Source organism: Salmo trutta, chromosome 34, assembly GCF_901001165.1.
Source record: "Salmo trutta chromosome 34, fSalTru1.1, whole genome shotgun sequence".
NCBI classification, from domain to species: Eukaryota; Metazoa; Chordata; class Actinopteri; order Salmoniformes; family Salmonidae; genus Salmo; species Salmo trutta.
Window position 1 is genome coordinate 29223665 of NC_042990.1, and position 60948 is coordinate 29284612.

General features: G+C 43.8%; 2 protein-coding genes across 3 annotated transcripts in view; both read left to right on the plus strand.

Annotated features, from left to right (window-relative positions):
* LOC115173240 (butyrophilin subfamily 3 member A2-like) overlaps positions 1-4106 on the plus strand; it is a 14562-nt gene extending 10456 nt beyond the window's left edge. Inside the window, exons 5-13 of the mRNA XM_029731155.1 lie at positions 1583-1624; positions 1769-1789; positions 1891-1923; positions 2139-2171; positions 2306-2326; positions 2510-2544; positions 2906-2923; positions 3301-3324; positions 3504-4106. Coding sequence (XP_029587015.1) covers positions 1583-1624; positions 1769-1789; positions 1891-1923; positions 2139-2171; positions 2306-2326; positions 2510-2544; positions 2906-2923; positions 3301-3324; positions 3504-3608 — 332 coding nt within the window. The 3' untranslated portion in view covers positions 3609-4106. The remainder of the gene's footprint in view (positions 1-1582; positions 1625-1768; positions 1790-1890; positions 1924-2138; positions 2172-2305; positions 2327-2509; positions 2545-2905; positions 2924-3300; positions 3325-3503) is intronic.
* Positions 4107-24551: 20445 nt separating this feature from the next.
* LOC115173973 (inactive phospholipase C-like protein 2) lies at positions 24552-59748 on the plus strand. Of its 2 annotated transcripts, XM_029732513.1 has the most exons (13): positions 24552-25413; positions 38683-38784; positions 39030-39179; positions 39494-39654; positions 39957-41019; positions 41059-41259; positions 44480-45694; positions 45952-46201; positions 46508-46794; positions 49405-49608; positions 51933-52008; positions 58721-58830; positions 58967-59748. In XM_029732513.1, the coding sequence occupies exons 1-13, from the start codon at positions 25216-25218 to the stop codon at positions 59147-59149; spliced, it is 4200 nt and encodes a 1399-aa protein (XP_029588373.1). In that variant the 5' UTR covers positions 24552-25215; the 3' UTR covers positions 59150-59748. The 2 variants fall into 2 exon arrangements, with proteins under 2 accessions (XP_029588373.1, XP_029588372.1); XM_029732512.1 differs by having other exon boundaries at positions 24553-25413; positions 39957-41259.
* The last annotated feature ends 1200 nt before the right edge of the window (positions 59749-60948 follow it).

The following is a 60948-nucleotide window of genomic DNA, read 5'->3' on the forward strand; positions in this document are numbered from 1 at the left end:
CTCTGTCTCTGTCTCTCTCCTTCTGTCTCTGTCTCTCTGTCTGTATCTCCCTTTCTCTCTGTCCTCTCTCTCTCGCTCTCCTTCTGTCTCTCTCTGTCTGTATCTCCCTTTCTCTCTGTCCTCTCTCTCTCGCTCTCCTCCTGTCTCTCTCTCTCTCTGTCTGTATCTCCCTTTCTCTCTGTCTCTGTCTCTGTCTCTCTGTCTGTATCTCCCTTTCTCTCTGTCTCTGTCTCTGTCTCTCTGTCTGTATCTCCCTTTCTCTCTGTCTCTGTCTCTGTCTCTCTGTCCTTCTCCCTCTTTCTTTCTTTCTTTCTTTCTCTCTCTCTCTCTCTCTCTCTCTCTTTCTCTCTCTCTCTCTCTCTCTCTCTCTCTCTCTCTGTCTCTGTCTCTGTCTGTATCTCCCTTTCTCTGTCCTCTCTCTCTCTCTCTCTCTCTCTCTCTCTCTCTCTTTCTCTCTCTCTCTCTCAACAGTAACAACAATAACCAAGGGTCAAAATAACCATACATTGAACAATAACAATAAGCATACAGTAGAGTACATGTGCAGGTTGATTGGTCTGTCAGACACTGTCCCTCAACTTATGGCAGGCAGCAATGTAGTGCGCTGCCAACCCACAGCTCTCTGCGTCCTCCCCCAACAGGACAGGTAGCCTATCCTCATCAGATTTGGGGAAATTAAACTCTCTAATTGTTTTATATTTTTGACATTTTGTCAGGAAATGCAGCTCTGTCTCAGGTTCTGCTGTTGTGCAGTGGTTGCACAGCCTTTCCTCTACAGGGAGCCAGGTTTTCCTGTGTCTACCCTTCTCAATGGCAAGGCTGTGCTCACTGAGCCTGTACTTTGTCAAGGTTTTTCTAAGGTTTTGATCAGTAACCATGGTCAAATATTTAGCCACGGTGTATTGTCGATTTAGGGCCAGATAGCACTGCATTTTGCTTTGTGCTTGTGTTTGTGTTTCCCAATAAGTAATGTAGTTTTGTTTTGACTGTGTTGTCATTTTTTTTATCTGATTGATTGGATGTTCTGGTGCTGAGGCTTCAGTGTGTTAGTAGAACAGGTTTGTGAACTCAGCCCCAGGACCAGCTGGATGAGGAGACTCTTTTCTTTGCTCAGCTTTTGGTATTGCAGGGCTTGGTAATGTCACTACATTTTAGATGTTTCCTAAATGTAATTGCTCTTTTTTGAGTTTTTATTATTGGAGGATATTGGCCTAACTCTGCCCTGCATGCATTGTTTGTAGTTTTCCTCTGGACATGTAGGATAATCTTACAGATCTGTCTCTCTCTGTCTCTCGCTCTCTCTGTCTCTCGCTCTCTCGTGTCTCTCCTCTCTCTGTGTCTTCACACTTTAGGCCGGGATTCAAGCCAATGTAAATAAACAACCTGTGTAACAGCCTGTGATTGACTTTTAAAGGGGATTTCTGTTTCAGTGTATAGCTGTGTGCAGATCATTCATCTATGCTGGTTTGAATCCTGGCCTTAGTCTTATTGTATATCAGCAGATAACGCCAGACGAGAGGGAAAAGTGTGTGTGTGCAAGAGCTCATAATTATATAATAATTATATTCATTTGTTTTCTTAGACTTTGCAGATCAACAGATACAAGAACTCACTGACGAGCTGAGTAAGTGGTATGGAAAATCACGTGTGTGTGTGTGTGTGTGTGTGTGTGTGTGTGTGTGTGTGTGTGTGTGTGTGTGTGTGTGTGTGTGTGTGTGATTATCTATGTGTTCTCACTTTAATACTTTGTTTTACTGTTCATCTACAGACAGTTCCAGAACAAAATCTGGTAAGTTGTGTGTGTGTGTGTGTGTGTGTGCTCGTGCGTGCATGTGTGTGAACTCATGATTTGAATAATTATATTAATTTGTGTTTTCTTATACTATGCAGATCAACGTATAAAAGAGCTCACTGACGAGCTGGGTAAGTGCTGTGGAAAAGAAGTCGTTTGTCTGTCTATATGCCTGTCTTTCTGTGTGTGAGGATTTATCCATGTGTTCTGACTTTAATACTTAGTTTTACTGTTCATCTACAGACACTTCCAAAAGAGGTGTGTGTGTGTGTGTGTGTGCATCGTTTGGGTTACAGAGCTCATGATTTGCACTCATGATTTGTTTGGGTTTTATTATTCTCTGTAGATACACGCGAACAAGAGCTCACTGAACAGCTAGGTAAGTGGTGTGTGTGTGTGTGTGTGTGTGTGTGTGTGTGTGTGTGTGTGTGTGTGTGTGTGTGTGTGGCGTATTCGTCTCTAGTGATTACCTCGGCCTTCTCACTTTAATTGTTCTGTGTTACTTACCTACAGCTAAACTCAAACAAGAGAGGGGTAAGTCGTGTGTATGTGTGCTATGCGTGAGTTATACTCTCCAGGTAGGGTGAAAATGTTAACTAGTTAAATAAGGGTTTGTCAATACCATACAGGAACAAAAGCTAATGATTTCAATTCTTACTTATATTAATTTATCATTTATTATTATTGTTTCTTTAAATTATGTTTTTCCATCTTCAGCTGCACTTGTCTCTTCAGTTGATAACGGATGCCATGTAAGTAGTGTGTGTGTGTGTGTGTGTGTGTGTGTGTGTGTGTGTGTGTGTGTGTGTGTGTGTGTGTGTAGACATCTACATTCAGATTGAAAAAATCTATATATATTATTACAGTATAAATTTACAAACATTTTTCAGTAGAATTCAGGATATAAACTTAAATTACAAATTTGTTATGAAAGTACATTGTACCTTATGACGGGTGAATTTTAGTAATCATTTAAGCATACTATAAGGGACTCAAGGCCGTGCTATATCTTGAATATCAGCCGTAACGGCAGTCTGACCGTAACTGCACTAACAAAATACTACAATCCATCCAACCTCATTTCTTAATTCCTTTATTCTCTTACTTTTCCAGAGATTTTCATTCTCAAGGGTAAGTTGTTGGCTTGGCTTTAAAACGCTGTCAAAGTCTGGCTTCATTGTGATTGAATTACATGGAGAGATTGATTTGTTCTTAGAACCCTGTTGATGTTGGACTCTTAACTGACTTCACTTTCGTCATTGTAGCCTAACATCTTTCATAGTTGTGTTCACTGTTCCATGGGAGAATATCACAGGTCACATCTACCAACAAGCAGGCAACTCTCAGATGCAATAACTATGGGAAAATGTAAAATATATGTTTTAATTGCACTTACTTGACTTAAAGTCAAGACATTTGTACTAATCATTTGACTGTAACAAACACCAGGTCAAATGAATGAATATCTAAACATGTATGACATGCATTGATTTTTCTTACTTCTACAGACGTTATCAATGTCACTGTCAAACGTAAGTATCATGTGTATGACTGGGCTTTTAAAAGCCTGTTTTGTGTGCGTGCGTTTTGTGTGCGTGCGCGGGTATACATGTGTGAGTGGAAATTAGTATTAGACAATCTGAAAAAGATTGTCAGTGTCTGTCATGGGGAAACTTTTTGATTTGTCAGCACCGGTATGTGTGACTTTCAGAAACCACTTAGAAGAAATACAATGGCACATTCAATGACTGAAAAGGCAGATGTCAAAGAGGATGAAGAGACGAACCCGTTACACCAAACCATCAGAACCACTTGACGAGGTCGCTAGTTGGGTTAAAGGAATAGTCCACTCAAACTATCTTTTGTAATTAAAACGTTTTTTAATCCACTGTTGCTGAATGTTTTGCATGTCAGCAATCACGTTTTTCAATACATAGGACTTTCAAGATGATGATGTCTTCATGATCATATGCTGCACTTTGCTTCTTGAAAGTGCTATATCCTGACTACTGACATGCAAACATTTTTGGGGCTGTATCAACATTGGACTAATGAAACCAAAACCTTTTTTTATTTTTATTGGAGCAATGGTACTATTTCACACTTTCTATTTCACGCTAATTTTATGTCACACTATGTAGACTCAAGGAAGCCTTTCTTTGGAGAAGGTTCTTCATTAGGTTCTTTGCTTTCTGAATGGTTGCAAAAGAATCGTCTTGCTAGAAGGTTGTGGGTGAATTCCGAATAGTTTTTATGTTGCATTATTTCACATCACTTAACCTGTGTTTTTGATTGTTTTATTCTACCTGTATTGCCTCTTTATGTTCATGGGTTCTTTTGGGGTGGTTGGTCTGGAACCTTAAGGGATGTCATCATGTACAGTGCATTCAGAAAGTATTCAGACCCCTCAACTTTTCCACATTTTGTTACGTTACAGCCTTATTCTAAAGTGGATTAAATACGTAAAACAAATCCTCATCAATCTACACACAATACCCCATAATGACAAAGTGAAAATAGGGTTTTAGAATTTTTTTGCAAATATAAAAAACCTAAAACAGAAATATCTTATTTACATAAGTATTCAGACCCTTTGCTATGAGACTCGAAATTGAGCTCAGGTGCATCCTGTTTCCATTGATCATCCTTGAGATGTTTCTACAACTTGATTGGATACCACCTGTGGCAAATTCAATTGATTGGACATGATTTGTAAAGGCACACACCTGTCTATATAAGGTCCCACAGTTGACAGTGCATGTCAGCAAAAACCAAGCCATGAGGTCGAAGGAATTGTCCATAGAGCTCCAAGACAGGATTGTGTCGAGGCACAGATCTGGGGAAGGGTACCAAAACATTTCTGCGGCATTGAAGGTCCCCAAGAACACAGTGGCTTCCTTCATTCTTAAATGGAAGAAGTTTAGAACCACCAAGACTCTTCCTAGAGTTGGCCGCCCGGCCAAACTGAGCAATCGGGGGAGAAGGACCTTGGTCAGGGAGCTGACCCGTGTGGCTCAGTTGGTAGAGCATGCTGTTTGCAACGCCAGGGTTGTAGGTTCGATTCCCACGGGGGACCAGTACGGAGAATTTTTTTAATGAAATGTATGCATTCACCACTGTAAGTCGCTCTGGATAAGAGCGTCTGCTAAAATGACAAAAAATGTAAAACTGTAAAAAAAACTGATGGTTACTTTGACAGAGCTCCAGAGTTCCTCTGTGGAGATGGGAGAACCTTCTAGAAGGACAACCATCTCTGCAGCACTCCACCAATCAGGCCTTTATGGTAGAATCGCCAGACGGAACCACTCCTCAGTAAAAGGCAAATGGCAGCCCTCTTAGTCTACCAAAAGGCACCTAAAGGACTCTCAGAGCATGACAAACAAGATTCTCTGGTCTGATGAAACCAAGATTGAATTCTTTAGCCTGAATGCCAAGCGTCACGTCTGGAGGAAACCTGGCACCATCCCTACAGTGAAGCATGGTGGTGGCAGCATCCTGCTGTGGGGATGTTTTCAGTAACAGGGACTGGGAGACTCGTCCAGATCAAGGGAAAGATGAACGGAGCAAAGTACAGAGAGATCCTTGATGAGGTCCTTGCTCAGGACCTCAGACTGGGGTGAAGGTTCACCTTCCAACAGGACAACGACCCTAAGCACACAACCAAGACAACGCAGGATTGGCTTCGGGACAAGTCTCTGAATGTCCTTGAGTGGCCCAGCCAGAGCCCGGACTGGAACCTGATCAGACATCTCTGGAGAGACCTGAAAATAGCTGTGCAGCAACGCTCCCCATCCAACCTGACAGAGCTTTAGAGGATCTGCAAAGAAGAATGGGAGAAACTCCCCAAATACAGGTGTGCTAAGCTTGTAGCATCATACCCAAGAATCAAATCAATCAAATCAAATGTATTTATAAAGCCCTACTTACATCAGCTGATATCTCAAAGTGCTGTACAGGAAACCAGCCTAAAACCCCAAACAGCAAGCAATGCAGATGTAGAAGCACGGTGGCTAGGAAAAACTCCCTAGAAAGGCCAGAACCTAGGAAGAAACCTAGAGAGGAACCAGGCTATGAGGGGTGGCCAGTCCTCTTCTGGCTGTGCCGGGAGGAGATTATAAACGTTCATAGATGACCAGCAGAGTCAGATAATAATAATCAGAGTGGTTGTAGAGGGTTCAACAGGTCAGCACCTCAGGAGTAAATGTCAGTTGGTTTTTCATAGCTGATCAAGAAGACTCGATACTGTACTCGCTGCCAAAGGTGCTTCAACAAAGTGCTGAGTAAAGGGTCTGAATACTTATGTAAATGTAATATTTCCGTTTACATAATACTTACGTAAATGTAATATTTTTATTTGTTATAAAATTGCACCGTATAGGACACAACCAGACCCCATTATATGAAGATTCTAATGCTGAATCACTTTTCTGTCATATAATGCTGAATTACTTTTTTTGTGATATAATGCTATTTCTAATGCTGAAGCACATGTATTGGTGGTATGTCTTTGATACATCCAGTGGGAAAAATGTCTGATTAGTCTGATTTAATCCAAGGTGCTTTATAGAGCAGCCACTAGACAGCCTTTATAAAGGCAATTTCCTTGGATTAAATCCCAACATAATTCTCTTATTATTATTGTTATTATTATTATTATTATTATTATTATTGTTGCAGTACTAGTACGCTTCTAGATAGCACCTTGTATTGGTTCTACCTGGAAATATAAATAATATTTCATGTGAGGGTTCTACAAAGCACCACAAAGGGTTCCCCTACAGGGACAAATCAAAGAACCCTATTGGTTCTCCAAAAATGGTTTCTAAGTAGAACCTTTATTAACCTTTGAATAACCTTTATTCATATTTGTTAAAGATCCAATGCAGCCGTTTTTATCTCTATCAAATAATTTCTGGGTAACAATCAAGTACCTTACTGTGATTATTTTCAATTAAAATTGCCCAAAAATTTTTATAAAAGCTTTTGCGCAAAAGAGACATTTCTCAAGCAAAAATGTAGCTAGGACTGTCGGGAAGTGGTCTGTGGGGAGGGGAAAACTAGCTGTTATTGGCAGAGAGGTTTGGAACTCTCTTTATTATTTGTCTATTAACTCATTTACTGTCTGGTGGTGATGATGATGATGATGATGATAATAATAATGTTTTATTGTCACATACACCGGATAGGTGCAGTGAAATGTGGTGTTTTACAGGGTCAGCCATAGTAGTGGAACAAATGAGGGTTAAGTGCCAGGCAGGCCAAAACTCTATCCCACCAAAAAAGGCTGAAATGCCAGACTGTCTTTTCAAACAGCTCTTACACTGAAAGGGCATAATCATCATTTTCACAATTTCACAGTATTATTCAAACCTCCATAGTGTGAAAATAAATATAAAACACAGGAAAACAACATATTTTTGACTGCACTGGGCCTTTAACATACTGCATAATCATTGCTTACATAGTTTAGACCATCCAGGTCGTAGGTCATTGCAGTTCATGATGGCCAGAGACATGAATATGAACATGCCAGTTACTAAAGTAGCTATGTTTAGAACACCGGAGGCTGCTGAGGAGAACAGTTCATGATAATGGCTGAAACGGAGTGAATGGAACGTCACCAATACCTATTGAAACCATGTGTTTGTATTTGATACATTTCCACCTATTACACTCCAGCCATTACCACAAGCCTGTCCTCCACAGTTAAGGTGCCACCAACCTCCTGTGGTTTACGAAGATCCTGTCATCATGCATGTACAATGTGTGCAAAACAAGACGGCACCAAAAAGGGTCTCTACTTAGAACCTTGATGCTACTTATGGTTCTAAATAAGGTTATCCAAGGCCGCAAAAGGGGTTCCCTTTATTTTATATTTTGTTCTAGAGTGTTCTAGAACTCTACTCACTACCCTGTGCTTTGTTCAATACAAATACTAAAGAGTGGGAATTTTCACTAACTAAACATCACTCATCAGACCAAGCACATGCAGAAAGACTAAGTAAAGAGTAGCACATACATCTTGGGCTGTATGTATAAAAGGTGCTAATTAATTTAAGTTTATGACTTTTTAATACTGTGTCTGTCCAGTCTCATTTTGTTTTGTATAGTCTGTTTTGGCAAGTGTTGTGCTGTGATATGTTAATTCTTGTCACTCTCACCTGCTCTCTGGACACTGAGCTCTCATACCTCAGAACCTCCTGCTGAGTCTGTGGAAGTGATGTGTCCACAATAAAAATGGACTATCATTTGAAAATCACTCTGTTCATGTCTTTACTATAGATATAGAAAATAGTAGTACAGTAGACTATAAGTAAGTAGGCTATGCAATGGTATAAAGTTGTTGCAATAATGTATTATCTACTAAGCCAACAATAAAGTAAAGGCTGTGTAGTTCACCTTAACTCATGGAGTCCCACCGCCACGCAGACGTGATTTAGGACTTCTAATCCCTTTTAAACATTCTGGGCACTACAGACTTCTGGGTTGTACCATTGGATTTGTATATTTCTCCTGCATCTGTCGGTACCAACCATTAGTCTGTGATTAACGGGAGCTAGAGCGATGTTTGTGAGACGAGGGCGGGGCCTGGGGCCGGGTCCTTTTTACAAAAACATCTGTAGAGTCAGAATGGTTTGAGCTACAAACGACTAAAAGCGATCTATGAAAAGCTAAGACTGTAACATGTTTTGCGCTATGACGCTCACAAGCTACACAAGAGTTGTTAGAAGGTGAGGGGTCTTCTGTATAGAAGATCATAGGAAACCCCAGGACATAGTGTCTATAATACTGTAAGGGATTCTTCTGTATAGAAGATCATAGTAAACCCCAGGATATAGTGTCTATAATACTGTAAGGGGTTCTTCTACATAGAAGATCATAGGAAATCCCAGGACATAGTGTCTATAATACTGTAAGGGATTCTTCTATATAGAAGATCATAGGAAATCCCAGGACATAGTGTCTATAATACTGTAAGGGGTTCTTCTGTATAGAAGATCATAGGAAACCCCAGGACATAGTGTCTATAATACTGTAAGGGGTTCTTCTGTATAGAAGATCATAGGAAATCCCAGGACATAGTGTCTATAATACAGTAAGGGGTTGTTCTATATAGAAGATCATAGGAAATCCCAGGACATAGTGTCTAAAATACTGTAAGGGGTTCTTTCCGTGTGTGTGTGTGTGTTTAGAAGTCTCTTGGTGATCAATTTCTGATTGATCAATTAATCAGTTATGAGTCATCAGAAGCTGTAAGGGGCAGGACAGCGATTGTCCCTCTTCAGCTCCATTATAAAAAAAAGTAACCTTTACTTAACCTGGCAAGTCTTATTTACAATGACGGCCTACACCGTCCAAACCCAGACAACGCTGGGCCAATTGTGTGCCGCCCTATGGGACTCCCAATCACAGCCAGTTGTGATACAGCCTGGAATCAAACCAGGGTGTATGTAGTGACACCTCAAGCACTGAGATGCAGTACCTTAGACCACAGCGCCACTCGGGTGACCAAATATAACAAATAACCACAATATGGCAGGAACAGCAATCAAGTCCATTCCTTTCATTGAATTTAATCCAAGTCAGGTGATGATCAATCGAGCTGCCACATATTGATATTGCTCTGAGATGAACAGGGAGTGAGAGTGGCATGCAGGACAGACGTGGCTCTAGTCTAGACAAGGCTAGCGTGCCCCCTTCTGGCTGTATTCCATACTGTTGAGTTTCAGCGCTCCCAATGGCCACTAGAGTTCCCTGTAGAATCATTGTTGAATGTGCTGTCTGCTCTGTGCGTGTGTGCGTGTGTGCCTACGTGTTTGTGTAAAAGAGAGGTAGAGAGAGAGGGGGGAGATGGAGAGAGAGAATGGCGTTCTCAGTCAGACACATTCTCATATGTATAGGAACATTTTTGATTTAGAACTGACATCACATAGCTTAACAGCAGCTAAGTAGAATTACCAGCCTTGTCCTGCGACCTACTCTACTGTGGCAGGTAGCCTAGCGGTTAGAGCTTTGGGCCAGTATACGAAAGGTTGCTAGTTCAAATCCCTGAGCCAATCTGTTGATGTTCCCTTGAGCAAGGCACTTAACCCTAATTGCTCCATGGTTGCTGTTGATAATGACTGACCCTGGCTGTGACCCCACTCTCTGGGGTGTCTCAGGGGGAGTTGGGATATGCAAAAATAACATTTCCAATTCACACATCTCTATAATACACACTTGTGCATGTGTGAAATAGGACAAATAGAAGCACCCACCAAGTTATTATTATCAGTGGTGGAAAAAGTACCAACTTGTCATATTTGAGTAAAAGTAAAGATACCTTAATAGAAAATGATTAAAGTGAAAGTCACCCAGTAAAATCCTACTTCAGTAAAAGTTCAAAAGTATTGGGTTTTAAATATACTTAAGTACCAAAAGTAAATGTAATTGCTAAAATAAACTTAAGTATTAAAAGTAAAAGTATGTATCATTTCCAATTCCTTATATTAAGCAAACCAGACGACACCGTTTTCTTGTTTTTTAAATGTATTGATAGCCAGAAGCACGCTCCAACACTCAGACATAATTTTACAAAAGAAGCATGTGTGTTTAGTGAGTCCGCCAGATCAGAGGCAGTAGGATTGACCAGGGATATTCTCTTGATAAGTGTGTGAATTAGACTATTTTTCTGTCTTGCTAAGCATTCAAAATGTAACGAGTACTTTAGGAATGAAGTGAAGTAAATGTTGTCAAAAATATAAATAGTAAAAAAAAAATTTACAAAAAACTACTTCAGTAGTACTTTCAAGTATTTTTACATAAGTACTTTACACCACTGATTATTATATCAACATCAATTCATAGAGAACCACTACATGTACACTGTGTCTGACCCCTGCCCTCAGTGTCTGACCCCTGCTCTCAGTGTCTGACCACTGCCCTCAGTGTCTGACCCTTGCCCTCAGTGTCTGACCCCTGCTCTCAGTGTCTGACCCCTGCTCTCAGTGTCTGACCACTGCCCTCAGTGTCTGACCACTGCCCTCAGTGTCTGACCCTTGCCCTCAGTGTCTGACCCCTGCTCTCAGTGTCTGACCCCTGTTCTCAGTGTTTGACCCCTGCCCTCAGTGTCTGACCCCTGCTCTCAGTGTCTGACCCCTGCCCTCAGTGTCTGACCCCTGCTCTCAGTGTCTGACCCCTGCCCTCAGTGTCTGTCCCCTGCTCTCAGAATAATAGGCACAAAGTATAAAGGATAGACCTACTCACCATCATTCAACTTCTCTGGAGAAATGAACACACACACACACACACACACACACACACACACACACACACACACACACACACACACACACACACACACACACACACACACACACACACACACACACACACACACCTGTTTTTTCCCTTGATGCCCCCATTACTAGCCAAATAATGATCATTCTGCACAAAACCCCTCATTTAGACAGGCCCACTAGGCTAAAGATGGACAGGCCCCTCTGGCATTTGCCCAAACTGCTTTATGGCCAGTCTTTCCATAGCTATTCAGTTATGCATGTGTACAAACGAGTCACTGCAAGGGGCAGGACAGGGATCGTCTCTCCAGTACTTATAGGTACTGGATCCCCTTACTGCAACTTGTCCTCACAGGAACAGACTAGTGTTCTTTTGTTATGAAGGAAGAACAAAATAACGCACAGAGATTCATTCATTCCATCTGGCTGGCATTTACCCTTGAAGAAGAAAGGCTCAATAATAATCCCCCTCTGAAGCCCAGCAAATGTAATTTATTGTTATATTCATCCCATGACATTCAATTCTTTTGAGAAGGGCATCCAATAATGTTTACCTACAACAAACAACAATGACATTTGGAGCAGGTCAGTGCAGATAAGAAAATGGCCACTTGCATATTCTGCATAACACAGGTTTTGTCTTACAGAATAGAATAGTGTTTATATTCTGTAGTCTAAATATTACGGAGGACCAAAACTGCCATAACTAGAAAGAAAGAAATGCACTCATAGATAAATACATGAATAAATAAATAAATGCACATATAAATATATAAATATATACATGCACACAAATAGATAAATAATTATTTAAATTCTTCATTTTCTTAATTTATATTTATTTATTTATGTATTTCTTCCTTCAATATGATAATGAGGGGGTGTCAAGCAAACGTATATGGGTGGTAAATAACAAACAATTGGTCAATGCCACGGAGCGTTGCTCGATTGTATTTACCTGGTACATGTGTTCAACATTTAAAGACCATGTAACACATTAGCACCCCACCAACAAATATTATGTAGCGCAAATAACTATGTATCAATATGATATTTCACCTTTTTTACATTGGAAATTGGAGACAAAATCGATGACATGCTGCTGTGCCGTACACACACCATGAAAACACACAAAAAGAACATCGTCCTTGCTTGACGTAGAAACAGGCAGTGGTGTAAAATACTTAAGAAAAAATACTTGTTTTTTGGGGGTATCTGTATTTAACTTTTTCTATTTTTGACTACTTTAACTTTTACTTCACTACATTCCTAAAGACAATATTTGTACTTTTTACTCCATCCACTTTCCTTGACACCCAAAAGTATTCATTACATTCTGAATGCTTAGCAGGACAGGAAAATGGTCCAATTCACTCATTTATCAAGAAAACATCCCTGGTCATCTGTACTGCTTCTGATCTGGTGGACTCACTAAACACACATGCTTCATTTGTAAAAGATGTCTGAATGTTGGAGCGTGCTTCTGGCTATCCGTAAATTAAAAAAAAAAAGAAAATGGTCCCGTCTGGTTTGCTTAATATAAGTATTTTCAAATTATTTATACTTTACTTTTGACACTTATGTATATTTTAGTAATTACATTTACTTTTGATACTTAAGTATATTTTAAACCAAATGCTTTTAGACTTTTACTCAAATAGAATTGTACTGAGTGACTTACTTTTATTTTAGTCATTTTCTATTAAGGTATCTTTACTTTTACTGAAGTATGACAATTGGGTACTTTTTCCACCACTGGAAACAGGTAAACAGTTTTGGAACACTGTAACGGCCGTCGTAGTGAATGGACCAAGGCGCAGCAGGTTGAGTGCTCATTTTTTACTTTTATTGATCACTTAAACAAAAACAAGAAAACGAACGACAGCTAGACAGTTTTGCAGGCTAACACACAGCAATGCAAAATCAACTTCCCACAAAAGACAGGTGGAAAAAGGGCTACCTAAGTATGGCTCCCAATCAGCGACAACGATGTACAGCTGTCCCTGATTGAGAGCCATACCAGGCCAAAACAAAGAAATACAATGTTCCCTATCTATGGATAGGGAACATAGAATGAACATAGAAATAGAAAATATAGAACATACATCAAAACCCCGAAACACACAAAACAAACACCCCCTGCCACGCCCTGACCAAACTACAATAACAAATAACCCCTTTTACTGGTCAGGACGTGACACACTGAGCCATTGACTACACCAAGTGGCTGCATTAGGAGTGGGTTGCTTTTGACAATAAGACACCGGACTACACCCATACAGTGTATTCTGAAAGTATTCAGACCCCTTCACCTTTTCCACATTTTGTTACATTACAGCCTTATTCTAAAATGTATTAAATTGTTTTTTTCCCCACATTAATCTACACACAATACCCCATAATGACAAAACAAGAACAGGTTTTTAGAAATGTTTTCAAATGTATAAAAATAAAAACTGAAATATCAAATTTACATAAGTATTCAGACCCTTTACTCAGTACTTTGTTGAAGCACCTTTGGCAGCGATGACAGCCTCGATTCTTGGCTTGGCACAACTGTATTTGGGGAGTTTCTCCCATTCTTTTCTGCAGATTCAGGCTGCATCACATCCGGCCGTGATTGGGAGTCCCATAGAGCGGCGCACAATTGGCCAAGTGTTGTCCGGGTTTGGATGGGGTATGCTGTCATTGTAAATACGAATTTGTTTTAACTGACTTAAATATTTATTTTTTAAAATCCTCTCAACCTCTGTCAGGTCGGATGGGGAGCATCGCTGCACGGCTATTTTCAGGTCTCTCCAGAGATGTTAGATCGGGTTCAAGTCCAGGCTCTGGCTGGGCCACTCAAGGACATTCAGAGACTTGTCCCGAAGCCACTCCTGCTTTGTCTTGGCTGTGTGCTTAGGGTCATTGTCCTGTTGGAAGGTGAACCTTCACCCCAGTCTGAGGTCCTGAGCGCTCTGGAGCAGGTTTTCATCAGGATCTCTCTGCACTTTGCTCCGTTAATCTTTCCCTCGATCTTGACTCTCCCAGTTCCTGCCGCTGAAAAACATTCCCACAGCATATTGCTGCCAACACCATGCTTCATTGTTGGGATGGTGTCAGGTTTCCTCCAGACGTGACACTTTGCATTCAGGCCAAAGACTCTTGTTTCTCATGTTCTGACTCCTTTAGGTGCCTTTTGGCAAACTCCAAGCGGGCTGTCATGTGGTTTTTACTGTGGAGTGGCTTCCGCCTGGCCACTCTACCATAAAGGCCTGATTAGCGCTGCATAGATGGTTGTCCTTCTGGAAGGTTCTCCCATCTCCAAAGAGGAACTCTGGAGCTCTGTCAGAGGGACAATTTGGTTCTTGGTCACCTCCCTGACCAAGGCCCTTCTTCCACGATTGCTCAGTTTGGAAACACCAAGACTCTTCCTAGAGCTAGAAACTTCTTCCATTTAAGAATGATGGAAACCACTGTGTTCTTGGGGACCTTAAATTCTGCAGAATTATTTAGGTACCCTTCCCAAGATCTGTGCCTCGACACAATCCTGTCTCGGAGCTCTATGGACAATTCCTTCAACCTCATGGCTTGGTTTTTGCTCTGACATACACTGTCAACTGTGGGACCTCATATAGATAGGTGTGTGCCTTTCCAAATCATGTCCAATCAATTGAATTTGCTCCAGGGGGACTCCAATCAAGTTGTAGAAACATCTCAAGGATGATCAATGGAAACAGGATGCACCTGAGCTCAATTTCGAGGCTCATAGCAAAGGGTCTGAATACTTATGTAAATAAGATATTTCTGTCTTTTATTTTTTATAAATTCACAAAAATGTCTAAAAACGTATTTTCACTTTGTCATTATGGGGTATTGTGTGCAGATTGATGAGGAAAACATATAATTTAATCCTGTTAGAATAAGGCTGTAATATAACTGTAAAGGGTGCCTAACTGGTGGCAGTGGAGTCAGACGCAGGAGAGCAGAACTAGGTAAATAGCCGGAGCAGTTTAATACAAAACCAACGGCATAAAGAAATAATCGACATGGGTACAAAACCCGACGTGCACCAGTACACTTGTGCACAAGCACTTACAAACAAACAATACCACACAAAGACATGGGGGGAACAGAGGGTTAAATACACAACACGTAATGATGGAATGAAAACCAGGTGTGTGGGAAAACAAGACAAAGCAAATGGAAAATGGATCGGCGATGGCTAGAAGGCCGGTGACATCGACCGCCGAACACCGCCCGAACAAGGAGAGGAACCAACTTCGGCAGAAGTCATGACAATAACAAAATGTGGAAAAAGGGAAGGGGTCTGAATACTTTCCGAATGTATTGTATGTACTGAACTAAAATATAAATGCAACATGCAACAATTTCAAAGATTTTACTGAGTTACAGTTCATATAAGGAAATCAGTCAATAAATTCAGTAGGCCTAATCTATGGATTTCACATGACTGGTAATCCAGATATGCATCTGTTGGTCACAGATACCTTACAAAGATAGTGGGGGTGGGTCAGAAAACCAGTCAGTATCTGATGTGACCACCATTTGCCTCATGCAGCGTGACACATCTGCTTCGCATGGAGTTGATCAGGCTGTTGATTGTGGCCTGTGGAATGTTGTCCCACTCCTCTTCAATGGCTGTGCAAAGTTTCTGGATATTGGCGGGAACTGGAACACGCTGTCGTACACGTCGATCCAGAGCATCCCAAACATGCTCAATGGGTGACATGTCTGGTGAGTATACAGGCCATGGAAGAACTGCTAAATGTTCAGCTTCCAGGAATTGAGTACACCTTGTGCTGAAACATGAGGTGATGGCGGCGGATGAATGGCACGACAATGGTCCTCAGGATCTCATCACGGTATCTCTGTGCATTCAAATCGCCATCGATAAAAGGCAAATGTTTTCAGTGTCCGTAGCTTATTCCTGCCCATACCATAACCCCACAGCCACCATAGGGCACTCTGTTCACAAGGTTGACATCAGCAAACCGCTCGCCAAATTCTCTAAAATGACGTTGGAGGTGGCTTTTGGTATAGAAATGAAGACTCAAATCTCTGGCAACAGCTCTGGTGGACATTCCTAGTCAGCATGCCAATTGCAACATCTGTGGCACTGTGTTGTGTGACAAAACTTCACATTTTAGAGTGGCCTTTTATTGTCCCCAGTACAATGTGCACCTGTGTAATGATCATGCCATTTAATCAACTTCTTGATATGCCACACCTGTCAGGTGGATGGATTATCTTGGCAAAGGAGAAATGCTCACTAACAGGGATGTGAACAAATTTGTCCACAACATTTGAGAGAAATACGCTTTTTGTGCGTATGGAACATTTATGGGATCTTTAATTTCAGCTCATGAAATATGGGACCAACACTTTAAATGTTCAGTGTAATTTTGAACCTACAACAAGACTGAGAGACAGGAGTAGGCAAGAAGGAGTCTACCGGGATTGGCGAGATGAATGTTCAGTTGGCCAGAAAAGCATGGTAAGCTAACGTTACTGAGTGAGTATCAAGTTAGCTACAACTGATAAAGTTGAGTTGGCTAGCTAGTTAGCGATGTTTTACAGCCACTCTGTTTTAAACTTAGCTGGCTAGATAATGAACTAAACTGCAATGATCATAAACCACTATTATCTAGCTATCTACGGTAGCTAAATATCCGTCAGATGTAAAACAAGCAGGATTGTGGCATGTGTCAGAAGCAATGCATGTTGGCAAACTCATGTTAGATAGATAACATTAGCTAGCTAGCTAATGTAGTTTACAGCTATAACTCGGAGGTGTAGCCTACTTTCTGAATTAAGCAATAGAGTGGATACTTAATTAGCTATCTAGCTACCTAGGCTAATTCTCGACATCATCCATCTTTGAAGCAGTTTGGCTGCAAAATTATATCTTAACAATTACAGGCATCTGTTCAAGAATGTTTTGGGAAAACATGTTGTTCAGTACAAACCGATCCGCAATGCAGCAAACGTTCAAGTGAACTGAACGCACCCCTGATGTGGTGTAAAGTTGGAACAAAATCCTGCAGTACACTTGGCACTCCAGGAACAGGGTTGCCTACCCCTGCTCTAGGGTGCTGTGGTGAAACGACTGCTGAGCTAGGTATTGGGCAACAGCTTTCTTCCAGGGCCCATATTCATAAAGCGTGTCAGAGTAGGGATAGTGATCTAGGATAACATCCCACTTGTCAACATAATTGTACTCAGTGTGAAGGAAAAAAATGATGAAGTCATGAAGGCAGTCAAATTCCACATGACCGTTTAGTCACGGTAATTAGGCTTCACCAAGCTCTGATGCTGCCGATGGTCATTAGTATTAGTACTCTATTGTCCCTCTAATCACTCTGACATCAATGCAAATGTTATCGAAAATCTAATCAAACACTTCATCAAAGCCCATGCACATTTCTATAGGCTATGCAATTGCATGAGAAAAAAGAGTGATGGCCTCTATTAAAAAGAGGAGGATCACATCAGCTATCTATAGGCTTGACCTATTATATTTATTTCTCAACTTTCCTAATATTAAGCATATTGCTTCTCTTTACAACATGAGTATAGCCTACTTGGCTGGCATGAAAATGAACCACTGGAAAAGCTCCTCCATTCGCTATTTAAGTGCATGGATGACATGTATTTCCCCCCTGACCCTGTTACGAGAAAGGTGCATGATAATGGTCCATTCTAAATCCAAATAGATTTTCATACATATATTATTTAGTACATGTAAAGACAAGATATTAGCCTATAACTTGTGAATTATATACTGCTCAAAAAAATAAAGGGAACACTTAAACAACACATCCTAGATCTGAATGAAATAAATAATCTTATTAAATACTTTTTTCTTTACATAGTTGAATGTGCTGACAACAAAATCACACAAAAATAATCAATGGAAATCCAATTTATCAACCCATGGAGGTCTGGATTTGGAGTCACACTCAAAATTAAAGTGGAAAACCACACTACAGGCTGATCCAACTTTGATGTAATGTCCTTAAAACAAGTCAAAATGAGGCTCAGTAGTGTGTGTGGCCTCCACGTGCCTCTATGACCTCCCTACAATGCCTGGGCATGCTCCTGATGAGGTGGCAGAGGGTCTCCTGAGGGATCTCCTCCCAGACCTTGACTAAAGCATCCGCCAACTCCTGGACAGTCTGTGGTGCAACGTGGCGTTGGTGGATGGAGCGAGACATGATGTCCCAGATGTGCTCAATTGGATTCAGGTCTGGGGAACGGGCGGGCCAGTCCATAGCATCAATGCCTTCCTCTTGCAGGAACTGCTGACACACTCCAGGCACATGAGGTCTAGCATTGTCTTGCATTAGGAAGAACCCAGGGCCAACCGCACCAGCATATGGTCTCACAAGGGGTCTGAGAAGCTCATCTCGGTACCTAATGGCAGTCAGGCTACCTCTGGCGAGCACATGGAGGGCTGTGCGGCCCCCCAAAGAAATGCCACCCCACACCATGACTGACCCACCGCCAAACCGGTCATGCTGGAGGATGTTGCAGGCAGCAGAACGTTCTCCATGGCGTCTCCAGACTCTGTCACGTCTGTCACGTGCTCAGTGTGAACCTGCTTTCATCTGTGAAGAGCACAGGGCGCCAGTGGCGAATTTGCCAATCTTGGTGTTCTCTGGGAAATGCCAAACGTCCTGCACGGTGTTGGGCTGTAAGCACAACCCCCACCTGTGGACGTCGGGCCCTCATACCACCCTCATGGAGTCTGTTTCTGACCGTTTGAGCAGACACATGCACATTTGTGGCCTGCTGGAGGTCATTTTGCAGGGCTCTGGCAGTGCTTCTCCTGCTCCTCCTTGCACAAAGGCGGAGGTAGCGGTCCTGCTGCTGGGTTGTTGCCCTCCTACGGCCTCCTCCACATCTCCTGATGTACTGGCCTGTCTCCTGGTAGCGCCTCCATGCTCTGGACACTACGCTGACAGACACAGCAAACCTTCTTGCCACAGCTCGCATTGATGTGCCATCCTGGATAAGCTGCACTACCTGAGCCACTTGTGTGGGTTGTAGACTCCGTCTCATGCTACCACTAGAGTGAAAGCACCGCCAGCATTCAAAAGTGACCAAAACATCAGCCAGGAAGCATAGGAACTGAGAAGTGGTCTGTGGTCCCCACCTGCAGAACCACTCCTTTATTGGGGGTGTCTTGCTAATTGCCTATAATTTCCACCTGTTGTCTATTCCATTTGCACAACAGCATGTGAAATTTATAGTCAATCAGTGTTGCTTCCTAAGTGGACAGTCTGATTTCACAGAAGTGTGATTGACTTGGAATTACATTGTGTTGTTTAAGTGTTCCCTTTATTTTTTTGAGTAGTGTATATTAACACTTGTGAATGATGCCCAGCATAAGGCAAGAAACAATGCTTACCTTTTTTTGCAACTTTTTCAAATCATAGTTGCACACCTCATGTAGCCTAGCCCATAGGCCTCTATGTTTTTATAAGGTTTGTATCGCAACTAAAGTGGCCAAATAACTTCTTAAAATTAAGCACATTAATCCGCATTACAACGGGTGTAGAGCCTAACTGGCATACCTACGCAGTGCGTGAGTTTGAAGTTTGGGGAAGATAATGTTCACCATAAAAATGCACCTTTATAATTAAAGCATTACATGCATAATCGAGTTTGTGGTCACTTTTGATAATGGTGTTTTCCGCTAATGGAACATTCGCGGTTATAGCCTACTGCCGTGTTCACATTGCTGCGCTTTTAAGTCTGAAGAAATTGCCTAATAGTTTATCAACATTTTAAACTAAACGTTCTGATCTGTTGCGTCAGCCTCATTGCGTAAAAGTTTTTTTTGATGCTAGAGGTTGTATTAATTTGGGATCGATCACATCCCACAACTGTCCCAGACTATATTTGGAATATTTATTTCTCACACAGAATATAATAGGTTGACTTTTGTACTATGGGGGATAGTAGATTGACATAGTGCTTTTGCTGTTCGTTAGGCCTACTCATCTTGTTGGCTGACGAAAAGTAAATGTGGACAGTTCTTCCAATATCTTCAATATGGTCCTCGGAATTGGATAAGTACACACATAGTTGCATCCCGGATGTGTCTGTTTTCACTTGTAGCCTGTGAGAAAGACCCGCTCATGTGACAGAGCCATTTGAGTGAGAGGTGCTTCGAGCAAGGCAGGGAGAAGGGAATTATTATTATTATATTCAGCACAAGGGCACAACAGCCATTGGCCGCAAAAGGCATGGATTTTTTTATGGGTCATTATGGCCACACAAAGGGGATGCCACCGCAAATTCGAGGCATTATCAAGTGCTAGTCAAATTGTGAATGAGAGACTGAAGTGTGTACAGTCTGCACAACAAACCAAGCAGAGCTCATGCCTTTCATTAGACTTTTTTCAAACCATCATTAGTCACGCCATGCAGCCTTAGAATGTATAAAAAAATCTAAACATATAGCCCAACATTTGTATCACAACTGAAGTTACATAAGTAACTCTAAATTAAGCATTTAGGAGTATGTTTCTTTGTTAACCGCTAAACACTGAATAGCCGCATGTGTGCATTCCCTCAAATCGTTTGGAGGAAATATCCTTTCTATTTTATTCAATTGTATTCTTCATGCTAAGAAATACTATAAAATGCCACAGACTTCTAAGCAAATCTTGTCTGCTAAATGAACTAGTGTAGCCCACAGCCATATGGCATAGCCAGATCAGGACCCAAGGACAACTCAGAGTATGCTATTCTGTTTTTCAGAAATAGACTACATTTTCTTCATATCATGTTTCTTTAGACCTGTCTAAAATAAATAATGGATTCATTGTAAAGGTGTTGGCTATATTACATGGATTTATTAGACTTTTTAAAATGTAGATGCTCCATAGTGGCTTGTAGGCTATGTGTGGAAGCCAGAATATGCTAAATGTGTTTATGTTAATTACCGGTCAATTACCGTGAGACTGCAGTTATTTGCTTGAAAATCACAAGCTGATGAAATTTTGTGACCGCCACAGCCCTAATATGGGCCCTGGCCTGTCAGCATGCTGGCCTGTCAGCAATGCCACTCCACCTGAAATGTAACAACAAAAAATATGAATAAGAATTAGCATAGTCAGTCAGTAACTTAGCTAACTAGCTAATGAAACATTTGTGTAAATGTGCACAAGCCTAATCAGCCAAATGATAAGAAAACAACACAGCCCATTTGTAGTGAAATTAGGAGGGTCATTTTTCTTGCCAACTTTCAGTCACCAATACATCAATAAATGGACAGGGGAACAAAGTAATTTGACAAAAAGTGTTCAATAAGTAACTAACTAGTCTTTAAAATGTAGCTACCAATTATATAGCTGGTTGTTATTTTCTAGAAAACTAGCTACAGTCCACTTAGTTAACTAGATGGATAGCTAATGTGAACTGATGGTGGAATTAAGCTAACATTAGCTAGCTTTCCCCAAGCAGTTTCAAGATAGACTTGCTTTCAATGAGAATGACAGATGCATATTGCACCTTTAATGGCATTTGTATCAACTTTATCAATCAGATGAATAGCTAGCAAATAAACTGAGTGTACAAAACATTATGAACCCAGTCCATGACATAGACTGACCAGGTGAATCCAGGTGAAAGCTTTGATCCCTTATTTATGTCACTTGTTAAATCAACTTCCGTGTAGATGAAAGGGAGGAGACAGGTTAAAGAAAGATTTTTAAGCCTTGAGACAATTGAGACATGGATTGTATATGTGTGCCATTCAGAGGGTGAATGGGCAAGACAAAAGATTTAAGTGCCTTTGAATGGGGTATGGTAGTAGGGGCCAGGAGCACCGGTTTGTGTGCAGAACTGCGACACTGCTGGGTTCTTCACACTAAACAGTTTATTGTGTGTATCAAGAATAGTCCACCACCCAAAGGACATCCAGCCAACTTGACACAACTTCGGGAAGCATTGGAGTCAACATGGGCCAGCATCCTTGTGGAACGCTTTCGAACCTTGTAGAGTCCATGTCCCGATGAATTTAGGCTATTCTTAGGGCAAAAGGGGTGCAACTGAATATTAGGAAAACCAGTTGTGATGTTCTGCCTGTGGCCACTGCTGTCACCGTTGACTATAGTCTTCCTCAAGAGTACGAGGAAAGCCCAATACTTCCTGTGCCGGTTGAGTAACTCCGAGATTCTAGACAAACATGAGGTCTTTTTGGCACACTTGTCTCTGGAGGAAAAAGGCAACATTGTTGCACTGTTTTTAGAATATCAGGGTTTATTCTCAGATGTGCCAACCCAGACAAATGTACTAGAGCATGACATTGGGGACTCGGCCCGATCAAACAACATGCCTATCGAGTGAACTCTGAAAAGAGAAAGAAGATCCACATGGAGTTGGAGTTCATGCTTGAGCACGACATTGCACGACATGGCAACAGTCCGTGGAGTTCGCCCTGTATATAGGAACCTAAAGCAGATGAGTCTTTGCGGTTTTGTTCTGATTTTCGGAAACTTAATGTCGTAACTAAGTCAGACTCCTTCCCTTTGCCCAGGGTAGACGATTGTGTGGACCATGTTGGCGCTGCTAAGTACGTTAGCAAGTTCGATCTGCTGAGGGGATATTAGCAGGTCCCTCTATCTGAGCGCGCTAAAGAGTTGTCTGCTTTTGTCACTCCTGATGGTTTGTTTTTTTCTACCTTCGTCTCCCGTTCGGGTTACAAAATGCCGGAGCCACATTTCAAAGGCTTATGTTTCAAAGGCTTATGCACATCGTGACACGTGACCTAGAAAATGCTGAGGCAAATTTAGACGATGTGGACGTATTTAGCACAACCTGGCCCCAACACCTTCAGGATATTGGCAGTCTGCTCAGGCCTTTCGCAGCTGCCAACCTGACAGTTAACCTGGCTAAGAGCGAAATTGGCCGAGCAACAGTCAAATACAGTATCTCTGGAAGGTGGTGAGGCAAGGGGAAGTCTGACCAGTTCTGACAAAAATGGAGGCCATCAATAGTCTTCAAGTGCCAACTTTTCGCCAGAAACTGCGCCAATTCTTGGGAATGGCCAGTTACAAACTGGATTTTTGCAAGAACTTTGTCCAGGTTGTTGCGCCACTAACAGATTTGCCCAGTCTGAAAGTAACTTTCTGTTGAAGCCCCAAATGTCAGGAGGGTTTTGAGAAGACAAATACCCTTTTGGTCTCTGTACCAGCTATATAAAATAAATAAAAGTAATATTTACAAAAAAAGTGGCTGTTTTTGTCTTGTATTTAATGGTTGACAGCCTGTTTACATTGGAGAAGGTGACGCATTTGAGTAGCGACGCATTTGAGTTGATTATGTTGTGAAATGGAAGTTATTTTCTGTTGGTTGTGAGAAACTTGTCCAACAGAAATATAGGATACATTTTTTGTTTTAAGGGGAAGGCGTTACAGGCTTTGGTTTTTCCATTTATGTTTTGAGGTTGGTGTCACCTTGTTAGTCAGTATGTGTTCATTTTTTCATTTTAGTTTGCGCCCTCTCCAGATTCTCACTGGCAAACTCACAGGCACAGTGTAGCTCTTATTGCAGGACTTTGACACCACTGTGAAATGAGCCACATTAGCTCACCAGTCAACCTACTATGTGTATTGAACATTCATATTGCGATGCACAGCCTTACCTATGGATCGTGGGCCCATGAAATGTTCACAGCTGTGAAGAGTTTACACACGTTGTAGCTCTTATTACAGGACGTTAACTGTGGGAAATCACTTCACCATTAAGCCTATGAATTATTGTCTTTTGTTGAATTTATATAACAACATTCCAAACTTGTTAAGCATTTTGTAGTCCTAATATGGCATGATTGCACTATTTGTATCTGTTTACATCAGTTTAAATGCGGGACTTTTATTTTGAAGTCAAACTGCAAATTCCACTATTGTGGCTAATCGTTATTGTGGCTAGCTTCACATAGGTGGTGCAAAAGCAGGCGAAGCGATCAAGCAATGCCCCGTGACATTGACCAACCAATGGTGTGTTAGATACCACCCACAGACGTTTGACTGACACCCCCTCATTATCATATTGGAGGAAGAAATACAGAAATAAATACATTAATAAATACATTAATAAATATATAAATTAATAAAATGAATTAAAGTTTGAATAATTAGATAATACATAGATAAATAATTCAATACATACAGATATGTTGAGAAAATGAATGAATTTTGGTCAGTATTTTTGTATTTCCTTGCACATGTATTTAATTATGTGTGGATGTATTTATTTATTCATTCATTTGTCTATTTATGTGTGCATTTACATATTTATTTCAAATTACGGCACGTTTGGTCCTCCATAATTTATGCAAATTTGAATGTTGGTACAATTACATTTGTTTGCCCAATAACTTTTTATGGGAAAATCCAATCATAGTGTTTTATGAAAGGCGATACTCGCGCCTCTGTCCGCACAAACAGCGACAGAATTCGACAACTGCTGGAAACATGACGCTCACCTGCTACCCCAGCTCTCAAGGAAGATATATGTAGGGACAGCCCACTGGGCAAACGCTGGTTGAATCAACGTTATTGTTTCCACGTAATTTCAACGTTGAACCAACGTGGAATATACGATGAATTGACATCTGTACCCAGTGGGAAGGCTAAGTTCCAGAACGCACTGAGAACTGTCAAGTCAAGCCTTTTGCTTTCATTTCCATATTATGAAAGACAATAGCGGTGCTTATTACTGCGCATTTGAGGTGTGCGCCATTCGGGTCACTGAATCTCTTTTTGACTTTCTATTATGCCGAGTCGCCGACGACATCACAACGGAACGCACCTCAGCAGTAGAACGATGGTTAAAGCTTTGTAAAATATTCCCATTCTCGTCGGGTAAAGCGATGTCATAGGCTACTGACGGAGAACCATGATTTGCAGAGGATATATTTTGGATAGTCTACTTTGCGAGAGCAAGAGTGTGTGGCTGTCTGTCAAGCATGGAGTCGCTTTGGCGCGCTAAAGCATCGTGGATAAGATGATTGTCAGTTATTTCACGTAGCGAAGCGAACACCAAACAAGACTCACAGCTACAAAAATCCAAATTTGTAGCGGACTTCAGAAAGACAGGTAGGGTGCGCGCCCACCGGTTGCTGTGATGAAACCCTCTCCGGGCAACGGGGTGAACCTCCAGACTCATCGAGAAGATTTGGTGTCCAACGGAGGCTGCGGAATGTCAGACATCGTTACAGCTGTCCAAACCGACACTGGTCCCGGATCCCCCATGACTGATAAGCCGGGAGCAGGAGGAGATACAGACGCCAAAGGAATCCCGCGGCGGAGCAGTATTATCAAGGTAAAAGTTTTGGGGATATTAAATACACCAAACTGACAATACTAAATTGATCCTTAACTGTTCATGAACAGACCTACACACATTCACACATACAGTAGCGTTAGATCACACTCTGATCTAGTCATTGAGAGGTGTTTTGGTACTGTCACTCTGCTAATTGCGAAATAGTTGGTCTGTGGGTCTAGAGTCTGAAGTGACTGCTTTCCCCTGTCTCCTCTCCTTCTCCCTGTCTCCTCTCCTTCTCCCTGTCTCCTCTCCTTCTCCCTGTCTCCTCTCCTTCTCCGTCTCCTCTCCTTCTCCCTGTCTCCTCTCCTTCTCCCTGTCTCCTCTCCTTCTCCCTGTCTCCTCCCCTTCTCCCTGTCTCCTCTCCTTCTCCGTCTCCTCCCCTTCTCCCTGTCTCTTCTCCGTCTCCTCCCCTTCTCCCTGTCTCCTCTCCTTTTCCCTGTCTCCTCTCCTTCTCCCTGTCTCCTCTCCTTCTCCCTGTCTCCTCTCCTTCTCCCTGTCTCCTCTCCTTCTCCGTCTCCTCCCCTTCTCCCTGTCTCCTCTCCTTCTCCCTGTCTCCTCTCCTTGGACCATAAAGTAGCTTTCAGCTATCTTGTCTTCTCAGATCAATGCTTATAAAGGGAAGGATACAAGGAGAGGAATCCCCTTTATACTATTGAGATACACCCTAGATCCTTGAGCACCGTGCCCATCTCTAGGCCTACTACTAAATCAGCCTTGTGTTGCGTTCGTCAAGACAGAAAGACCGAGATTGATTCCTAGATCTTTGGACTTGGCTGGATGGAATGACGCCCCTGACCCTTGACCCAGCTACTGAGCTGGAGTCATTGCTTGCACCTATCCAAGCTGGTACCATTATTTAAGCAGGGAGTCATCATTGAGACCAGGGTTCCTTTCACAAGGGAACCCTGCATATACACTTTCATAGACAAAATCTAAAATCAAATACAATATAAAACAGGTAAAATATAGCAAAACACAAATATGAAAGAAAAACTATTACATTCCTCAATTAGAAGGTCCCCAGTTTCTTAATGGGACTATATTGGTATTTGTGACCTCTGGGCTTGTCCAAACACTTTATCTTGTGTCATAGGATTGTTGAATGTTTTATTAGACTTTATATTGATCTCTTGTCGCTGCCAATTTTGTATGATGTTGATCCATACAGAGGAATGAGTTGGTTGGCCTTGTCGTCAACGTCAGCTCTGGGCCCGTCTGATTTGCTCCCAGCACTTGGCAGGGCAGGAAGTTGGCCAGTTGGCCAATTTCCTCACAGTTCATGTTGCAATGTTGCTTTGAGTCATGAGCAGTTAGAGATAGAGATGGTCCCTTACTTACACTCTGTCTCTCTCTGTCTCTCTCTATGGCTCTTTCTCTCTGTCTCTCTCTGTCTCTTTCTCTCTGTCTCTCTCTCTATGGCTCTTTCTCTCTGTCTCTCTCTGTCTCTTTCTCTCTGTCTCTCTCTGTCTCTTTCTCTCTGTCTCTCTATGGCTCTTTCTCTCTGTCTCTCTCTATGGCTCTTTCTCTCTCTCTCTCTCTCTATGGCTCTTTCTCTCTGTCTCTCTCTGTCTCTCTCTGTCTCTCTGTCTCTCTCTGTCTCTCTATGGCTCTTTCTCTCTGTCTCTCTCTATGTCTCTCTCTCTCTTTCTATTTCTCTCTATCTGTCTTTGTCTCTCTCTCTGTCTCCCTCTCGGTCTCTCTCTCTCTCTGTCTGTCTGTCTCTCTGTCTCTCTCTCAACTCAATTCAAGGGTTTTATTGGCATGGGAAACATGTTAACATTGCCAAAGCACGTGAAGTAGATAATAAACAAAAGTGAAATAAACAATACATATTAACAGTAAACATTACACATTTAAAATGTCATATTATGTCTATATACAGTGTTGTAACGATGTGCAAATAGTTAAAGTACAAAAGGGAAAATAAATCAACATAAATATGGGTTGTATTTACAATGGTGTTTGTTCTTCACTGGTTTCCCTTTTCTTGTGGCAACAGGTCACACATCTTGCTGCTGTGATTGCACACTGTGGTATTTCACCCAGTAGATATGGGAGTTTATCAAAATTGGGTTGGTTTTCTAATTCTTTGTAGGTCTGTGTAATCTGAGTAATATGTGTCTCTAATATGGTCATATATTTGGCAGGAGGTTAGGAAGTGCAGCTCAGTTTCTATCTCATTTTGTGGGCAGTGTGCACATAGCCTGTCTTCTCTTGAGAGCCAGGTCTGCCTACGGCAGCCTTTCTCAATAGCAAGGCTATGCTCACTGAGTCTGTACATAGTCAAAGCTTTCCTTAAGTTTGGGTCAATGTGTACTCTCTGTTTAGGGCCAAATAGCATTCTAGTTTGCTCTGTTTTTTTGTTAATTCTTTCCAATGTGTCAAGTAATTATCTTTTTGTTATTTCATGATTTGGTTGGGTCTAATTGCTCTTTCTCTTTGTCTTCGACCTCTATCTCTTTCCTCTCTGTCTCTTTATCGCTCTTTCATTCTCTCACTCTCTTTGTCTTCAACCTCCATCTATTTCCTCCTGTCTCTTTCTCTTTCTCTCTCTCTCTCGCTTTTTTTCTCTTCAACCTCTATCTATTTCCTGTGGCCAACTAGTGGACGCGGCCAACCCCTGAACACACTTAACAGGATAGAGGATAGAGAGAGTTTTGTTGAAGCTGAGAACGGAATGCAGAGGTTTTTCATTAACGTTCCTAGAATGTTTTTTGAACATTACTAATGTTTTCTTATGTTTTTATGGAAATGTTTCTTAATGTTCTGAGATCATGCCTGAGATCATGCCAAACATGAGGAAACCTACAGACAACGCTATGCTAAAGTACACAGATTCCCACAGAGAATACTGTTCTGAGAACGTTAAGAAACAATCTGAGAACATTACTTTAAATAGAATCATGAGGAAACCTGGTGGAAGTGTTATGAAGTATTGAAATTCCCACAGGAGAACGTTGTTTCTTAATGTTCTCTTAACTATTTCCAATGTCAAACCAGTTGGAGAATGTTCTTACAACATTACCAAAACTGTTATTAAATGTAACCATGTTTGAACTTTTAGGAAACGTTATGTTAAAGTAATGAAATACCAAGAAAGTTCCTTAAATGTGCTGAGAATGTTCCAAAGCCAAGCAACTATCCTGCACCATTCCCAGAATAACCATTGGACAATCAACCTCTCACCAAGTGCTAAGAAACATATGGTTCTCAGAACGTTATGTGCTAGCTGGGTCGTAAACTCTCCATCTCCGTTTTGTCTTCCTACCCATTGACTTCATTTGTTTCTGCGTTGCCAGGATAGGATTGTCAGAAACAGAAATGTGTTTAGCTTTCTCTCACGCTTCAGGAAAGTTGTGTTGCGTCTAAAATAACCAGCTCCGTCCCACGCTGGGCTGTAAGTGGCGTATGACTTCTCTGTGAGGGCGCTGCTGCTCGACGTACGCCGCTATCTGCTATGAGTTTGTTTGATGTGGTGGTTAGCTACATCACGTCTTACTTGCAACACACAAACTGTGCATCTTTAAAGGCCAGCAGAGCACGACACAGCATGGAACAACAACGCAGCGCAAAATACAAATATACATTTTCATATGGGTGTCTCCAGCAGGAATCAAACCCACCATACTGGCGTTGCAAGCGCCATGCTCAGTGAGCCACATAGCCTACACACTGAAGTCTAACGTTTAGGCTTACCAGTAGCTGACTAGCATGCAGTAGCTAGCACCCTAGTTGCTCATCTCATCCCCCTGCCCATTCCTCCTTGCACACCCCTGCTGCCCCCATGAAAACAACCTGTATGGTTCATCTCAATAATTCCTCAGGATGGGATCAATCCCTGTCTGGTACAGTATGTAGGAAAACTGGACATATGACAATCCTGGCCTTTTTGGCTCCTGTGTGTGTGTTTGGATAGGGGCAGGTCTGTAGGGGAGAAGCTCCACATGCTCTTCTGCCTCACACACCCCAAACTCACCTCTCCTCTTTTTTCTCTCCCACTATTGCTCTTTCTCTCTTCTGTCGACTTCTCTTCCCTCCTGTCTTACCCCTCTCCTCCTCTCCTTTTAGTTGGTTAGAGACCTTCCCTCCTGTCTTACCCCTCTCCTCCTCTCCTTTTAGTTGGTTAGAGACCTTCCCTCCTGTCTTACCCCTCTCCTCCTCTCCTTTTAGTTGGTTAGAGACCTTCCCTCCTGTCTTACCCCTCTCCTCCTCTCCTTTTAGTTGGTTAGAGACCTTCCCTCCTGTCTTACCCCTCTCCTCCTCTCCTTTTAGTTGGTTAGAGACCTTCCCTCCTGTCTTACCCCTCTCCTCCTCTCCTTTTAGTTGGTTAGAGACCTTCCCTCCTGTCTTACCCCTCTCCTCCTCTCCTTTTAGTTGGTTAGAGACCTTCCCTCCTGTCTTACCCCTCTCCTCCTCTCCTTTTAGTTGGTTAGAGACCTTCCCTCCTGTCTTACCCCTCTCCTCCTCTCCTTTTAGTTGGTTAGAGACCTTCCCTCCTGTCCTAATTTCACCCCTGAGCTGTTCCAAATGGTAGCCTATTCTCTACATAGTGCACTACTTTGGAACACAGGCCTGTTTTCTCCTCTCTTTTTGTCTAATGCTCATGCAGGGTGCTCTGGGTAGTAACCAGTCTCTGGGTGGTAACCAGTCTCTGGGTGGTAACCCGTCTCTGGGTAGTAACCAGTCTCTGGGTGGTAACCAGTCTCTGGGTGGTAACCCGTCTCTGGGTAGTAACCCGTCTCTGGGTAGTAACCGGTCTCTGGGTAGTAACCGGTCTCTGGGTAGTAACCGGTCTCTGGGTAGTAACCGGTCTCTGGGTAGTAACCAGTCTCTGGGTAGTAACCAGTCTCTGGGTGGTAACCAGTCTCTGGGTGGTAACCAGTCTCTGGGTGGTAACCAGTCTCTGGGTGGTAACCAGTCTCTGGGTGGTAACCAGTCTCTGGGTGGTAACCAGTCTCTGGGTGGTAACCAGTCTCTGTGACTGAAGTTCATGTTAATTGAGATAACGCTAGAACTCTGTCATCTACCTGTAAAAATCAGAGACAAAATGTTGTCTTTGCTTCCTGTTTCGTCACAGTTACGGACACCAAAACACACATAGGTGTAATGAGTTTCTTTGGAACTTATTTTATTTACAACTGTTTGATGACCTAACAAATCGGGTCTTTGTTTGTAGTATTGTATGAGTAGTAATGATTGCCTCATTATGTGTGTGTGCGTGTCTTAGACAACCTAACCACCATATATGGTAATGTGGGAGACCGTGTGTGTGTGTTTGAGAGAGAGTTATTTTGATGTGTTTTCTGACTGAGAGAACAGTGTTAGCTTGGGGGGTTGGCAGACAGCTGGGGAGGGATATGGTTTGAGTTGTAGCTCCTCTGACCTGCTACTTTAGTTAACACTTACTGGAATCTTTAGCCTGCTTTGGACCACCTTTACACCAATTCCCATCCAAACAGCACACAGCTAGACCTGTTCTCTGCAAAACACGCACATGGATACACACACACACACACACACACACACACACACACACACACACACACACACACACACACACACACAGCAGGAGAGTACAGAAGTGTGGATGGTAATCCAGCTGTTGCTATGGAGGAGTGCTGAGGTTAAGTGAGGGCTCTTCACAAAAAATATGTTTGTGTGTGAGAGAGAGAACTGTCACTAGATTCATCATCAGCCCCTAACTCACCAAGGCACCACTGAGGCATTCTACATTTGTAACAAATACTCTGTTCATGCCCAAACAACCAAACAAATATTCACATATTGATTGCTCATACTCCTGTTCCCTGCAGCCTCTAGTGTTTCAGTGGGTTTGGGGCTTAGCTGAAGGCCTACAAGAGAGCTTCGGCTGTGACCTTTTCAGCAGAAACTGTGGTTAGATTGCTGTCACAATGACCTTTTCATGTCTGCCTTTTACATTTGAATCATACTCAAACCTGCATCTCATCTGGAACATCAAAGACTTATAGAGAAGGAGAGACACTTCTGGTAAGCTCTTAGTTGGTAGTTTCTACTTGACTGAGTCTATCTGCTGGTTCTGAATTGGTGTGGGTGTTGCGTAGTAAATGGTGTGTTGAATCATGTTGTTGCTGAGTGAATGATACGACCACTTCATACTTCCTGTTTCTCCTCTGCGTTGTAACTGTAATTGACTTCCTGTCCCATACTGTATCAAATACGCATAAACACACATACACACACACACACACTCACATACATGCATGCACAACAGAGTTGGGGTCAATTCCATTTAAATTCCAGTCAATTCAGGAAGTACACTGAAATTCCAATTCTATTCAATGCTTTTCAATGAGGAAAATGTGGAATTGGAATTTGGTTTACATTCTGAATTGACAGGAATTTAAATGGAACCTCAACCCTGACAGACAGACAGACACAGACAGACACAGACAGACACAGACAGACAGACACAGACAGACAGACACAGACAGACAGACACAGACAGACAGACACAGACAGACAGACACACACAGACAGACACAGACAGACAGACACAGACAGACACAGACAGACACAGACACAGACAGACAGACACAGACAGACAGACAGACAGACAGACACAGACAGACAGACAGACAGACAGACAGACACAGACAGACACAGACAGACAGACACAGACAGACAGACACAGACAGACAGACACAGACAGACAGACAGACACAGACAGACAGACAGACACAGACAGACACAGACAGACACAGACAGACAGACAGACACAGACAGACACAGACAGACAGACACAGACAGACAGACACAGACAGACACAGACAGACAGACAGACAGACACAGACAGACAGACACAGACAGACACAGACAGACAGACACAGACAGACACAGACAGACAGACACAGACAGACACAGACAGACACAGACAGACAGACACAGACAGACACAGACAGACAGACACAGACAGACACAGACAGACACAGACAGACAGACACAGACAGACAGACACAGACAGACAGACACAGACAGACAGACAGACACAGACAGACACAGACAGACACAGACAGACACAGACAGACACAGACAGACAGACAGACAGACAGACAGACAGACAGACACAGACAGACAGACAGACACAGACACAAGTGAGACAAATATGATCATAGTTTGTACTAACCTTTTTAATGCTAAGCCACCCTGCCCAGAAGATTTATCATTTTTTTTAGCATGATGGTTTTTGGTCGTGGGTATATGTTTGTGTTTTAACACAGAAATCCCAGATGATCACAGCCAGGTGTTGGTACAAAGTATGTCATCAATCATGAGTCTCTAAAGCCTTGTTCACACTGCAGGCCTTAATGCTCAAATCACTTTTGTTTTTCAAATCTGTTTTGGAATACTGACTGGCCAAACAGCGAGTTACAAGTGACCGGACTTGTGTGTTCAGACAGCAGTTATTTGCTGACAAGGCTATGCTAGTTGTCATAGTTACGACGAGTGTGTGCGCAGTGGTGTAGGCTATTTGGTGGTGGTACTCGTGCTTCCTATCACTCAGAAGTTATGTAACAAGCTAAGGGGACAACAATGCCTGTCATGGACGTTTCCTATCACTCAGAAGGTATGTAACAAGCTAAGGGGACAACAATGCCTGTCATGGACGTTTCCTATCACTCAGAAGGTATGTAACAAGCTAAGGGGACAACAATGCCTGTCATGGACGTTTCCTATCACTCAGAAGTTATGTAACAAGCTAAGGGGACAACAATGCCTGTCATGGACGTTTCCTATCACTCAGAAGGTATGTAACAAGCTAAGGGGACAACAATGCCTGTCATGGACGTTTCCTATCACTCAGAAGTTATGTAACAAGCTAAGGGGACAACAATGCCTGTCATGGACGTTTCCTATCACTCAGAAGTTATGTAACAAGCTAAGGGGACAACAATGCCTGTCATGGACGTTTCCTATCACTCAGAAGTTATGTAACAAGCTAAGGGGACAACAATGCCTGTCATGGACGTTTCCTATCACTCAGAAGGTATGTAACAAGCTAAGGGGACAACAATGCCTGTCATGGACGTTTCCCAGTTGCTTTGAATGTTCAAAATCATGCTTTTAAAGCCTCAAAGGACAACTGTTCAGGACCAAGCTTTGTTTCTTTTTTTCCTCTCTTGCTCTGTCTTCCACCGAAGCATTCACACACACACACGCCCCCCCCCCCTCAGTCTAAGGTAGCGTGGCTAATTATATAATTCAAGCAGAGGTTACAGACCTTAAAAGGTTATATGGCTCTTTGACGAAAATGTTAGAAGACAGTGAACACAGGGTGTGTGTATGTGTGTTGGTGTGTTTTCTCACCGTGCTTGTTTACATGTGCACATTGGTCACTTCTTTACAACTGAATGAGTGTGTTTGTGTGTGACCAGCTCCTCTCTTTTCAAGGTAATGTGTTCAGGGTCTATATTGACGTCAGAGATTTGTGTGTGTGTGTGTGTGTGTGTGTGTGTGTGTGTGTGTGTGTGTGTGTGTGTGTGTGTGTGTGTGTGTGTGTGTGTGTGTGTGTGTGTGTGTGTGTGTGTGTGTGTGTGTGTGTGTGTGTGTGTGTGTTGATACGTGTAATGAGGTTGTGTGTGTAGACATATACTCTACAAAAAAAGAAACGACCCTGTCTTTCAAAGATAATTCGTAAAAATCCAAATAACTTCACAGATCTTCATTGTAAAGGGTTTGAACACTGTTTCCCATGCTTGTTCAATGAACCATAAACAATTAATGAACATGCACCTTTGGAACAGTCGTTAAGACACTAACAGCTTACAGACGGTAGACAATTAAGGTCACAGTTATGAACTTAGGACACCAAAGCGGCCTTTCTACTGACTGAAAAATACCAAAAGAAAGATGCCCAGGGTCCCTGCTCATCTGCGTGAATGTTCCTTAGGCATGCTGCAAGAAGGCATGAGGACTGCAGATGTGGCCAGGGCAATAAATTGCAATGTCCGTACTGTGAGGCGCCTAAGACAGCGCTACAGGGAGACAAGACGGACAGCTGATTGTCCTCGTAGTGGCAGACCACGTGTAACAACACCTGTACTGGATCGGTACATTCGAACATCACACCTGCGGGACCGGTACAGGATGGCAACAACAACTGCCCGAGTTACACCAGGAACGCACAATCCCTCCATTACTGCTCAAACTGTCCGCAATAGGCTGAGAGAGGCTGGACTGAGGGCTTGTAAGCCTGTTTTAAGGCAGGTCCTCACCAGACATCACTGGCAACAACATCGCCTATCGGCACAAACCCACCGTCGCTGGACCAGACAGGACTGGAAAAAAGTGCTCTTCACTGACGAGTCGTGGTTTTGTCTCACCAGGGGTGATGGTCGGATTCGCGTTTATCATCAAAGGAGTGAGCGTTACACCGAGGCCTGTACTCTGGAGCGGGATCGATTTGGAGGTGGAAGGTCCGTCATGGTCTGGGGCGGTGTGTCACAGCATCATCGGACTGAGCTTGTTGTCATTGCAGGCAATCTCAACGCTGTGCGTTACAGGGAAGACATCCTCCTCCCTCATGTGGTACCCCTCCTGCAGGCTCATCCTGACATGACCCTCCAGCATGACAATGCCACCAGCCATACTGCTCGTTCTGTGCGTGATTTCCTGCAAGACAGGAATGTCAGTGTTCTGCCATGGTCAGTGAGGAGCCCAGATCTCAATCCCATTGAGCACGTCTGGGACCTGTTGGATTGGAGGGTGAGGGCTAGGGCCGTTCCCCCCAGAAATGTCCGGGAACTTGCAGGTTCCTTGGTGGAAGAGTGGGGTAACATCTCACAGCAAGAACTGGAAAATCTGGTGCAGTCCATGAGGAGGAGATGCACTGCAGTACTTAATGCAGCTGGTGGCCACACCAGATACTGACTGTTACTTTAGATTTTGACCCCCCCCCACCCCCCCCTTTGTTCAGGGACACATTATTCGACTTCTCTTCGTCACGTCTGTGGAACTTGTTCAGTTTATATCTGTTGAATCTTGTTATGTTCATACAAATATTTACACATGTTAAGTTTGTTGAAAATAAACGCAGTTGACAGTGAGAGGACGTTTCTTTTTTTTTGCTGAGTTTATTAGATACAGTATGAAGTGGCCCTATACAGACTTCAATTTAATCAGGCTATTGAATAGGTCACATGGCATTTGCTCCTCCAGCCCAACAGACACGCACACCTCTGCTGGTGTGAGGCTACCACATGAACCTCATAGAACTACATATCCTAGTTCTAGAGTCTAGTTACTGTCTGTCTGCGTCCCAAATGGCACCCTATTTCCCTATAGTGCACTACTTTCGACCAGGGCCCATAGGGTACTTCACTATATAGGGAGTAGGGTGCCATTTGGTACCAATAACGTTAATCTGGCGTTTAAGCTATACATAGAAAAGACACAGGTCTTTGAACTGCGAGAGAAACAAGTCTTTAAATGCATTTGGATGGTATTTACTGTATGTCCAGTGATTTCACTTGGGTGTGAATGGCTGTGGAGAAACCCTACTGGTACTGATGAAGTACTGTAGATTTAGTGCCACATTGATTTTCTTTGACAGCAGTACAGCTCTGTATCTAGTACAGTTGTGTGTGTGTGTGTGTGTGTGTGTGCGCATGTGCGTGTGCAACCAGTGTTTCTGCCATGATATTCTCATAGAAGCAGCCGAAAGGCAAGGGATACTCATTCTTTCTCTTCCAGGAACAAGAAAAGAGAGGGAATAGAGAAGAGGGAACCATGAGATGATGAATAAAGGAGATAAGATGATCAGACATAATTGATCCCTGTTGGGAGAACATCTGTTTGAGGTGGAGTTACATGAAGGAGCAAGGACTTAAACACCACCACCACGGTTCTCTCTCTAGCTCTCTCTTTCTGGTTGTTCATGCAGTGGTTACAATGTGTCACTGATCAAACATTCTTATAATGTCCACGGGAGAAAACTCGTTTTGGTACAGGGATAGACAACTATACATTTTTGGGGGGTATTTTACCCCATTTTTCTCCCCAATTTCAACCTTGTCTCACTCGCCCCCTAACGGGCTCGGGAGGTGAAGGTCGAGTCATGCGTCCTCTGAAACATGACCCGCCAAACCTCACTTCTTAACACCCGCCCACTTAACCCAGAAGCCAGCCACACCAATGTGTCGGAGGAAACACTCTCCTAACCCGGACGACGCTGGGCCAATTGTGCGCCGCCCTATGGAACTCCCGATCACGGCCGGTTGTGACACATCCCAGGATCAAACCCGGGTCTGTAGTGACGCCTCTAGCACTGGGATGCAGTGCCTTAGACCACTGCGCCACTTGGGATGCCCACAATAGACAACAGTTTTACATGGAAATCTGATTGGACAAACACACACACACCAACACCAACACACACTGTGTGAACACTGTCTTCTGCATTAAAAGGAGGATGGGATTCCTTCTTTCCTTCTCCACCCCTGCTGATGTGAGGGAAGCCATTTCATCTTTCATCAATGGTATTTTCTTGTTCACACGTTCATTCATACTCCACATAAAATAACTGCTGCCTTTCTGCATTCTCCCCTTCTCACCTCTCTGTGACCACACTCAAGTATACATACCAGGAATTTCCACACTTTCTATCCCCCCTCTCTCTCTTTCTTCCTCTCTCACTCTCTCTCTTTCACCCCTCTCTCTCTCTTTACCCCTCTCTCTCTCTCTTTCCCTTTCTTTCTCTCCCTCTTTCTACTGAACAGTCCTACAGTTTACAGTGAACAGTCAAAGGGGCTTTTAATTGGTCATGCCTGACTAGCCAACTAACCTTTGACCCTGATCAGTTGATGATGCAGGCATCCTTAACGAAATGACATGGTCATTTAGCACACAGTTTCACCTAGAGCTTCTGAAGAAGGTTGACGCAGATGCAGAAGACAAAAGGAGATGCAGAAGGAGATGCAGAAGGAGATGCAGAAGACAAAAGGAGATGCAGAAGACAAAAGGAGATGCAGAAGACAAAAGGAGATGCAGAAGACAAAAGGAGATGCAGAAGATAGGAGATGCAGAAGACAGGAGATGCAGAAGACAGAAGGAGATGCAGAAGACAAAAGGAGATGCAGAAGACAAAAGGAGATGCAGAAGACAAAAGGAGATGCAGAAGATAGGAGATGCAGAAGACAGAAGGAGATGCAGAAGATAGGAAATGCTGAAGACAGAAGGAGATGCAGAAGACGGAAGGAGATGAAGGAAATGCAGAAGATAGAAGGAGATGCAGAAGACGGAAGGATCCATAGAATGACATATAGAAGGCTGCTAAGGCTGCTAACTGCTAAGGTCCTACAGCTATTTGTTGGGTCAATTTCTCTATGGGTTTGGTTTTAATTTATTCTGAATAATAAGTTATTTTTTTTAAATCCCCAATTGGTAGTTACAGTCTTGTCCCACTGCTGCAACTCCCCTACGGACTCGGGAGAGGCAAAGGTCAAGAGCCATGCATCCTCCGAAACACAACCAGGCTGCACAACTTCTTGACACACTGCTCGCTTAACCCGCGCCACTCGGGAGGTCCAACATTTTTTAGGTTTAAATCTATTCTTGTGTATTGGCTAGGCTGAATGATAATGTCGCCAGTCGTCATTGGCCGCGTCAGGGCACCTTTCAATGTGTGTTAACGTGATTAGATTACAGAACGCAACAGTGTTCCCTCTGTCTTTCCTGATGCTCCATCATTCTGTCAGACTCCAGCATTCATGCTGCTACTGATTGTCTTTGACAGTTTTTTTCTAGAGCTAGATATATCTGTAATTAAATAAACCCACCCCCAAACAATGTTGTTGTTCTCTCTCTCTCTCTCTCTCTCTCTCTCTCTCTCTCTCCCCCTCTCTCTCTCTCTCTCTCTCTCTCTCTCTCTCTCAAGCTGCCCTTTTGAGTGGTCGATTGTGCGGAACAGTGATTTAGAACTCAGACGATATTGAGGACAATCGGATTTAGAATTCTCAAAGCCCATCAGTGTTTGATTAATGGGTTAATGGTGAAGGGCAAAGGCACTCTGACACATGATATCAGAAGGAACAACTACAGAGTGTAATGAACCTGTGCTGGTTGGAGTGAAGATTCATCTGTATTAATATCCCTCTTTCCCTCTGCTCCACTCTCTCTCCACTTTCCCAATTTCCTCCTATCGCTTCCCCTCTCATCCTCTTCCCCCTCTCTCTCTCCCTCCCTCCATCCATCCCTGCCTTTGAACCTCCCTCTGTCTCTCTGTAGGCTGGTTCTCGTGCTGGTCGTGAGAGAAAGAAGACGGTCTCCTTTAGCAGCAGTCTCTCTGAGAGGAAGATCAGCAGCGCTGCAGACTGCATCAGTGCTATGGTGGGGAACATCACCTGTTACACACACTAGTTATAAACTAGTTATATAGTTCTGCAGTGGCAGTGTCTGTTGGTTTCAGTTATTTATATAAGTGACAGAAATAGACCTGAGGCGTATTCATTAGTGCACACCGTTGAAAAACTTAAACAGGCGTTTCTCATTGGCCAGGTAGTCCGTTTCGTCCAGTTTGCTTCCCAGTGAATAGGTTCAAGGTCTGTGCATAATTGACGTGCTGTTTGTCTCAGGTGAGGGGTACTGAGCTGCGGAAGGTGCGCTCCAACTCACGGGTCTACCAACGCTACTACCTGCTGGAGTCAGGTCTGCAGGCCCTGCGATGGGAGCCCTCCAAGAAGGAGTCAGACAAGGCCCGCATCGCCGTCTCCTCCGTCAGAGAGGTAGGTACACACCCAGGAGGAGAACAAAGTGGAGACAGGGATGCTATGAATCATAATAAATGCAATGGCTGGGGAATGCCATGAATGAGTTTATGCACTGAACCAGAACAATTTTAATTGGATGATCTGCAATACATTTAAATGGAGTTTGCGCTCATCAGGAGTTGACTATTCTTCAGCACTGTCTTGAAGCCAAATAGAACATTCAGTCAGTGAATGGAACTCGGTGAAACAATAGGAACAGTTGACTCCTTTGTATACTGTTCTGTACTTCCTGGTCTCTTTTGATTGGATCCTTCTTTATGTCATTCCAGGTCCGCACCGGCCGCAACACAGAGACATTTAGGACTAACGGCATCTATGACCAGATCTCTGAGGACTGTGCCTTCTCTATCATCTACGGAGAGACCTATGAAGCTCTGGACCTGGTAGCTAACTCTGCAGAGGTGGCCAACGTTTGGGTAACTGGCCTGAGGTAGGATACATGTCGTCAATGTCTTGCCGGGTTGCCAGATCTTGATGTAGAATACATGTCGACAAAGTATTTCCGGGTTGCCAGATCTGGTTGTGCTGTAGTTTAGCCAACTCTCCATGGCCTAGTGATGTCATACCATAACGATCTGAAGATCCACTGGCACCCAAATGGAAGTCCTAGTTAGACAATGGAAGTGAATGAAAACAATTGGAAGAGTTGACTCATATCCCATATTATTTCCTACCCTAGTATCTTTAAATTATGACGACATCTCCTTGTAATCCTTCTCTGTCTCATCCTAGGTATCTGATTCTGTATGGGAAGCATGCCATGGACATGATAGCCAGCAGTGAGGACAGCCTTCGTCTCGTCTGGCTAGCAGAGATGTTCTCCTCTAAGGTTGTTTCAAATGGACAGGGGGGAAGAGAGGAGAAGGGGATCAGCTTGCGGTCAGCTGTAGGACTGATCAAGAGTGTTAACCCTGGAGTGAGGAGTGGGAAAGTAGAACGCAGATTTAAGGAGCTCCATCGAATCAAAGAGAGGACGAGTGGGGCTCGGACAACTGGAGTTGGAACTGATGTTGGTGCTGTGGCTGGACCTGAAGCAATGGTTGGTACTTCAGTTGTAGCTGGAGCTGGGACTGGTTCTGGGGATGGAATTGAGATGGTGGGTAGAGGAGATGGGGCTGGGACTAGAACTGAGGTGGTGGGTAAAGGAGATGGGGCTGGGACTAGAACTGAGGTGGTGGGTAAAGGAGATGGGGCTGGGACTAGAACTGAGGTGGTGGGTAAAGGAGATGGGGCTGGGACTAGAACTGAGGTGGTGGGTAAAGGAGATGGGGCTGGGACTAGAACTGAGGTGGTGGGTAAAGGAGATGGGGCTGGGACTAGAACTGAGGTGGTGGGTAAAGGAGATGGGGCTGGGACTAGAACTGAGGTGGTGGGTAAAGGAGATGGGGCTGGGACTAGAACTGAGGTGGTGGGTAAAGGAGATGGGGCTGGGACTAGAACTGAGGTGGTGGGTAAAGGAGATGGGGCTGGGACTAGAACTGAGGTGGTGGGTAAAGGAGATGGGGCTGGGACTAGAACTGAGGTGGTGGGTAAAGGAGATGGGGCTGGGACTAGAACTGAGATGGTGGGTAGAGGAGATGGGGCTGGGACTAGAACTGAGGTGGTGGGTAAAGGAGATGGGGCTGGGACTAGAACTGAGGTGGTGGGTAAAGGAGATGGGGCTGGGACTAGAACTGAGGTGGTGGGTAAAGGAGATGGGGCTGGGACTAGAACTGAGGTGGTGGGTAAAGGAGATGGGGCTGGGACTAGAACTGAGGTGGTGGGTAAAGGAGATGGGGCTGGGACTAGAACTGAGGTGGTGGGTAAAGGAGATGGGGCTGGGACTAGAACTGAGGTGGTCGGTAAAGGTAACACAGACAACAGAAGAGGAGAAATAGAGGACATGGTCACCAAGGAGGAGTTCATTGAGGTATTTCACGAACTTTGCACCCGACCGGAGATCTACTTCCTGCTTGTGCAGTTCTCTAGCAACAAGGAGTTCCTGGATACCAAGGATCTGATGAAGTTCCTGGAGGCTGAGCAGGGCGTGGCTCAGGTAAGGATTGGGAAGAGGAATATTATACCAGAAGAACTGTTCCTGTTTCTCCTCTCTTTTCCTTCTCTTTTCTTCTTCTTAGCTCTGTCTAGCTGATAAGAAATAAAGTGTCCCTGCAGTTAGGGCTGTGGCGGTCAATTTTGTCAGCCGGTGATTGTCATGCAAATACTGCCGGTCTCATGGTAATTGCCCAACAATTAACATAAACACATTTAGCGTCTCCTGGCTTCAACGCATAGCCTACAAGCAAGCCACTGATGCAGACCTTTGGAACATCTGCATTTTAAAAAGTCTAATAAATCCATTTAATATGGCCTACACCTTCACAATAAATCCATTATTTATTTTAGACAGGTCTAAAGAAACATGATATGAAGAAAATGTAGTCTATTTCAGAATAACAGAATAGCATTTTCTGAGGTTATGCCATATGGCTGTGGACTATACTAGTTCATTTAGCAGACAATATTTGCTTAGAATTCTGTGGCATTATTTTATAGTATGAATAATACAATTGAACATACAGTAGCTGAATAAAATAGAAAGGATATTTTCTCCAAGCGATTTCTGAGGGAGTTCGCACTATTCTGTGTTCAGCGGTTAACAAAGAAACAGGTCCTCCCATATGCTTAATTTAGAGTTATTTATGTGCACTGTGCATATTCAATATTTATCATTGTTGGGTCTGTATGTTTTTGGACAATCATTTCCTTTTCCAGTTTAGATGGACGTCATATTATATTTGTGTCTTCCCTTCTCTCCGGCCTGTAATATGGACAACGTCGTTTTGATTGGTTGTTTGTCAGTGTCAGCAGAGTTGGCTACCCTGACATTTGACCTATTACAAAAGATTCTGCTAATGTCTCCAGTCATATAAAGTGCAGTATAGTTGCTTGAAATATGTTTATAAAAGGCCACATTTTTCCTATACAAATAAAGAAGAAACTTATCTGATATAGCCTAGGTGTACTAGCAGCACGAGAAGCTAGGATCCTCTGAAAACTCTGTTTTCACACATGATTGTGTAATGACTGAGTTTATAAGAACACATCTTTCACTAGGCTCTGTAGGCTATGTGCTCTCTAAGCTTGTTCCATGGTTCTAGGCCTAGGCTACATTTGGAGTTATTTGGCCACTTTAGTTGTGATACAAACCTTATCAAAACATATAGGCCTATGGGCTAGGTTACGTGATGTGTGTGACTACGATTTGAAAAAGTCTGGGGGAAAAAAGCATGCGCTGTTTCTTGCCTAACTGCACATGCTGGGCATCATTCATTGATAATACATCATTCACAAATTATAATATTGTCAGCCATCAGACTATTCTTAATTTGATCTTGTCTTTACATATATTACATAATATGTGTGAAATGAGTTTTGATTTAGAAAAAATACATAATCTATGCACTTAAATCGATAATGGAGGATGCTTTTCCCGTTGTTTATTTTCATGCCAGCTAGGTAGGCTATACGCCTGTTGTAAAGCGAAGCAATGTGCTTAATATTAGGAAAGTTGAGAAATAAATATAGTAATCTGATGGGATCCTCCTCTTTTTAATAGAGGCCATCAAAACTCTACAATTGCATAGCCTATAGAAATGTTGCGCAACATGAACTCATGTGCTCTCATGAAGTGTTTGATTTGATTTTCGATTGCATTTTCATTGATGTCAAAGTAATTAGAGGAACATTAGAGCTCTGAGTACCAGGCCATTAGAGACTGGCAGTTAGCAAGTTTGGTATGCTTCTAATAACCATCAGCAGCATCAGAGCACAGTTTTGGAGATGCCTAGTTACCGTGACTAAGCGGTCATGTAGAATTTGACTGCAGTCATGACTCGTGACCACCGGTATGGCAGTAAAATGGTCACCATAACAGCCATAACTCCAATGGACAGTTGTTGGGTCAGGTTTTACCGAATAGAACTACAGTACCAGTCAAAAGTTTGGACACACCTACTCATTCAAGGGTTTTTCTTTATTTTCACTATTTTCTACATTGTAGAATAATAGTGAGGACATCACAACTATGAAATAACACATGGAATCATGTAGGAACCAAAAAAGTGTTTAACAAATCAAAGTATATTTGAGATTCTTCAAAGTAGCCACCCTTTGCCTTGATGACAACTTTGCACACTCTTGGCATTCTCTCAAGCAGCTTCACCTGGAATGCTTTTCCAACACCCTTGAAGGAGTTCCCACATATGCTGAGCACTTGTTGACTGCTTTTCCTTCACTCTGCGGTCCAACTCATCCCAAACCATCTCAATTGGGTTGAGTTTGGGGGATTGTGGAGGCCAGGTCATCTGATGCAGCACTCCATCACTCTCCTTCTTGGTCAAATAGCCCTCACACATCTTAGAGGTGTGTTGGGTCATTGTCCTGTTGAAAAACAAATGATAGTCCTACTGAGCCCAAACCAGATGGGATGGCGTATCGCTGAAGAAAGCTGTGGTAGCCATGCTGGTTAAGTGTGCCTTGAATTATAAATAAATCACGACAATGTCACCAGCAAAGCACCCCCACACCATCACACCTCCTCCCCCATGCTTCACTTTGGGAAACACACATGCAGAGATCATCTGTTCACCTACTCGGCGTCTCACAAAGACACGGCGGTTGGAACCAAAAATGTCAAATTTGGATTGAACTTGAAGGAACTTTCAAAGTTCTTGAAATGTTCTGTATTGATTGACCTTCATGTCTTAAAGTAATGATGGACTGCCGTTTCTCTTTGCTTATTTGAGCTGTTCTTCCCATAATATGGACTTGGTCTTTTACCAAATAGGGCTATCTTCTGTATACCACCCCTACCTTGTCACAACACAACTGATTGGCTCAAATGCATTGAGGAAAGAAATTCCACAAATTAACAAGGCACAACTGTTAATTGAAATGCATTCCAGGTGACTACCTAATGAATCTGGTTGAGAGAATGCCAAGAGTGTGCAAAGCTGCCATCAAGTCAAAGGGTGGCTACTTTGAAGAATCTCAAATATAAAATATATTTTGATTTGTTTAACACATTTTTGGTTACTACATGATTCCATTTGTGTTATTTCATAGTTTTGATATCTTCACTATTATTCTACAATGTAGAAAATAGTAAAAATAAATAAAAACCCTGTAATTAGTAGGTGTGTCCAAACCTTTGACTGGTACTGTATGTCACTTCAAGAGATGCTAATCTGTTCTGCTCTCCCCTCCCTGTCTAGGTGACTGAAGACACCAGTCTGGAGCTCATACAATCCCACGAGCCGTCGGAGGAGGGCCGTCGCCAGGGCTGCCTCTCATTGGACGGTTTCACCAGCTATCTCACCTCCCTGGAGTGCCACCTGTTTGACCCGGAACACAGCCAGGTGTGCCAGGACATGAGCCAGCCCTTATCCCACTACTACATCAACTCCTCCCACAACACCTACCTCATCGAGGACCAGTTCAGGGGGCCCACTGACATCACCGGCTACATCCGGGCTTTAAAGATGGGCTGCAGGTGTGTGGAGGTGGACGTGTGGGACGGCCCTGACGACGAACCCGTGGTTTATACTGGTTACACCCTCACCTCGCCTGTCCTGTTCCGCTGTGTCCTGGACGTGATTGGGTGCTTTTCATTCGCAGCGTCAGAGTGTCCTCTAATCCTGTGCTTGGAGAACCACTGCTCCCCCCGCCAGCAGAGAGTCATGCTCCAGCACCTGAGGAGGATACTGGGAGAGAGGTTGTACACGGAGCCCCTCAGGGAAGGGGAGGGGTACCTGCCCTCGCCCCATGCCCTGAGGGGCAAGATCCTGCTGAAGGGGCAGAAGTTGGAGGAGGGGTGCGGTGAGACCGAGGGGGATGTGACTGATGAAGACGAGGGGGCGGAGATGTGCCAGAGGATGAAGGCTGGTAACAGTGAAGGAGGAGGAGGGGAGGGGGGACAGAAAGGTGGTGGGGGCGGTGTTACTAGTAGCGTGAAAACCCTGACCCCTGCTCCTCCCTCTAAACGGTTCCAGCTTCTGAAGGAGCTCTCGGACTTGGTGACTCTGTGCAAGTCGGTACGCTTCACGGACTTCCAGAAGTCTTTCTCTACCCAGAAACCCTGGGAGTTCTGCTCGTTCAACGAGACCCTAGCGGTTCGCTGCGCCAGCGAGTGCCCGGGAGACTTTGTCAACTACAACAAGCGCTTCCTGTCGCGGGTCTACCCCAGCGCCATGCGCATCGACTCCAGCAACATGAACCCACAGGACCTGTGGAAGTGCGGTTGCCAGATTGTGGCTATGAATTACCAGACGCCCGGGTTGATGATGGACCTAAACATCGCCTGGTTCCGCCAGAACGGGAATTGTGGGTACGTGCTGCGACCCGCCATCATGCGACAGGAGGTTTCATATTTCAGCGCCAATACAAGAGAATCTGTGCCGGGTGTGTCCCCTCAGCTGCTCCATGTTAAGGTGAGTGGCTAGCAGATAAACCCACTGCTGTCTGTCTATTTCTATCTGTTTAATAGAGGCTCCTACACACTGTCTGGCTTGTTGACTCCTTCATGGTTGAATGGTATTGTTTGTTATTTAGTACACTTCTCTTGCACCTGAATTAAAATAAGATGTGGGAACATTTCAATAAACAAACAAATGAACAATCAGACAGACAAACTAACACACAAACTGACACTCAAACAATCAACTAACCAATCAATCCATTCATGCAGGTGATCAGTGGTCAGAACTTGCCCCGTCCGAGTGGTTCTGGAGCTAAAGGAGATGTGGTGGACCCGTACGTCTACGTGGAGATCCACGGTATCCCTGCCGACTGTGCCGAGCGCCGCACCCGCACGGTGGTGGAGAACGGAGACAACCCCATCTTCGACGAAAGCTTTGAGTTCCAGATCAACCTGCCCGAGCTGGCCATGGTGCGCTTCGTGGTGCTTGATGATGAATTCATAGGGGACGAGTTCATAGGTTAGTACTGGAACGAGTGCAATGGTCAGCAGGTCAGTAGTGGTGGGAGGGCGAAGGTCAGCTCTGCACTGACTGCTAGTCCGGTGTCCAGTCTGCTTTGGGTTGAACTAGGTTGAACTAGTGATACTACAACAACTTTTCAGCCATATGAAGGTCATCGCTAGCTCACTGGGGAAGTATCACTAGCTAAGATAAAAAACACTTGGAAGCAGTTAAAGAGTGACTGAACATTCACTATCTTTTCATGGTCATTTCATTGTCTAACACCACTCTACATCAATTTGAATCCCCCCTGTTTTACCACAGGTCAGTATACCATTCCCCTGGAGTGCTTACAGCCAGGCTACCGGCACGTACCATTACATTCTCTGACGGGGGAGGACCTCCCGTATGCCCGGCTGTTCGTCCATGTGGCTCTCACCAACCGGAGAGGAGGGGGCAAGTCCCACAAGCGGGGGCTGTCTGTGCGAAAGGCGAGGCGAGGGAGGGAGTACGCTGCACTCAGGGACCTGGGGGTCAAAGCCTTGGATGATGTTTTCAAAATGGCGGCCCCGTCATTGAAGGAAGCCACAGACATGCGGGAGAACATGCAGGTGAGGAGGATAGTCATTTATCATATAGACAGTCACCATTTTCAGATTGAAGGACAGAAATACCTGTATACCTGTATTTACAACGGACGATGTCCAGCTCAGAATAGCCAAGTCAACTTCAGGTATATATCCCAACCCCCTCGTCCAATCTCAGTGATCACTAAATTATGACTCAGCTAAAGATGGCTGACATGGTCATTCCTCCAGAGACATCAACAGCTGCAGACTGAATGGAGTAAAACAACACAGAACCAGTGAGATAATGTTTACTGTGTCTAAACTGGCTAGTTAGCCTCATCTATGAAGCTCTGCTTTAGACTGACAGGTTATGGTAAGGTTATGGTAAGGTTATGGTATGGTTATGGTAAGGTTATGGTAAGGTTATGGTACCTGTAACTGTAAGCATTAGTCTGGCTGTCTAAGTGATGTGGAGTTGCTCTAATCTGTTTAGGCTGGAGATGACTGGGATTCATGCCAGACTATGATGTCGTAGACTAATGCACTAATGCAAACAGACAGTGAAGACACACACACACACCTAAACAGAAGTAAACTCTGAAGGCAAGCATCATGACATCATGAAGAGATTAGAACAGCCTCCCTGATTGAGATTTTAGCGGTTGAATGACCATAATATTAATAATCATTCATTTAATTAGTGCTATAGTGATATGTTCGATTTGTGGTTGTCTCTTTCATTATACTCATAAAGCTTCTATAATTCAATCAGATGTTCTCTCAGTGATGGTATCCCAGGAAACCATGTGACAGTTTGTTCTATGAATAAACCCTCGGCAACTCTAATCACTTAGTAGGGGATTACAGTATGTAATCCCACTGCATCACTAATACAGGGAAAGTGTGTGTGTATGTTTGTGTGGGTGTGGATGTGGCTGTGTATTTCTATGTGTGTGTGTGTGTGTGTGTGTGTGTGTGTGTGTTTATATACGGTGCCTTCAGAAAGTATTCAGACCCCTTCACTTTTTACACATTTGGTTACATTACAGCCTTATTCTAAAATTGATTAAATATTATTATTTTATCAGCAATCTACACACGATACCCCATAATGACAATGCATGAAACAGAAAATTTAGCAAATGTATAAAAAATAAAAAACTGAAATACCTTATTTACATAAGTTTTCAGACCCTTTACTATGAGACTCACAATTGAGCTCAGGTGCATCCTGTTTCCATTGATCATCCTTGGGATGTTTCTACAACTTGGAGTCCACTTGTGGTAAATTCAATTGATTGGACATGATTTGGAAAGGCACACACCTGTCTATATAAGGTCCCACAGTTGACAGTGTATGTCAGAGCAAAAACCAAACCATGAGGTTGAAGGAATTGTCTGTAGAGCTCCGAGACAGGATTGTGTCGAGGCACAGATCTGGGGAAGGGTAACAAAACATTTCTGCAGCATTGAAGGTCCCCAAGAACACAGTGGCTTCCTTCATTCTTAAATGGAAGAAGTTTAGAACCACCAAGACTCTTCCTAGAGTTGGCCGCCCAGCCAAACTGAGCAATCGGGGGAGAAGGGTCTTGGTCAGGGAGGTGACCAAGGACCTGATGGTCAATCTGATAGAGCTCTAGAGTTCTTCTGAGGAGATGGGAGAACCTTTTAGAAGGACAACCATCTCTGCAGCACTCCACCAATCAGGCCTTTATGGTAGAGTGCCCAGACAGAAGCCACTCCTCAGTAAAAGGCATATGACAGCCTGCTTGGAGTTTGTCAAAAGGCACCTAAAGGCTCTCAGACCATGAGAAACAAGATTCTCTGGTCTGATGAAACCAAGATTGAATTCTTTACCCTGAATGCCAAGCTTCACGTCTGGAGGAAACCTGGCACCATCCCTACAGTGAAGCATGGTGGTGGCAGCATCATGCTGTGGGAATGTTTTTCAGCGGCAGGGACTGAGGCTAGTCAGGATTGAGACAAAGATTAACGGAGCAAAGTACAGAGAGATCCTTAATGAAAACCTGCCCCAGAGCGCTCAGGACCTCAGACTGGGGCAAAGGTTTGCCTTCCAACAGGACAAGACCCTAAGCACTCATCCAAGACAACACAGGAGTGGCTTCGGGACAAGTCTCTGAATGTATTTGAGTGGCCCAGCCAGAGCCCGGACTTGAATCCGATCGAACATCTCTGGAAAGACCTGAATATAGCTGTGCAGCAACACTCCCCATCCAACCTGACAGAGCTTTAGAGGATCTGCAGAGAAGACTGGGAGAAACTCCCCAAATACAGGTGCCAAGCTTATAGCGTCATACTCAATAAGACTCGATGCTGTAATCGCTGCCAATGGTGCTTCAACAAAGTACTGAGTAAAGGGTCTGAATACTTATGTAAGTGTGATATTTCAGGTTTTTATTTTTAATAAATTGGCAAATTCAAATTATTAACAGTTTTAGTTTTTTTCATTATGGGATATTGTGTGTAGATTGATGCGGGGGAAAACTATTTTAATCCATTTTAGAATAAGGTTGTAACGTAACAAATGTGGAAAATGTCAAGGGGTCTGAATACTTTCCGAAGGTACTGTACATATGCGTGTTGCCTTAACAACCCCCCCCCCCCAACCCCGCTCTCTCTCTGTCCCTGTAGAACTCGGTGGCAGTGTTCAGGGATCTGTGTGGGGTGTCAGCGGTGGCTAACCTCATGCAGTGTGTGTTGGCCCTGGGGTCCCGAGTTGCGGGGGCTGATGGGGCCCCCCTGCTGTTGTTTGAGCTGAAGGAGCAGTACCCCTCCATGGAGTCTCAGGGGCCCCTGCCGGACGTCCTACGCAGGGTGGTGTCCACTTACGAAACGGTGATAATTAATTAATCAATTAATCAATCCTTCACATTAGATTTTGTTGTAGGGCTTTGGGTTTCGTTTAAGAATAGTTGTGAATACAGATTAAATGAAGTTGATTGTTTCTTTCTGATTCTTTGACGTTTTTAACCACTCTTTCTCTATGGCCCTCTCCTCTATCTCCCTTCCCCCTCTCCTCTATCTCTATTCCCACTCTCTCTCTCGCTCTCCCTTCAACCGCTCTCTCGCTCTCCCATCCCCCGCTCTCTCGCTCTCCCCCCACTCTCTCTTTTTTTCTCTCTCTCCCTTCCCCTCTCGCTCTCCCTCTTCCCCTCTCTCTTTCCCTTCCCCCACTCTCTCTCCCTTCCCTCGCTCTCCCTTCCCCCACTCTCTCGCTCTCCCTTCCCCTCCCTTGTCCTTCTCACTTTCCCCTCCCCCTCTCTCTATCTCCCATCCCCTACCCCCCTCCATCTCCCTGCCTCCCCTCTCTGTCTCTCTCTTTCTCCCATACCTCGGAGCAGTGTAATTGATAATGGATGCTTGGCCGGTCAGATAGCTTTGTTTTTAATTGAACAATCCACTGGGCAGATAGCTGTGGTTTTAATTGAACCATCCACTGGGCAGATAGATGTGCTTTTAATTGAACAATCCACTAGTCAGATTATGTCTGGGTTCATCTGTCTACAGATATAGGATCTTAATTTGAGCCAGTTTAATACAGCAGGAAAACAATCCTGCAGAAAAAGGAAATGTGAATTATTATGTGGATAAAATTAATGGACATTTTTGTAGCCATTTTTCATAAATGGAAAATCATGTCAGAAATTTCAAAGGGAAAATTACACACTTCAGAAGCATTTTGAAACCTCAAATACACTACAAGTTTTACCTTTCCTGTATAGCGGGAATGTTCTCCTGCAACAGGGTGATCAAATTAAGATCCAACACCTGTAGGTCATTATGTAAGTAGTTTTGTTATGTAAGATGTCTGATATCTGATGACAATATGTCTCTGTTCTGTTCTCTCTGGTTTATAGAGGTATCTTTATAGCTTTCACCTTTAGCTGTGTCCCAGAGTAAAGCCAGAGAGATTTTAAATTGATTAATGATTGACTAAAAAGTGCTTGCTTTCACAAACGCCCCCAAACGTGATGAAGTGGACTGCCTGTGTGTATGTGTGGGTGTGGGTGAAATTTCCCATGACACACAATCACTTACACTTGCTTTAGTGGAACAGCCAGGAAAGGGTTCACAGGAGTTAACTATGCCTCTTTTCATTTTGAATAATGATTAAATCTCAAAGTGGAAAAATGTAACATTTTAATTTCGTGTAATTTTTCAATGTTAAACAACTGCAGAGCTTTCCAGGTGAGAAATATATATGTGTGTGTGTGCGAGTGTGTCTGTGTGTGTGCGCATGCATGGTTGTGTGTGCGTGTGTGTGTGTGTGTGTGTGTGTGTGGTTTAACTTTACTATCCTTTTGGGTTTCAAAAGTCCTCACAAGGATAGTAAAACAAGGAACATTTCACAAGTGGGGACATTTCACCAGTTTCCAAAAGGAAAAAAGCAGTTTTAGGCTTAGGGGTTAAGTTTAGGGTCAGGGTCCCGTGTGGCTCAGTTGGTAGAGCATGGTGTTTGCAATGCCAGGGTTGTGGGTTCGATTCCCACGGGGGACCAGTATGGAGAAAAAAATTATGAAATGTATGCATTCACTACTGTAAGTCGCTCTGGATAAGAGCATATGGTTAAAATTAGTTTTAGGTTAGGTTTAGTTTTAGGGTTTGGAGTAAGCGTTAAGGTTAAGTTACTGGTCCAGCGTTAAGGGTTAGGGAAAGTAGGAATGTGAATGGGAATAATTATTTTGGTCCCACTTAGATAGTAAAACCAATGTGTGTGTGTGTGTGTGTGTGTGTGTGTGTGTGCTTTGAGAATGCATCCTCATCCCTGATGGATCAGAGTGAGAAGAGCTGGCCCTGAATATTATTAGCATAAATGTGAATCTCATTCTGCTAAGTGGCTCTCACGCATTGACTTGGATGCCTGCCTGGGGGAGAAAGAAATGGGAGGAAGCACTGTGTGTGTGTATGTCTGTGTGGTGGGCAGACCCTTAGGAGCAGCAGTGTTTATCTTCATTTGTCGAACACCAGACTCACAAAGTGGGGTCATGTCCCAGAAGGCATTGCACTAAGTGTTTAGTTAATCAGGGTTTTAGTCTTAATCTCGCTGGGGTTATTCATGAAATGTATGCTATTTTTAGCATAGTTGTAATGCTAAACTGATACATATGTTTTGTGTGTGTGTCTAAATAATGAACTGATCTTGTGTACTCTGTCTACAGATGATCCAGGCGAGCAGAGCGGTGATCGAGCTGTCAGACGGAGTCTACGACAGGATCCTACAGATACAGACAACAGGTGAGAGAGAAGGAAAGAGAGAGGAGAGAGAATATACTGTACATAGAGAGAAAGAAGGAATGTTGTGTTGGCTAGTTAGGTGGTTAGAGAGCAGGCAGGATGTTCTTCTTCAGTCAACAGCCCAGTAGCTGTGAGAAAGCCTTGCCTACAGGCCCTGCCAACAGACTCTCCCACTGAGACATCATCAACAACACCCTGAAGCCTGTAGTCTGCTGAGACGTCCATGGTTATGGCCCAAATGGCACCCTATTCCCTATATAGTGCGCTACTTTTGACCAGAACCCTATGGGCCATTTGGGACTCACATCATCTCTCTACCTCACCAATCACAGGAGCTATTTTCATCCTGGCTCTGAGGCAGATCTGTCAATATGTTACTATTTGATGAGTTTGTTTATTGACTGAGCTCTTGATTTGTGTGGGCGATCTGTAGTTTGTGTTGGCATAAGCTCTGGGTACAGGTCAAGATGGCCTTAGGCACAGATCTAGAATCAGTTTATCCTCCCCAAATCCTATCCTTAACCACTAGAGGAGGAAATGCAAAACATACCTTAGATCAGTCTCTAGGGGTAACTAGGTGGAGCAAGGTTTGTTTACCCCGCAGCGACTCTGGTTGCTGGGCATCATGGGTAGGCTGACAGAACTTGGCAAGACAGTCATCGCCATGGTGATAAACAGTGAGCATTCCGTGGTTGCCAGGAGATGGTGATTGATCTGCAGATGAAAAGGTAGTCTGTGAGGAGAGGATGTTGGTTTGAGATGCGTGGGAAGTCTGGATAGAAAGGCTCGGATAAGCAGACTTTGGCCGGGATTCAATGCAAGACGCATTAAAACGCAGTGCACTACAACATACTTTTTAAAGGTAATTTACGCTTGAGCCAAAATGCGCAGGATTTACCGTGAATGTGATCTGCGCAAATGTTGGGGAAAATAACTTTAAAAGACTCATTGTTGGCTGTATAGGCCTAATGAGCAGACCTCATAGGGCTCTGGTTAAAGATAGTATACTAAATAGGAAATAGGGTGCCATTTGTAACACAGACTTTATAATAAACCTTCATAAAGACAGTTATGATAATTGTGCTGCAGGGTTTTTGTGAGGCCCCAGGAGTCAGAGGAGAGCTGAGGAGAGGGGATGAGAGGTCAGCATATACATTGTGGTGCAGGGTTTTTGTGAGGCCCCAGGAGTCAGAGGAGAGCTGAGGAGAGGGGATGAGAGGTCAGCATATACATTGTGGTGCAGGGTTTTTGTGAGGCCCCAGGAGTCAGAGGAGAGCTGAGGAGAGGATATGAGAGGTCAGCATATATATTGTGGTGCAGGGTTTTTGTGAGGCCCCAGGAGTCAGAGGAGAGCTGAGGAGAGGGGATGAGAGGTCAGCATATACATTGTGGTGCAGGGTTTTTGTGAGGCCCCAGGAGTCAGAGGAGAGCTGAGGAGAGGGGATGAGAGGTCAGCATATATATTGTGGTGCAGGGTTTTTGTGAGGCCCCAGGAGTCAGAGGAGAGCTGAGGAGAGGATATGAGAGGTCAGCATATATATTGTGGTGCAGGGTTTTTGTGAGGCCCCAGGAGTCAGAGGAGAGCTGAGGAGAGGGGATGAGAGGTCAGCATATATATTGTGGTGCAGGGTTTTTGTGAGGCCCCAGGAGTCAGAGGAGAGCTGAGGAGAGCATATGAGAGGTCAGCATATATATTGTGGTGCAGGGTTTTTGTGAGGCCCCAGGAGTCAGAGGAGAGCTGAGGAGAGGGGATGAGAGGTCAGCATATACATTGTGCTGCAGGGTTTTTGTGAGGCCCCAGGAGTCAGAGGGGAGGAAGAGTTCTGGCACGTGCTGATCTCTCTCTGTTCTGTCGGTTCCGCTCGGCTACACAGGGAAATAGAACGTTTCCCACATGCACACACAACGGAATGCCCTGGCACTCAAGCCAAGTGTCGCCTAGCAACTGCACTGGCAGGCAACGTGGTGTGTGTGTGTGTTTGTTTGTGTGTGTGAAGGGGAGGGTGGATTTAGTCAGTGTATACGAGATGATGTGTAATTGTGTATAAGTGAGTGTTGAAGTTAGTGGGTTGTTTTCAGGTGTATGTTAGAGACAGAGAGAGAGAGAAAAAAGAGGGAGAGAGGGAGGGAGGGAAAGGCTGAGGGAGAGCATTAAACAGTAATATATACTGAGTTGCGTTCAGGTTTGCGTTGCGTTGTGTTGGTTGTGTGGTGTTGTTCAGGATGCTGTGTTTAAAAGTTCCCTCACATTATCGCTCCTAGCAGTGTGTGACCGGTGTTAACCCACTTCCTTGTCTCCATGGAGATGGTGATAAAGTGTGACAGTGTCCTGGGGCGGACAGAGGAAGCCAGGCAGAATTTACACACTGCACCACACGGTCAATCTGGCCAGAGGGACGAGAGGACGAGGAGTCTGCCCTCTCTCTCTCACTCTTTAATTCAGGCCAGGATTAAACCAAATGCACATTGTCAACAAGCTCATTCCACTGTGGACGATGCACATTTTACAGAAAATATTTCCAACGTTTGCGGAGATTCACAGCAAACATTGAGGATGTTGGCTCAACCATAAATTACCTTTAAAAGTCAAAAGCAATGCGCAAGTCCCAACTCCCGGTCTCAATCTCTTTATTCTTGTATTCAGATATCTTAACTCTCTACCTTTCTCTCCAGGTGCGTGGGTAAAATCACTTGGAAAGCCAAGCCCCCCCCCCCCCCCCCCCAAAAAAAAACATGTTACAACCTATGTGTTGTGATAATTGCATTGTTTGCTCTATAACCTGTTAGTTCATATGCCTTGACCCCGTGATATACAGGGTTAAGGCCGAGACAATAAGAAGACACAGTAGCAGAATAAATTCAACCACACATTTGTTTCATTGCAAAACCGGAGAGCAGCATCTGTCCGGTGAAGTCCACAAACATACAGAGCATTCAGAAAGTATTCAGACCCCTTCCCTTTTTCCACATTTTCTTACATTACAGCCTTATTCTAAAATGGATAGAATATTTTTTTCCCTCATCAATCTACACACAATACCCCATAATGAGAAAGCGAAACAGGTTTTTAGACATTTTTGCTAATTTATTAAAAATAAAAAACTCAAATACCTTATTTACATAAGTAGTCAGACCTTTTGCTATGAGACTTGAAATTGAGCTCAGGTGCATCCTGTTTCCATTGATCATCCTTGGGATGTTTCTACAACTTGATTGGAGTCCACCTGTGGTAAATTCAATTGATTGGACATGATTTGGAAAGGCACACACCTGGTCCCACAGTGCATGTCAGAGCAAAAACCAAGCCATGAGGTTGAAGGAATTGTCTGTAGAGCTCCGAGACAGGATTGTGTCGAGGCACAGATCTGGGGAAGGGTACCAAAAAATGTCTGCAGCATTGAAGGTCCTTAAGAACACAGTGGCCTCCATCATTCTTAAATGGAAGAAGTTTAGAACCACCAAGACTGTTCCTAGAGCTGCCTGGCCAAACTGAGCAATCGGGGGAAAAGAACCTTGGTCAGGGAGGTGACCAAGAACCTGATGGTCACTTTGACAGAGCTCCAGAGTTCCTCTGTGGAGATGGGAGAACCTTTCAGAAGGACAACCATCCCTGCAGCACTCTACCAATCAGGCCTTTATGGTAGAATGGTCAGACAGAAGCCACTCCTCAGTGCAAGGCACATGACAGCCCGCTTGGAGTTTGCCAAAAGGCACTTAAAAGGACTCTCAGACCATGAGAAACAAGATTCTCTGGTCTGATGAAACCAAGATTGAACTCTTTAGCCTGAATGCCAAGCTTCACGTGTGGAGGAAACCTGGTACCATCCCTACTGTGAAGCATGGTGGTGGCAGCATCATGCTGTGGGGATATTTTTCAGCGGCAGGGACTGGGAGACTAGTCAGGATCGAGGGAAAAATGAATGGAGCAAAGTACAGAGAGATCCTTGATGAAACCCTGCTCCAGAGCGCTCAGGACCTCAGACTGGGGTGTAGGTTCACCTTCCAACAGGACAACGACCCTAAGCACACAGCCAAGACAATGCAGGAGTGGCTTCGGGACAAGTCTCTTAATGTTTTTGAGCCCGGACTTGAATCCGATCTAACATCTCTGGAGAGACCTGAAAATAGCCGTGCAGCGACGCTCCCCATCCAACCTGACAGAGCTTGAGAGGGTCTGCTGAGAAGAATGGGAGAAACTCCCCAAATAAAATGTTATTTGTCACATGCGCCGAATACAACCGGTGTAGACCTTACAGTGAAATGCTTACTAATGAGCCCCTAACCAACAATGCATTTCAAGAAATAGAGTTAAGAAAATATTTACTAAATAACATAAAGGGGGGAGAAAAAAAAGCAACACAATAAAATTACATAACAATAACAAGGCTATGTATAGGGGGTACCAGTACCGAGTCAGTGTGCTGGGGTACAGGATAGTCGAGGTCATTTGTACATTAGGTAGGGGTAAAGTGACTATGCATAGATAATAAACAGCGAGTTGTGGGGGGGGGGGTCAATGTAAATCGTCCAGGTGGCCATTTGATTAATTGTTCAGCAGTCTTATAGCTTTGGGGTAGAAGCTGTTAAAGAGCCTTTTGGACCTAGACTTGGCACTCAGGTACTGCTTTCCATGCAGTGGCAGAGAGAACAGTCTATGACTTGGGTAACTGGAGTCTGAACATTTTTTGGGCCTTCCTCTGACACCGCCTGGTATATAAACTCAGCAAAAAAAAAGAATTGTCTCTTTTTCAGGATCCTGTTTTTCAAAGATAATTCGTAAAAATCCAAATAACTTTGGAGGGGGTGGTATTTTGATGTCCGGATGAAAAGCGTGCCCAAGGTAAACTGCCTGCTACTCAGGCCCAGAAGCTAGGATATGCATATAATTAGATTTGGATAGAAAACTCGAAAGTTTCTAAAACTGTTAAAATTATGTCTGTGAGTATAACAGAAATTATTTGGCAGGCGAAACCCCAAGGACAAACCATCCAGGAAAATTATTTTTGAAGTTCACTGTGTTTTCAATTGGGTTTCTATGGTAAACTAGATTTATGACGCACCTGGTTGTAGTTCCCATGGCTTCCACTAGATGTCAACAGTCTTTAGAAATTGGTTGATGTTTTTCCTTTGAGAAATAAAGAAGTATGGCTATTCAGAATGAGAGTCAAGCAAAGTGGACTCTTTTGTTTGTGGCGCGCGACCTGTAGCTCGCTCCACTTTGATTTTATCTGCTATTGAACACAGTATATTCCATCTTAAAATGTATCGATTATTTACGTTTTAGGAACCTAAGGATGGATTAGGAAAGTTGTTTGAAATGTTTGGACAAAGTTTACAGGTAACTTATTAGATAATTTGTAGTCAAGTTGGGCGAGTTGGAACCAGTGTTTTTCTGAATCAAACACGCCAAATAAATGGACATTTTGGGGATATAAAAAAAGGAGTTTATCGAACAAATCCCTATCTCCAGCCATGGCTAATTTTAGCAGGCTAGCTAGCCACCGGAAGACAATGACCCAACGAGATGCAAAAATTAATTTGTTTTGTCAGTGACGTTTGGCTTCCGATGTGATTGGTCTGAAGCCAAATACAATCTGGTTTCCCTTAGCACTGTTTTTTGGTGTGCCAGAACCATTCACAGCTGAGCTCACTCAGTTTAGTTCAACGCTGATTGTCTATTATTTAATATTTTTTTGTCAAGGTAGGCCACATGCTTGCTGGCTTCCCTTGCATTCAACGCAAGCAGCAACAAGGTCATACTCTTTTTGACCAGACAGCATCCGATCGATTCACTACACGTTCAGAGACAGAGGGGCGCTGTTTCGCTCGCTCAGATGCTCTCAGGTGAGATGCATTCAAATGTATTAAACATAGAGGCGAAAGATATTCTGGCTTCCCTTGGCATCCATAAATACACACCACTGTTTCTCTCTGTGGTGTAATAGACTGGTGAAGACTTTTGATTGAATCACAAATAATAGAGACCACCAAACCACTGACATGAGCCAGCCTTGGGCCTTGGTTAATACACAGAGAGGTTGAGCCAGCCTTGGGCCTTTGGTTAATACACAGAGAGGTTGAGCCAGCCTTGGGCCTTGGTTAATACACAGAGAGGTTGAGCCAGCCTTGGGCCTTGGTTAATACACAGAGAGGTTGAGCCAGTCTTGGGCCTTGGTTAATACGTGGAGAAGTTGAGCCAGTCTTGGGCCTTGGTTAATACACAGAGAGGTTGAGCCAGACTTGGGCCTTGGTTAATGCGCAGAGAGGATGAGGCAGACTTGGGCCCTGGTTAATACACAGAGAGGTTGAGCCAGTCTTGGGCCTTGGTTAAGACGTGGAGAAGTTGAGCCAGTCTTGGGCCTTGGTTACGACGTGGAGAAGTTGAGCCAGTCTTGGGCCTTGGTTAATACGTGGAGAAGTTGAGCCAGTCTTGGGCCTTGGTTAATACACAGAGAGGTTGAGCCAGACTTGGGCCTTGGTTAATACGCAGAGAGGATGAGGCAGACTTGGGCCTTGGTTAATACGCAGAGAGGAGGAGCCAGACTTGGGCCTTGGTTAATACGCAGAGAGGAGGAGCCAGACTTGGGCCTTGGTTAAAACACGGAGAGGTTGAGCTAGTCTTGGGCCTTGGTTAAGATCTGGAGAGGTTGACAAAGAGGGAAAGGTTCAATATTGTAATATTGTGTGTGTATGTGTGTCTGTGGTCACCTAGCCATGGAGTTCCATGAGAAGTTAAAGCCCATGGCAGTGAAGGAGGGGCTTAAAGGTCGTAAGGTCACCAGAGCTGTGGAGAGTTTCAGCTGGAACATCACCATACTGAAGGTGAATACACACACACACACACATACACACCAGACCAAAGACAACCACATACCACAGAATATTGCCAGTCTGTTTCCACATTGGCCAACTCAGACCAACTCCTCTCTCTTCCTATCCTTCCCCTTCTCTCTCTCAGGGGCAGGCAGACCTGCTGAAACGGGCTAAGACTGAGGTGCAGGAGAACATAAAGCAGGTCCACTACGCTGCCCTGACCTCTAACCTCAGTAAGGGCGGGACAGGAGAGACAACCCACACCCGGCGCAGCCTGGACGCCCCTCCTTCAGTGTCGGGTACAGCTCCGGCAAGAAGTTTCCCTTAGGCACAGACAGGTCTAGGAACAGTTTACCTGTCTGAAATTATATATTGAACCATAAGGGGGAAATGTAACATCTGACCGTAGGTCAGTTTCTAAGGGCACAATCGTCCTATTCTGAGGATTGGCAGGGTGATAAGAATTTGCTACATTCGTTCTATAGTGATAGGCTCCTTCTGCATCTCACTCGGGGGCTGCTGGAGATTAGTCTGCCATTTCCTCCACACAACGATGAGGAGGAAGGAAGATGGACACAGTTGAAGAGAAAAACTCCTGTTATAGCACTGGAGGAGGAGTAATGTCAAAGACACTGGAGACAGGAATGTAGAGAGGAATGAAGGAATGAGGTCTGAGAGAAAGAGAGAGACAATCAGACTGCCCTGTCCCCTAAGTATGCAGCTGTAAATAAGAAATGTTTAATCCTGCTCTCTATGGGGCCGATTCAGACCTGAGTTATGCACTTGTAAATGGAACTTAATTCCCTTTTTATGCGCTTTCCTCTAAAACGTAGTCTGTGCTTGAATTTAAAAAAATGTTTCAGCCAGCTATTCTTTCGGGGTGGAGATCAGAGAAATGAATAAATAAAAAAACTGAAATATCACATTTACATAAGTATTCAGATCCTTTACTCTGTACTTTTTGAAGCATCTTTGGCAGTGATTACAGCATCGAATCTTCATGGATATGACGCTACAACCTTGGGACACCTGTATTTTGGGAGTTTCTCCCATTCTTCTCTGCAGATCCTCTCAAGCTCTGTCAGGTTGGATGGGGAGCATTGTTGCACAGCTATTTTTAGGTCTCTCCAGAGATGTTCGATCGGGTTCAAGTCCGGGCTCTGGCTAGGCCACTCAAGGACATTGAGACTTATCCCGAAGCCACTCCTGCATTGTCTTGGCTGTGTGCTTAGGGTCGTTGTCCTGTTGGAAGGTGAACCTTCACCCCAGTCTGAGGTCCTGAGCGCTCTGGAGCAGGTTTTCATCAAGGATCTCTCTGTACTTTGCTCCATTCATCTTTCCCTCGATCCTGACTAGTCTCCCAGTTCCTGCCTCTGAAAAACATTCCCACAGCATGATGCTGCCACCACCATGCTTCCCTGTAGGGATGGTGCCAGGTTTCCTCCAGACTTGATGCTTGGCATTGACGCTTGATGGTTGTCCTTCTGGAAGGTTCTCCCATCTCCTCAGAAGAACTCTAGAACTCTATCAGATTGACCATCAGGTTCTTGGTCACCTCCCTGACCAAGGCCCATCTCCCCCGATTGCTCAGTTTGGCCGGGCGGCCAGCTCTAGGAAGAGTCTTGGTTGTTCCAAACTTCTTCCATTTAAGAATGATGGAGGCCACTGTGTTCTTGGGGACCTTCAATGCTGCAGACATTTTTTGGTACCCTTCCCCAGATTGGTGCCTTGACACAATCCATTCTTGGAACTTTACGGACAATTCCTTTGGCTTGGTTTTTGCTCTGACATGTACTGTCAACTGTGGGACCTTGAAAGGCACAGGTGTGTGCCTTTCCAAATCATGTCCAATCAATTGAATTTACCACAGAAGGACTCCAATCAAGTTGTAGAAACATATGAAGGATGATCAATGGAAACAGGATGCAGCTGAGCTCAATTTCGAGTCTCATAGCAAAGGGTCTGAATACTTATGTAAGGTTCATTTTTTTTAATACATTTGCAAACATTTCTAAAAACCTGTTCGCTTTATCATTGAGGTATTGTGTGTAGTTTGCAGAACTTTTTTATTTAATCCATTTTAGAATAAGGCTAACGTAACTAAATGTGGAAAAAGTCAAGGGGTCT

Excerpts from the sequence above, each read along its gene's own strand:
- LOC115173973 (XM_029732512.1), top strand. The coding sequence starts at position 25,216 with ATGAAACCCTCTCCGGGCAACGGGGTGAACCTCCAGACTCATCGAGAA. Across the intron at positions 39,655-39,956 it reads GTTTGGGTAACTGGCCTGAG|GTATCTGATTCTGTATGGGA; the intron begins GTAGGATACATG and ends GTCTCATCCTAG. Across the intron at positions 41,260-44,479 it reads CTGAGCAGGGCGTGGCTCAG|GTGACTGAAGACACCAGTCT; the intron begins GTAAGGATTGGG and ends CTCCCTGTCTAG.